We start from the raw sequence: 65,724 nt of genomic DNA on the forward strand, positions 1-65,724 counted from the left end.
CTTGGGCTGTCAAGATGGGGCAGGGAGTGAAGGCCTTTGCCTACAAGCCTGAAGACTTAAGCTCAATCCCAGACCCCCACATGGTGAAAGAAGAGAACCACATCCCCCAAGCTGTTGTCTTACTTCTATATCTGTGCCGCGCGCGCACGCACGTGCGCACACACACACACACACACACACACACACACACACAATAAATAAATGTAAACTAAAGCATTATTCTTTCCAACAGATGGTGACCATCACAGAAAACCACAACTGATCAAAATACAGAGTTGTGGAGTCCAGTCCCAACTGATACAATTACTTCACAACTCCTATACCTAAGGCTCAAGAGTCATTGTGGAAGAGAAGGAAAGACTGTAAGATAAGGAGAAACAGGGAGTTTGAGTCTCCTAGATTTGTCAGAAGCTACACCATAGAGTCTCACCAACATGGATGCCTAGACATGACCGGAACAAGGATGATGTCAACAGACATGTTAATGTGGAAGAAGGAAAACTCATGAGGCCACAACTCTAGACAAAGAACCACAGGAACTAAGTAATGATAAAAACAGAGGAAATATTCTTCCACAGAGAAAAGAACACCAATTGGTTGTCAAATACTAAATGGTCAGCCCTGAAAATAGGATACAAATAACATTTATATACTTAGGGGAGAGAGAGAGAGAGAGAGAGAGAGAGAGAGAGAGAGAGAGAGAGTAAAACAATTAAAGAAAAAGAAGCCATGTATTTGAAAAAGACCAGGGAAGGGTACATGGAAGAGAGAGTTTGGAGATAGGAAAATGATCAGAGAAATGATGTAATTATATTATAATCTCAAAAAATAAAAATAAAATAAAATAAAACCTTTTAAAATTCCTATCTTTATTCTGAGTTTCACATGGGAAATTAAACATGCATTTTATTGATATGTGTATGTATCTTTTTATATGTGCAGGACATGCACTTGTTTGTATATATATGCATAGAGACTAGAAGAGAGCACTGAATAGCCTCTTCTACTGACTGCTGCCTATTCCTTTAAGTCAGAATTGCTCCCTGAACCATTGCAGATATGATTAAATTAAGACCTTTAGATAGGGTCATCCTGTATTACACAAGTAAACCAGAAAACTGATAACCAGTATCCTTATCAGAGATAGACATAGATGCAGGATGTGGATGTCATGTGAGGGAGAAAGCAGACATAGAAGTTATCCAGTGACAAGCTTCACCTGAGATCTCCAGAAGCTGAAAGTGAAATTCTTTTTAAAGAACCCACTCCTGGGGCTGAGGGTACAGCTGAGTTGATAGAGTGCTTGCCTAGCACACAAAGCTCTGGGTTCAATTCCCTACATCCCATATACTGGGCATGGAAGCACATGCCTGTAATTTCAGAGCTCAGGAGTTAGAGCTAGGAGAGTTCGAGGTCATCACCTGAAACCTAGCTAGTCAGAGGCCAGGTTATCAAATTAAATAGGTAAACCCCCCCTGAACACTCAGGACGGCGAGACAGGAGGAGTTCACGTTCCAGATCGTCTTGAGCTATACAGAAAGAACCAAGATCTGGGAGTATAGCTTAGTGGTAGCTCTTCGAGCTTCAACTCCATTACCATACAGAAAAAGAAAGGGAGGATGGGAGGAAATAATCCTCCCTTGGGAATGGATCTGTAGCAAAGCGCTGCCTGTGAGCCCTAGGTGTGTGGGGGTGGGTCTGGGAGTGGGGAAGCATTTGGACACACCCCAAACAGAAAAAAAAAAATCATTTCCATTGTTTTGAGCCTCACATTATGGTGATAAACTGTGACAGTCTCCTGCTCTGCCTGCCCTTTGTCATAAGCCCTCTTTGGAGGTGGCCTCAAAGCTTGCTCCTTTAGGCTCCTGTACCTCGCAGTGGCTGCCAGGGCCATGTTACTAAAACACACGACCTTGTATCATTCTTGTCTGAAGCCTGTACTTGTGTTCCAAGTGACAGAAAACCTAACCCAAACTGGCTTGAACAAAAAGGAATTTATTGGCTCGTGAAACTAAAAGGGCCAGGGGCTAGAGCTGCCTTCATCTTGGCTGGATCTGGGGCTCAAACGATGTCACTGGGGCTCCTTTTGCTCCGTTGCGCAGCCTTCTGCTGTGCTAGCTTTGGTCTCAGAATCCCCATGGTCCTGAGATTGTGACAGCAGCCCCAAAGCCTAAATCCTGTCAGATTAGAGACCCGCAGAAAGGATTAAAGACCTCTCCCAGGTCCTCAAACCCAAACCCTGGATCAGCTCCCATTGGGTAGAATTATCATCCCTTCTCCAATCACTGTAGCCACTGGAGTGGGATGCACTGATTGGCTTAGGTCGCATGTTCCCTCCCATATCATGGAGGACTTGCCTCTACCACAAAAGCATGTGGACTGAGAGGGAGGAAGAGAGGGAAGGAGTAAAACTTGATACAAAAAGTCACACTTCTCACTTGTAGGTTTAACAAATGCATTGGAAGCAATACTAAAAATAATAAAGTTTAAAAACAACCAACTGTGTTTCCCCCGTCCCCCATGTTCTCCGATGTTCTTTGGTGGCCCCTGACAAAAGGATCACGATACAAGTTCCCCATCTCTACTCAACTGCCACTCCAACTTTGCTCAATCTCCCAAGCTGTGTCTTGCCATCTTAGGTACTACATAGGTATTTTGCCTACTTCTTTTTTTTTTTTTTTTCTCCTTCTCCTTCCCTTTACCCTTATCTAATTTTGACTTCTTCGAGAATTTACTCGACAGGAGTATTCATCTCCATGCTGGCCCTCAAAACATCCTGAAATTCATCTATTATGATCCTTGCTTGTTGGACTGAACTGACTGTTAAGATCCAATTTTCTCTGCTGAATCATATACCCCAGCAAAGCATGAATTCACTTAAGTTTATTTAACAACCATATAAAGCCTATTCCAAAAGCTGAACACCATTCTGAGCCTTTGCAAACATGAACTCTTTTAAGCTGGACATGGTGACATATGTCTGTTACCCTGTCTGTATTTAGAAGAATGAAGGATTGTGAGGATGAGGCTAGACTGAGCTACATAGCAAGGCCCTATAGATAGATAGACGCTAGATAGATAGATCCTTATGGTAGGCATATGCAGTCACTTCTATTATTAAATGTGACTTAAAGATGAGGAAACTAGGGCACAGCAACATTAGAGCTAATTCATCAGTGTATTTCCTATGAAAAGCTCAGGGCTAAGCACAACTTAGATATTTAAAAAAATCAAAGTGTGTGTGGCATATTGGTAGAGTGTTGCTTAGCATATATATACAAGGCCCTTGGTTTGACCCCAGCACCCACACAGAACCAAAAAAAATGTAATGTTTTTCAGGTTGCCTCTCCTGTCTGTTTCCAATCTTAGAGGAGGTGTCTGCATCTTTAGAGTTTTCCACTCTGAAGATCTAGAGTTTTCCACTTTTCAACTTCTGGAGACTGAAAAAAAGGGTGTGGCCAAGGCAACATAGGGGGTTTTCAATGCAAACTGGCCTCTCTCTGGTTCTGCTGTCATATCCACATGCCCTGAGGAAAGGCCTCAGTATAGGGCCTCTGTGAGGTATATGCACCTGCCTCTTCCACTCAGGGATCCTTAGCATCCCCCCTGTGGTCTCATCCCCAGAAGTCAGGTGCCTGCCTGGACTCCTGAGGACTCAGGGATTTTGAGACTTCCTGAACTCTGTCTCCATTTGCCTCCATTTGTGCAGAGCCACCTGCTTCTTTCCTCCCCTCCCCCCCCCCGCAGGGAGTAGAGAGGATGCCTCAGTTTCCCTTCCTTCTCTTGGTCCTTTCTATTTCCATTTCTTTCTTTCTCCTAGACTCCATCTGCCTGTCCTTCTTCTCTACTACATCCCCTGGGGTGTGTCTTTCTCTGTGTCCTTGGCAGAGCTGTTGTCTGTCTGTCTGTCTCTCAACCCAACTTGCTCTTTTTGTGGTTACCTGGTATGTCCAGGAATGAGCATGGGATTTCTTGCTGCCTTAACAGAATGAAAGACACCTTCTGTGGCAGGGCAGCTTCTGAGCCCTTCCACCTATGACATCCCTCCTGAGAGAGCTACCCACCAGCTCCCATTGCTCCTTAGAGCCCCTTTGCCCAACCAGGGGGCAAGAACCCTTAGGGCCACATTGGCAGGGTGTCTGTCTGCTGCCCCAAGGACCAGGTCTCTGTGGCTTCTCTTAATGAACCAGCCTTCGGTGGCACATTCATTATTCCTGTTCAGTCGCTTCGAGTCAAAACTGATTAGTTACACTTACCGTCGCAAGATGTAATGATTTTATTGTTTATCTTCAATTTATTTTGATTAACATCTCCGTTCTTTTCATTGCAAGTGCAATTAGGTGCAATCTAACAGCGACTACTTTAATTTTGTTGAAATTAAGATGAATAAGTGACGGCTTATGGTGCTTTGTTTAACAAATAAATCATAGTTAAGAGGAGTGTATTAGTAATAAATGGGGTGGGGGGGAAGACAGCTTAATTAAAATTCATGGAGCCAGCCTCTTGATGAACATCCAAAAACCAAATCTGGATTCCAAAAATCAGAAGAAGCTGAGAGTTAGAAAGACCCTTGCTGCCTCTGGACATGAGGATCAGAAGATGACAGACTGATCCCGGTTTTGAAGCTGCTGCTGAGAAAAAAGCATGTAGAATATTATGGTCCTCCTAAGAAGGTCCCACTTTGTTACTAGGGGAAACTAGGAAGAAGCTAGTTGGGGAGGGGGGGAAAGAGGCCTTATCACCCACTAAGAAACCAAGAGCAGTCCACATCCTGACTCCCTTCTGGAGACCACTATAAGCTGGGGACAGGTCCCCACCCCCATCTGTGTGTATGGGGAGGGCCAGGTCACCCAGCCTGGGGAGTCCCTCCAAAGCCCAGACCCCAGGGCAAGTGAGCTCTCCTCCCCGCTGGGCTGAGAGGGACTTCCCCATCTCTTGATTTGGAAACAAAGTGCAGAAAGTCAGCCCTGGAAAGTTTCCCCGTGTGAAGTTTAAAAGCGCCTGTGCCGGAGAGGCCGGCTTTGAAGCAGCTCGCGGGCCCCTCGGCAGGCTCCTGCGAGTCAGAGGGCCGGCCTTGCCTCAGATCCGCCGTGCCTGCCTCCGCAGGGCTGGGAAATGGGAATTGTTTTTAAGTTGAAAAATTACTTGCTAAAGGAGCTAACTCCTTTACCACCGCCCTTCTTTTGTTCTCAGCTGTCTCCTTCTTCGCTCTGCCTTCTCTTTCTTTGCTTCTTCCTTTTAGCGGAAAAAGAACCAGCAGGCCCGAGTTCAAACCCTAGAACAGGCCGTGTGACTCTGGGCCAGGGGGGTTCACCTTTCTGGACCCTAGCCGTTTATCAGAAAAGGGATGGTAACCGTGCCCAAGAGGCAGGGACGCCTTGAAGGCTGGCAGGTTACTGCAGGAAAGTGCCTGACACCTACTTACCTGGCACAGAAGCTCCAGAACTCTATAGACCTTTCTGCCTGCTGCTTGCTTCTCCACAGGTCTCCTGCTCCGCGGCTCATTTGAGTCCTGCTTTCTTCTCAACGCTCTGAATGGAAGGAAGCTTTATTTTGTTTCCATCCTCCCAGTAGGTGTTACTGAGCGCCTGCCTTGCACTGGGTGTGTGCTACTCCCTGGAAACCGAGTAAGTAAATCAATTCTCAAGACAGGCTTACCCTCAGAGAACTTCCAGTCTCAAGCACTCTGTGAGACTTCCTCATGGATGTCCTGTGTTCCAAAGTGTCTATAATTGGTTTTTTGTGAGCGCAGGAACAATGGCCAACGCATAGCCTGGCACACAGCAGAGGATCCTGGCCATTGGAATAGCTCCTATGTGCCTGACTTGATGACACAGAGAACTAACCCTGAATATGTGCTCTTAGAATGGTCACTTGGGTAGAGAAAGAGGTGACACTTTGAGATAGAGAGTGCTTGAGATAGGCTGGTGGAGAACGAGAAAGACGAAAGGCAACCTGGCTTCTTCCAGTTCAGAAACATGAAACCGGGACTGAACTGGTAGATTAATATGAATAGTTCCCACCACTGAGGTCCAGAGTCTTACAGATGCATAGGGCCCGCCCCCTCAGCCTGGACCACCTCTTCAGCCCCATCCTCCTCCCACACACCCCAGTCTCTCTGGAGGCGTTCTGACCTTGGCGATTCTGCCTCTGCGCATTCCACAGCTTTCGACCATTCCTTTAGTACCCACTTCTAGTTGACTGCATCCTACTCTATCCCTCAGGTCACTCTGTTTTTATGACCACACCTTGAGAAAGTCCTTTCTGATCCCATCCTACTCCCAGACCACTTTCCCAGGATACTTGATCTCACCACACTCATCTGCTATCATGATATGGAGTATCCCTGCATGCCAGCCTACCTCCCCAACTAGATGCCAGGGCATAAAGCAGAAACCATCCCTGCCTGTGAGTTGCCATCTCTCCCACAGAACCTGAATAGAAGCTAGGGCAGAGTGACCTCCATGGACTGACACATTAGACAAACCACGAATAATCTAACTCACAACTCTGAAAGGAAAACTGGTAATTGTTTCTATTTCCTAGACCCAAGAAGCAAGTTTGGAGTGGTGTTTCCTGCCCAAGTAAGTGATCTTGAACTCACTTCTGTTTGACTCTGAAGACTCCGTCTAGGAAACACCTCTTGGTGCTTAAAAGCCAATCATGGGGCCTGGTAAGGAAAATCCAGCAGGTGACCGCCTGGGATATCAGACCCAGCTCTGGACTGTGCCCAACCAAAATCTGGAGTAGGCGTTAAGAAACCACAGTCACGATTCAGGAGAGGCTTTGGAGACCCCAGAAGAAATCACCCTTGACACTCCCTGCTAAATTGGTCTCAGGGTGCCCTGGTCGCCAAGCAGCTGCCACCGTGGCTGCTGCGTTTGCAAATGTGTGAGGTTCAGAAGGGGATGCAAAGCCACTGGCACATCCTGCTTCCATACCCTGCTTCACAACCTTCCTTATTTATTAGCCTGTATTAAAGATAATGAAACTGCATCGGGGTTGGGGGGAATGTGTGACTTGTCCGAAGTCCCAGGGCAGGGAAACAACTTGAGTTAGATTCTGGGGACCTCTGCTTCAAATAGGAATAGGAAAGAACAACCAATCTTTCGGAACAGAGGGAAAAAGGGGTAGTGAGTGGCAGGGGGCCGACGGGGGGGGGCGTAGAAATGAGAGGGAGGGAGAAAATGGTGAGAATGAACGAGGAGCGAGGGGTAAGAGAGGCAGCCCCACCTTGGGAAAGAGAGGCGCAGCAAGGAAGAGCTGGAGACGCAGGGAGGGATCCGGGGAGGACAGCAGACGAGAAGCTCGACAGACACCCGGGATGGAGGGAGACGGAGGGAGGCGGGCCGAGCCAAACAGGGAGCGGAGCGGGCGAAGCCAGTGACGGGGCGGGAGCGGGGGCGAAAGGGGGGTGGCGGCGAGGAGCCCAGCGGGCGCGGGACGGTGGCGGGCGGGGCGCCCAGGCCAGGACGCTGCGGCGCGGTCGCCTCCTCCCGGCGCTCCAGCCGGCCCGGCCGCCCCCGCCCGCGCCCGCAGCCTAATGACCGCGGCCGGCCCTAGCCCACTGGAGGCGGCCGTCAGCTGGCAGCTCGGGGCTCACGGGGACCGCGCGCCGCAGTCAGGGTGGCAACTCCCGGGACTCCACGGACCCTGATTGATTTGTCAGCCCAGGCGAGCCAGCAGCCACTCCGATCGCTGCGCTGCCCGGGCTCCCGGGCCGGCCCCTCAGGCTGGAGCGCCCTACTGGCCCCAGGAGGGAGCCCCTGGTCCCCCGACCCGCGCCCCGGCGCCCCTCCCCGGCCCCCTGCGGGCATCGCCAGGCCCCAGGGCTGCCCTCCGCCCCGTCCCCTCCTCAGGGCACCGTGCCAGCCCCTCCAGCGTTCACCCTGCTGCTGCCCCCCAGTCCCGCACCGCTGCCCCCTGCGCCCCGGCCCTGGCCCGGGGCTGCCCGCAGAGCCGGCCACACCCGCTGCCGAGGGCTCTCCAAGGTAAGAGGCGCCGGGACTGGGAGGGCTGCGCGTAGGGCACGGGGCTGGGCCACCGCGGGCACCCGCAGGTCGTCACTGAAGCTGCGGCTGCCACCCACCCTGGAACTTGCAAGGGCCGGTCAGGGATATGAGACGAATTGTGGATTGAGTCCCTAGAAGGAACTGGGTGATAGTTACCAGTCTTCCAGTCCTGGGAGAGGAGGGTCTTGCTTTCGGATACGGAGTTCTAGTATCCATCTCTTTTAAGGAATTCTCTCTCACTATCCTCTCTCAGTCTTTGAACATCATTTCCTGATGTCTCTTTAGAGGAATCATCCCATTTTGTCTCCTTTTCCTGAACAAGAAATAGGTTTCTATTCCTCTTCCCAAACAAGCCTATTTTCTCTTTCTCTCAATTTAGAAGAGGTTGTTCCCTCTTTCTCACTCCTCAATTTACAAAGATTTTCTCTCTACCCACAGTTTACAACCATCGAAGTCCGTAGCACCCTCCCATTGAAGGCGCTTTTCTGTTGTCCCTTTCCCCCACTTAATTAATGTGCAGTTCTTTAACTCAGGGCAGGGGACCTGGTGTTTTATCTGGTGGGGAGGCAACGCAGAGATACTTTTCACTCAAAGCTGGGTACCACAAATCCATCTCTGCCAGAACGAAGACAGCTGCCCAGTCCCAGTCAGGTGCATGAGTATTTGTTTCCAAGGGGCAAGAAGGAAAGACCTTACCCTCAAACAAAGAATTAAGGCAAAGGGAGACTATTTTAGCATCTTCCATACAAGAAGACTCTCAGCCTCTGGACAGGGGGCCACATCTCGCTTTCCTCCTGCACCTCCTTAACTTTAAAGTACTTTAATGAACACACAGAGAGAAATCATTTGTTTTTCACTGCGTGGTGAGCAGTCTACAAAGAGAAATAGGAAAGGAGGGAGAAAGCCTTAACTCTGATCCCCGCAATTAGTTCCCTGGGATGAGGGGGGGGGCAACCCGGGAGCCTCAGTTCTTCAGACACAAAAGCATTTAGATCGCTTTAGACCGGTTAATCCTGAGTCTGGCTCGGGTCTCTTTTGTTTCCCAACTCCATTGTGGGTTTTGTGCAGTTTCTCTCTGTTCGAGTGATTGACTAGCCAATGGATGGTAATTATCCAAATGTCCCCTCTGTCCTTTGACTGACTTCTCTGTATTATGGGCAACTGTCATGCATTCTGTCATTCCATATCATATTACACGTATTATCATATGAAGTCCTCCTTCTTTAAAGGAGGGAGCCTTGGCCCAGATGCTGCTTCTTTTAGAAGGAAGGGCCCCGAATAATTTGTGCTGGGCACAGTTTGCAATACAGAACAGGGGACTCCGGAGATGGGAGGTTCTGCAGGTAATTTTTTTTTCCTGGTTGGGGGTAGGGGTGGGCTCTGGATTTAAGGTTCTAAGGACTTGTGCTGGGAACTTGGAGTAGGTTTACCAGATGTATTCTTTGGACCAGATCTCTAGAGTTATTTGAATGGGTCTGTAGGTTCCCTTATGGAGAAACTTAGAATCAGTTCTTTGAGCCCTGGATATGAGAAAATTCCATATAACTGGTTCCTTTTGGGGTAACTACAGCATAGTGGCACATGCTCAGGAAACCAGCTCTTGGGATTCTAAAATGCACTTTGTACCTGTGACCCTTTACAGGACAAGTCCTTGGACCCTTGCCCCAGTTTACTGCCAAGCAGATTGGGTATTGAGGAACCCAGATGTATATATTTCATACTACCACATACTAATACTAAAGCTTTGAGAAGGAACTGGCTTTTTTTTCAATGCTTTTGCACAGTAAACTTAGTGCCCCTTGGTGCAATTGTGTGTGCCATCACTTAAGAGGAAGGCAGGATTTATAACAAGGAGGCTTTGCAGACAGAGACTCTGGGGTCCTCTGAATCTGTGGGCAGAAGTAAGCCTTTCTTCTGCTAAAATGTGAAAAAAGTGTTTTATTATTGCAATGGATATGAAGTGCTGCCCAGATGTACAGCCTCGCAGTTAATTACCTTGTTCTTCATCAAATATATGAGCAATATATTCTCCAGGAAGGAGGTGTGTGTGTGTGTGTGTGTGTGTGTGTGTGTGCTTCTTTCTCCCTCTCCATCTCCCTTCCCCCCCCCTCTCTCTCTGTGTGTGTGTGTGTGTGTAAATGGATGGATAGATGAATGCAGGAGAGGGAACAACTCACATTCTTTTTAAGACTACAGGCAGACTATTTTATGGGAAGCTTGATATACTGCAAAAGATGCTTTGAATTTTTCAATGATCAAATATACATGATCAAGCTGTGCATGTTAGGGTGGCGAGGTGTGCTGACGGTCAATGGCTATTGATCAGGCTGTTAAGTATTTCTGCTCAGTTTTAGAAATATAGATAGATCCCAGATGATTTAAAGACTTGGATAACTAAGATACCAGCATTTGGTTTCTTTGGCAAAGAGAAATGAATGGCTAGTCAACTGAAAACATCATCGCTACCACTGCTTAACATCCATCTGTAAAGAAAGAAAGACCTTAGAAAATTGGAATTTTATTAGCAGACATGTTCAAAAATGAAGTAAAAATATTCCAAATATCTTATTTGTAGTCTTCCCAGAGCAGCCACTTTACTTGACCCAGCCTTGTTCATAGGCTCAGAGTTTACATCTGTCTGCCTGTCCATTCATCTGTCTGACACACACACACACACACACACACACACACACACACACCACAATCTTGCAACCAGTTTTGACTCACACTGATGCAAGACTGAAGAGATGCAAAGGGAACCATTTCTTGGGGTAGGATCTAAAGTCCTCCACCCATTCTGCTTAGGAACCAAGCTAACTGGCCACATGGCTTTCCCCAATTAACTAATTTCTCATTAATCTAAAGATCTATTTAGAAAGGTGTGGAGGGGGTGGAGGATAAAGGTTTAAAGATAATCTCTAATTGGTCTGGAAAATTTAGTTCATGATACCTAGGAACACCCCCCTCCCCTTTCCTTCTTACATCCCCATCTCTCTGGCTCCTTTTCCTATGTCTTTTTCTCATTTTTCCTTCTAGAAATTAAAAAGGGAACTTGAAACGAAGGAGTTGCATTTCATCAGACACTGGGGGGAGGGGAGAAGGAAGTGGAAATGAACTTTTAAATTTTTATTGTTATATAGCAATCTTATTCATAACCATCCAATTAGCTATTTTGTAAGAGACTCACATTCAGGAAACTCATCTCTCACGCAGATTGTGAAACTTAACCATACAGACAGAACTGATAGTTGAGATTTATTTTCATATCTTAAAGAGACAGAATGTAGAGTTTTAGATATTTTTCTATTTGCAAAACATTCTTTTCAGCAATGTGCACCTCACCAGAGGAGCTCAGACATCCCTATTGACAAATCCTCCCTTGAGATGGAACCAAAATTGGCCTCTCTCTCTCTCTCTCTCTCTCTCTCTCTCTCTCTCTCTCTCTCTCTCTCTCTCTCTCTCTCTCTCTCTCTCTCTCTCTCTCTCTCTCTCTCAAAAGAAAAAAAAAAGTAGATCCATCCTGAAATGGATGAATCAGCTCTGATTGGGTGGACATGCCCTTTCACCTCATTGTGTCTGACCTATCACTTAATTAATCTCTCCCAGATGCAGAGCTGTTGACAATGCCAACGATAAGCAGTATTTGGAACAAAGCAGGAAGCTTTTAAAAGAACAAGCCATCGTGAGGTCTGAGGCTCTTAAAGATGTGTAAATCCTCAGCTTTGGAAAGCAGAGTGTGTTAGAACATAGCTGAGTGTCAGAAATGGTCCCATGTTTGCTGGAAACTTCCTGTGCCTTTCTTAAGCCACTGATGTCTATGTGGATTCATTTTCTGCCTCTCCCCTCTCTGCTCCTGCCTCACTTTCTTCTGCCTGTCCCTCTGTCTAGACTCAGACTCTCCATGACTAGTTTCCTAAAAACTGTCCTTTGCTTCTTAGTTAGCCTTGTATTGGGCTCTTCAGATCCTTTTTATACCATTAGAGCTATCAAGGTGGTCAGCTTCAGAGGCTTTGAGTGACAAAATATTGACTGCATTGGCTAGTACCTATGAACAAGTGTGCTGGAGGCACCTTGGTGACATGCAGAGGATAGTACATTAATTAAACAACTTGCTAATTGCTGTTTAAGTTACTATATAGAGAAAATAAAATGGGTTTATAAAAGATGACAATTTGAGGAATTCATAATTTTTTGCTGAAAAGATTGTTCAAAAACAGGTCCCAGAAACTGCTTTTACTTGTCATCAACTATTCAACCAAGCTTCAGTTAATGGTAATATATGGTCTGGGACCTTAGCTGGGCCTGACTGATGGAAGAGCTTTGTTGAGTCTGGTGCAGGTGGCACTGTTTAATACGCAAGGGAAGAGTGGGTAATGTACTGCTTGCACAGAGAAGTAAATGCAAAATAGATCACTCTAATTATGACTGCCCCCAGAAATGGATGCAAGCTGAACTGGTCAACTGACTGGGAAGTTTCAAACAGATCCAACTGCCCAGTGCCTTTTCCCCTCCCCTCCCCCTCCCCCTCCCCCCTTTTTTCTTATTCACTTTTGAAGGCTGACACAGTTGTTTGAAAGTCAATTTGGAAGAGCTTGTATGACTCCAAACAAGCACAAATTAAAAACCTGAGTCTGCCAACCTATCATTGTCTGCCTTAACTGTCTAGGACCCCTTTATTGCAGGGTCAACTTCAGTGATAGTACAGGGCCATCTGAATACCTCTTCCTGCCAGAGATTCCCCACAAGCTCATTGAAGACTAGTTTTCATATTTCATTGCGAAGTGTCAGAGATTTGTTTTTGTTTTGTTTTGTTTGAATCTCTTTATGCTTGAGAAAAAATGAGTCTATAGGAAATCAAAGTGTGAATACTTAAGCAAACAGAATTTCCCATATACCTGCAAGGGCTCTAATGATTTCCATTCATGCAAAGATAATCAATGGGACATTAGTTGTTTTAATTAATGGAAGAATTAAAAAAAATGTTGGGGGAGGGGTGCCTAGAGGCTGGGCTTTAGCTGAAGCATCTGTGGGAAATGACTCATTTCTCACCTAAAGAGACAATGGCAACTTCCCTGGACAGCAATAAAGATTTGCTAATCAGAGAAAAGTTGGACTGGGGATACTTAAAGGTCTTTTGCTAAGAGCTGTGGATGAGATGGTGGTCATGTTGACTATTTTCTCTCCCAAACTCACTATTCCCATTGGAAGGTTGGAAAAGTACCTGAACACACACTAAAGAGAGGAAGTTTCTGGACTCCCAAGGAAGGTGCAATTTGAGTTGAAGCCTAGTATGATCTGTGATGGTAAAATCATATCAAGGCTGGAGAGCACAAAGCAGTGTCCCTTGGTTAAGATGACAGAAAGGGTGGGGTTAAATGGATGTGCTAGGTGTGGGGTGACTTGTAACTAGCAGTAGGGTCTGTAAGTGGGTACAGTCTTTTGACCTTTGGTAGGGGATCCTGGGAGAAATAAAAAAATCCAGAATCTTGAGGCAAAACCTCTTTCTGTTCTATGGAAGCAGTTACCAAACCCACCTTCAGGCTAGTGAGCCATAGCTGGGCACCCCAATCTATTAATGCTGGTGTATGTGAAGCTCATAAAAGATTTATTAGAGAAACTTGTGTTCAAAATGGAGTTTAGGGTGTCTTGCATTCTGAGAGGGATGGTGGAGATGCCTTTGAATAAAGAAAGACTGGTGGGAAAATTTTCCAGTATCAAGTGCATGCAATTAAAAGAGATGTCAGCCACCTGGTGGTTTTTCTACTTCTTCTCCCATCACCACCATCCCTACTTCCTCCTATAGAATCTTCCTGATTCTCATTTAAGCAACTAAGTTTCCCTATGTGGGAAACTTTGTTGCTGTCTTTAATCTGAAAGACTGAAAGCAAGGGTTAGCAAAATGTCCTTTTTAGGACTGACTGTTATTCTGGACTAAGTTAAAAAGAACTGACCCTCTAGATACAAGGTATCCTTGTAGCATAAGAAATGCAAGGCCTCTTGTAATATTCACTTTCCATTCCAGGGCAGTGTGTACCTTTTTGTGGAAATTAGCTGGAGGAAGGAGGAGAATGCAATTAGCTATTGTGTATTTTGTTGCAATTGTTCTTTAAGAACAATTTGATCTGACAGATTTATATTGTTGACAATGTGATTTGAGGAGGGCTCAGGTACAAACTTTCCACACCCTAGTCAATAATGGTAAATTGTTTTTGCTGAAGGTGAATAATCTCTGACCTAGAATTCGTATTTCTTTTACCAATTCCCTGTAATAAAATTGAACATTTTGTCACCACTTTGAGAAACACTGCCAAACACCTTAAAACACATGTCACATGCCAGCAGCCCCTCATTTCTCTCCTCCGGGAGTTTCTACATCTGGAACCATAATCACAGATAAAAACCTTGACAAAATTGCATCTGAGCACATTCCTCTCCACCGCCCTTACTTTCTCATAACATTTAATACAATATTAATACCTGCTACCGAAAGGCAGGAGGGAGGAAAGGGCTGCCAACCTTCACATTTCCCGATGCATCATGTTCAAACCTGAAATTCACACTTCGTGTTTCATTTTAAGTTCAGTGCATTTAACAGGGCCCTAGAGAGAGAGAGCGTGAGCCCTGGTTAGTTCCCCAACCTTCTCAGCTGACGCCCAGGGAGGCGGTTTTTTTTTCTTTCCCCGAATTGTTCAGATCGCTGCAGGGAGAAGAGGAGGAGGAATTGGGCTCCTGTCTGCCTGCCATGGGCCAAGCTACTTCTCTGTTCTAGTGTCACAGACACGGGGCTCCTCTTCGAAATAATGAAGGTCCCACTGACTTATACTGTCAATACTGGTGATCAGCAGATCTCTGAATGGTATGACCAAAACAATGAACAGATTTCATAGTGAAAGAGCCTTGCCTGAGCACATTTGCTGCTGCAGACAGCCTCTCTCATCAATATAAAGCAGCCTTCCCTTGCCCGAACAAGGCCCTCAAGCCTGGGGGGTGGGGTGGGGTGGGTGGAAGACAGTCCTCACTGAAGATGCAGGGCTCCTGGACTGTCTCTGTGACCCTCACCCCACCTTCTCCTAGTGCTGCCTTCTCCCCACATTCCTTTTCCTGGTGGGGGAAAAATCATTTCATTTTTTTCTGCTCTATAAGAAAGAAACAGGTTAGAAAGAAGGCAAAAATACAGGAACCATTCCCCAGTGGGGTCTCCTGGGGGGCACATGGGGTAACCTGGAGAAGGATTTTCAGATGCTGGTGGCTTTGTTCAGTTGATGCTCTCAAAACAGATCAGGCCTCTTCCCACTTAAAATGTAAGCACCCAGGTTTCTGAAATGAGTAACCAGACCAGCATCAGTAACAGTAACAACAGAGACGAGACGAGAGAGAGAGAGAGAGAGAGAGAGAGAGAGAGAGAGAGAGAGAGAGAGAGAGAATATGAATATTTATATATTTATCCGAGCAAGATCCACTTTAGTAAGCAAGGAATGTAATTTGCTGAACGGTACAAACACAGAGAAGTTATGCTTTACACGGGGGACAGGGGAAATAGTGGTGGCGGGCCACTGACTCTGTGACTGAAGTCAACAGCTTTAAGAAAACAGTCCTTTCCGTTGAGGCCGGGAAGAAGTGTTGGCAGAGTCTCTTTCTCCCCCACAGTTGTTATTCGAGAGGTTTCCGGAACCCTAAACCCCAGCTTCATCCTCAGAGCTTGAGGCAATCCTTTAGTAGTACCACCGGAGCCCCAGGCAGGAGAGTATGGGGCCAAAGGGTGGGGCGGTTCCCCTGCGCAGAGCCCTTCCAGGATGGCTCCCCAGTCCGAGGTTTGTTCTATCTGCCTTTCCCTCCGGGGAGACTCCAAAGGCTGTAGAAATCTGGGCGCCCGCTTGCTCGCTTGTCAAAAAGCAAACTGTCTTCACATACTCCAAGAGTAACATCCCTGCCTAGGAAGAGGAAGGAAAGAGGCAAAATAAATAAAACCAGTTAATGTTGTAGTTAACTTGCAAATCAAGTAAATCTGTTGGTGCCGTATTTGAGAAATAAACCACGAGAGCGTCACAGCAAACACACACTTCTGAACGTCTTCATTTTGATTTAATGGTATATCAGCGTCAACTATCGCTTCCTCTGCTGGTACACTCGGCCTGATGCCGCGGGAGGAGGGTGCCCATGTTTATCACCGAGTGAGATGACTAATTACACCTTGTCAATCACCGGCTATGAAGACATAAAACCAGCGCGCACAATGAAATAGTTGCCTGCAGCGTCAATTAGTTGGCGATTCCGAGGGTATTTGCGTGGCCCTGCTTTGGCCGCTCTAATAACGGGACAGAGCGCCGGGAACAGCGCGCAGATCAATCACCCCGGTTCCGCTGCGGCCGGCGCCCTCCTCCCCCTTCTCCCCTCCTCCAGCCTGGCCTCACTTTCTCCCTGGGCTGGGCGCTTCCTCCCTCCGCGGCCCCGGCCGGGTGGCGCCGCCTGCCCCGGGAGCTCCGGGAAGTTTGCGCGCGGCACCTCCGCAGCCGGCAGCCGGGAGCCCCGCAGCCTTCGGGGAGCGCCAGGGCTGGTGGCCCTTTTGTTGGAGAAGGCGTGGAGGAGCGCTTTTGTTCTGAGTTAGTCACGGTGGCCGGCTGGAGGCTGCTACCTCATTATGCGGCGGGTCTGCTAGTCTGCGGGGAAGCAGATGGTAGGGAGGTAGGCAGTGGCGGCAGTGGCCAGACCTGAATCCCGTTCACCTGTCACCTTCCACAAAACACAGGGTACCGGGAACTGAGGGTGCTTTACCCCTGACAAGGGGAGAGGGTGAGGGCATTTGTGAATGTTTCATTTACCTGTCCTAGCCTGATCCCCACCCCATCCCCACCCCACCCCCTTGCATTTCTCTAGGCTGCGGATCCTCGCACTGTGTAAATGTCACTCACGTGTCAGGATCTGTGTTTACAGCCTGTTCCTCGCCTTGCCTTGTCTCCCAGGACAGGGCAAAGCGAAGTCCCCCAATGATTAACAAACTTAGGGGCCTCTGAACCCTGAGCCGGGGTGCCCAGATGCCTCCCCTCGGCGGGAGATGAGCTTGAGCCTCCAATAGACACTATTGCGTCCTAGCCAGATGCGAGGAATAAATAGAGAAGTGCCCCGGGTGGGGATCCCAACAGCCTGAGAGTTGAGACCAAGGATGGATGGGGACTGCCGGTCAGAAAGGTGGGTACCGAATGGTGTACATCTCTTTATGGGTATAATTCCCTACCCTCTGGACAGCTTTTAACAAGAATCACCAAGTATCCCCTCCCCAGCTCTGAAGGCAGCCCCTTGAGTCCAGCCAGCACCAAGAACATCACCCCAGGCTTCCTACAAAGTTTCCTGCCCCCTGAATAACTTCCAGATCAACACTGGTGACTCCCAGATTCAATTTTCATTTCCTACTTTCTTTGAGAAAAAAAAAAAAACCCACAAAACTGTCCCAAATACCCCAGTATAATGTGCTAATATATTCCTGGAGTTGATCGTGGGCCAGCGTCTATGTGGGCACTGAAGGACTGTCTCTGTGATTGCACATGCACATTCCTGTCTTTAGATTGATGGTCTTTCCCTAAAGTTTGAGCAGCTTGACACATGCAGTGTGTATATACACATGCATAACTTGAAGAGTTTTTGCAAATACACCCGATAGGAGCTCACAGAAGCTCAAGTAGGCTCTCCTTAGCACACAAGTGTTAGTCCTGGGTGTTCAGATGCCTCCTCAGGTATGATGCCCACCTGTATACCCCCTGTACTGTTGTGCTGGTTATGGTTTTGCCAACAAAGTTAAAAATTCGTGCTGGCTGTATTTTTGCCAAAAAGAGATGGAGCATGAACATTTTCACACATGGACACGAGCTTAGGCACCACTAGTGCAACACCTACTTGTGTGCAAAAGTTATGTATACTATGTAAAAAGTATAACTTCATGCTGCCTCAACTGTTTGTCCTGTGAGATAAACTGCAGAGGTCCTGGCTTCCCTTTGATTTGCCAGGCAAGCAGACTGACATTTCAGACTACATTTCTCCCCACTATCTCATGGAAAGAAAGCAACTTGTAAAACGGACCTAGAAAAGGAGTTTCAGTAACTGACTTGCCCTTTTTCTTTTTCACTCCAAATCACTTTTTCTTTTCTTTTCTTTTCTTTTCCTTCTTCCCGAATTCCTTCCTATTCCACCAGACACCTAGCCATTGTCCCAGGTTCAGCCAAGAGACTCATGGCTGGCCGTTGGGATTTGCTGGGCAGGCCATGTTATTGTTAGTTCTTGTGCAACCAGGTGGCTGGGTGGGTCCAGAGTGGGAGTGTGTGTGGGGGGGGAGTGCTAGTTGGATGGAGTACCCCACAGGAAGGAAGAGAATAGGCCTCTGGTCTTTAAAAACTGCCAAGTATATCCCGGAGTGAGAAGATCCGAATAGGAAAAGAAAAAGAGGGAGCGATTAAGAAATTCGCTGAGTGCCTACTAAGCTCTATACATTTTCCATTCATTTCTTTCTTTCATCACACCCAAACACCTAAAAGGAGGGGGCCTTCTTGTTTCCCATTGAGAAAGTCAAACATTGTAAAGGAGGTTGAGTCACTTTATCGGGATCACACTGCATGTACATGGGAGAGAGCTATGGACTCCTTGTTTCTTTTTCTGAGTTCCTAAAGACATGCCTCCAGACTGCAGAGCTTTGGAGAAATCCAGGAGCTACACGCCTGGCAGTATAGTCCCTAGCTTACTTGGAGAGAGGATATGCTGGCTGGTCCTCTACCCTTGGGAGTCATTGCTCTGGTGGCACTTGCGCCCGGTCCCCGGGAGGGCTGCGCTGCTGCCCGCAGCGCGGAGAGTGGCGCCCCAGACCGAAGCCCAGATGGGCGGGAAGCAGCCAAAGGCTTTTGAAACTGTACTCCGGGTCTGTCTTCTCTGCCCTTCCTCAACCCTAGGTTCCAGAGGCCAAGGGGGAGAATGGAGACCTCCTCAAGCATCCTTTGGCAGCGCTTTCTTAGGATAGAGACTCCAGGAAAGGTTTAATTTTCCTTCCTGAAGAAACACAGGAAACTGTTCGCAGCCTAGAAAACTCCAAACCCCGCGCTCTCCCTTCTCCCTCCCTCGCGCCTCCTCCTCCAGCCTCGCCCACCAGCTCCCACCACCTCCTCTCTCCGCTCCTCTCCTCCTCTAGCCGCTCCCCTCCCTCTGGGTCTCCCGCCTTCCCGGAGCACGCGCTGCCAAGGCCTGGGGCGCCGGGCGGCCAATGGCACGGCGGCAGGACGTGATGTCAGGCGCGGCTGTAGAAAAGGCGCGGAGGCTTGCGCTGGCGCGGACTGCGGAGCCGAGGTTGAGCTCGGCGCGCGCTTGGGTAGCGTTGCGCGCGGCTGGGCCCGCGGCCGGCAGCTCCTCCTCCCACTCTGCTCCTCCTCCTTTTTCCTCCTCCTCCACCTCCTCCTCCGCCGCCTCCTCCTCTTCCTCCTCCTCCTCTTCAATTCTCCGGGTGGCTCGGCTCAGCTCGCAGGCTTCGCGGAGACCCCTACTCCAGTTCGCCTTTGGTTGGGAACACACCCCGGGGGGAAGAGACGTGCAGGCATCTGGGCCGCCGCGGGCACCTAGCTGTTCCTGGGTGAACCCCGACTGCAGCCACCGCCGCCTGGGGCAGAGTTTGCGCCCCTGATTTGCGCCCTGGGCGCCAGAGCCCAGCGAGCGATGCCTGCGGCGTGAAAGCGCCCACAGCGGGCGCCGACCTCTGCCCTGGTCTCCCGCCCCCACCTCACCCCCTGCCCTTGTGACCCTGGCTTCGGCGCCGCCGCCCAGGCGCCCCGCAATGTAGCTGCCCCCACGCCTCGGCGGGAGGCGTCCTGGCCCGCGGGCGCCCGCGGCCCGGAGCCCAGCCTGGGGGCGCAGCCGAGCTCGGGCGGGGCCGGGGCCGCGGTGGCGATGCACTGGGCCGGTTAACGCCGGGAGCACCAGGCAGCTGAGGCGGGGGGCAAGCCCTTCCTCGGGGCAGCCGCGTCCCCGGTCCCGCCGCGATGCTGTTCCACAGTCTGTCGGGCCCCGAGGTGCACGGGGTCATCGACGAGATGGACCGCAGGGCCAAGAGTGAGGCTCCGGCCATCAGCTCCGCCATCGACCGCGGCGACACGGAGACGGTAGGCGCGCGGCTGTGGAGTTGGGTCTGAGAGCTGGGACCTGGCGGGGCCAGCCAGCGCCTCTGTTCCCCGAACTTTAGGTAGAGTCCTCCGAGACGCACGGGACCAAGGCTGGGGGATCCTCGGACAGGGTGCGAGGCCCGGGGCACCAGACTCGGGGGAAACTAGAGAGGAGGTGGGAGTCAAGGTTGAAACCCAGATCTGGACTGCGAGGGTGGAGGAGAACCTTGTTCTAGAAGTGGAAGGGGATTGGAAGTGGAGGCCACTCTCCTCTCTGCGCTCTCGGCGGCGCTCCGGTCCACAGACCTGACTCTCCACTACTCGGCTCCTGGTGCTGGCGCCGACGCCTCGGGAAAAGGGAGAGCCGGTGGAAGCGCTAGCTGGTTTGAATCGCTTTCAGTCTTCTGGCAGTCTGGGATTCTCTCCTTAGCTCGGTTTCAGGGCCCTGCGACATCTGGGCCAGCACTTTCCGTAGATCGTGACCCGTGTTCCTAACTGGCTAGATTTGGCCAGGCAATGTTTCAGAGTTAAGTCTCCGGCCTGGCTTCTGCAGAAGGAGACTCCATTAGGTTCTCTGTACCTGGCTCTGCCGTCCCGGCCCCAAATAGCCTCCCCCGGGGCCAGACTAGCAGACGCTGCCTAAGCAGCGGCTGCAGTGACCTTTAGAGACCGAGGAGGTGGGAAGCCTGGCCAGTTTCTCCCTTCTAGAGCCACAGCTCTGTGACCTCCGGGTTTCCCCTAAACTCTTCTTTCTGGATAAACCTCCGCTGCTCAGTTTTATTTGGAAAAAAAAAATTAACATGGGCCTGTCTTGCACCCTCCTGGAAGGTCGCCCTATATCCCACTTAACCTACTCGCAAGACCCAAGCGGGAACCAGAAGTTGCTGGACCTGCCCTGGGCTGAACCTTTGGTCTAAGGATCAAGAGGCTACTGCGGCTTGGGGCTGGGAATCCTGCTGCCTCTCTGAGGAGGAGTGTGCTTGGAGGGAGAGACTTTTAATACTCACCTCACTTTACCCCCTGAGTTCTTTTCTGAGGCCCAGCACTTTTAATAAACACTTTGAGGGATTCCCTTGGAGAGCTTGGGGGAAGAGCCCCCCCTCTGTCCCAATACTTAAACGCTGCAGGGACATCCTGGGGCAAGGGCACGAGGGCAGGAATAGGGAGACGTAAGGCCCGAGAACAACTTAGAACTGTAAAGTGGTGCTGCAGAGGCTTGGCTCCGTGGTTGCCTGGAGTTGAGCTGTGCAGCTTGGGCCTGGTAGATGGAGGAAATCTGCCCAGTTAGACCATCCTCTAGCCAGAGGATTCAAGGATAGCCAGGGCCAGGGAAGGAGCTCAGGGAGCATTTTCTTGGTGGGAGCATAGCTGTACGCTGTCCCCTTATGGCGATGTTCTTTCTCCTTTTGTAGACCATGCCGTCCATCAGCAGTGACCGGGCAGCGTTGTGTGCCGGCTGTGGGGGCAAGATCTCTGACCGCTACTACCTACTGGCAGTAGACAAGCAATGGCACATGCGCTGCCTCAAGTGCTGTGAGTGCAAGCTCAACCTGGAGTCAGAACTCACCTGCTTCAGCAAGGATGGCAGCATCTACTGCAAGGAAGACTACTACAGGTAGATCCTACCCAGACCCCGCCTGCCCGCTGGCCTTCAGGGACCCACACCTTCCTCCTCCTTGGATTTCCCTCCCAGTACAGGTTGCCCCACCCATGACCCTTCTTCTCCAAGCCAGTACCCACCAAAATGTGGTGACAACTTTCTAAATTAGCAATCCGGGGCACCCTTGGAAAGAATCATGAAGAGTAGGAACAGAAAAACTAATGTTACCCTCCATTCTGAGTTTAGGGTACTTAAAAAGTCAGCTTGGGTGGGTGGGGTCTTCATACTATCCCTTCTGAAGTTTCTGGACTCAACCAGAGGAGGCAGAAATAAGACACCCTGAAACTCTGGCAGCTTGGCACATTGGAGGGGGAGCTAGGATAGTTCAGCAGCTCTGGGTCTTTGGGGGTCGGGGGTGAGGCTGGTAGGTAGTAAAAGTTGGTCAGGGTTAAAGAGTAAGGTCTTCTTTCTCTTCCCCAGCTTTAGACTTAGGGTCTATTTATGGATTCTCTCTGTGTGTCTCTGTCTCTATTTCTCTCTTTCCCCATCTTTGTTTCTTCCAAATTACAGCGGTGTGTAGAATTCCCAGGTGCTGGTCTGGAGGGAAGGGGCAAAGGTTGAGGAAGGGGTAAGTGAGGGAGTTTCTCCCCATTCTAAGTAAAGTCTTTCTTAAGACTTGCTCAGATTCTGAATAAAGTAGACTTTCCTGTGGGTGTGAAGATGGCTAAGGGAAACTATTTCAGGCAGTGCCAGGCCTGGGTTAAAATCTAGTTCCCTCTTCACTAACTCTCTAACTGGAGTCCAGGCTGTCGTCTTGAGGAGGGGACCCCCCCCCCAGTGACAGCAACAGCACCTGGAGGGGGAGTATAGGAATATGGGGGGGATACCCAACCATTTGTCCCCACAGCCCCTCCCTCCATGGTCCCCACAGGCGGTTCTCTGTGCAGCGCTGCGCCCGCTGCCACCTGGGCATCTCGGCCTCAGAGATGGTGATGCGCGCTCGGGACTTGGTTTATCACCTCAACTGCTTCACATGCACCACATGTAACAAGATGCTGACGACCGGCGACCATTTCGGCATGAAGGACAGCCTGGTCTATTGCCGCTTGCACTTCGAGGCTCTGCTTCAGGGCGAATACCCGGCACACTTTAACCATGCCGACGTGGCAGCGGCGGCAGCCGCCGCCGCAGCAGCTAAGAGTGCAGGATTGGGATCAGCCGGGGCTAACCCGCTGGGTCTTCCCTACTACAACGGCGTGGGCACTGTGCAAAAGGGGAGGCCCAGAAAGCGCAAGAGTCCAGGACCCGGGGCAGATCTGGCAGCCTACAATGCCGGTGAGTGCAAGACCGTCTGAAGCCTTGGTGGCGGCGCGGGAAAGATTTCAGTGTGCTTGTTGTACAGTGGGTACCTACGCACCAGTGTGCCTGATAGAAAGGACTTTAGCACTCTGGCTTCAGTCGGTGCTCCTTCGGTTGAAGCGTTAGGTGAGAATGCATTAGCTCATTGGTGATCCAGGTGCAGGACCTTGTCGCTGAGAAATTGTATTTTGGAATTGCCTTTGGTTTGCCTCACCCGCTTTACTGTGCAGAAAGTGCGGGGAAGGGGGTGCGGGGGTGGGGTGGGGAGAAAGGCGGTGCGGACACCAAACAGGCTCTCGGAGTGGCAGCGAGGCCGAGGGTAGGGAGACCAACAGCTCTGGGCAGCAAGGGTCCCAAGAGAAAAGGTTGGCAGTGGCCGAGAGCACCATTGGGTTTGGCTTGCAGCCCGGTTATATGGAATGTCCCCAGGGCCGCAGGCTTGGATCTGTTACTAGCAAGGGCTATGGGTCCTTCTGTCCAGCCGGATCTTCAGGCACCCGGCACCTCCAGGTCTCGGGGATTTCCCTTCACCTCCTAGCAAGCAGCTTTCCCAAACACACTGGAGCTGGCGGGTCCTCACAGTGGGCTGTGAGGGGCTCAATTCGCATTTCTTTGTCGTCGTGGGGGTGGGGGGGCTTTCCAGCGGACTCCCACACCATCCTGGCTCTGAACAGTTGCTAAGGTTCTGAGGCCCAGCAACATCTGCCCGAGGTCTGCTGGGCCAGGAAAGGTTTAGGACTCGCCGGGCTTTCGAACTAGTTTATTTGCAGTCATTTCCTCTCTTAAGTTTGTAACAACAAATCCGATGCTCAATTTTTTCTTTCTCCTTTTCCCCCTAGGGTAAATCACAAGATGGGGGAGGGGGGATTGGAAAACCAAAACAAACCAAGGTTGTAGATCGGCTATGGGTGGAAGCAGAAATTAGGATCTTTAGGATTTTAAATAGTCTGAACTGCTTGTGGACGGAAATGTGGGCTAGTAGAGTAGGTCCTCTTTCGGTCCAACGAAATTGTGGGATAGAGGGTCCTGGGACCTATTAGGAAAAGAAAAAAATGTAACCCCCGGTTGGATAAGTAATAAAGTGGTGGTTGGTTCAGCGATGATTTAAAATTTGCCGAAAGTACTACTAAAGATAACGTTCCTTAGAGCTCACCTCCTTATCACCCACTAGCCTTAAAATACAGTAGATTCGGTCCAGGCCCGTTTCTCCCCAAACCAAGTGGCCTCTTAATTATCAGGTGGGTCAGCTTCCATAAGAAAGAGGGGAGGTGGGGTCTGCTAGGGGTATCTGGTGTGGGGAGTTGTCTGATGTTTTCTTGGACACACCAGGTTGGCACCCGATTTGTGACTGAGCAAAAAGAGAGTGAGAGGTTTGGGATTTATTTTTGCTTTTTGTTGATCAGCCTTGTCCTTCCCAGGAGGCAGCGGGAAGATGTGGCTGGTAGCTGAGTTCCGGAGAGGCCCCTCTGCTACCTCATTTTTCTCTTTGGGCCCCACACTCATTCCCGTCCTTTCTGTTCTGTTCTTTCCGCCTCTGTGTTTCTCCGCTTGTCTGCTCCTATTGCGTGCGTGGGTCTCGGCCTTACCCGCCTGGACTCTCAGTCCAGGGAGGAATGGCGCTCGGGCCCACAGGCAGTAGCTGTGCGGGCGCAGTTATTCGGGGCTCCCGGGACTAAGTTGTTTGCCCGGCGTAGCCAGACTTCCCTAGATCTTTCTTTCGCCTCCTCCTTCACCTCCCGGCGCCCGCAGGAAAAAAAAAATGGCTGCACTGTGGGCCTTGGGATGGCTGGGGTTGGAACGTGGGACCCAAAGAGTTGAGAGTGAGGCTGTGGGCTGTGTGTGCGTGCTTGTGGAAGGAGAAGGCTTCGGATTGCGAGGACACCAGTTTGCTTGTATAAGCTCCCTGTACCCAGGGGCCAGACACACGGACTGGACACTTTGCAAACCAGCTTGGGGAGGGGGGGGGCTGTCCTACAGAGGGAAGTAGATCTAGACGTTTGATGGGAAGGGGAGTGGCGGGGGGGGGGCTGTCCCTGGGCCCGGGACTTCTTGAAGGGTGACCCAGGCCTCAGGTCGTAGGGTCGGAAAGTTCTTCCGGGGCGGGAGCTGTGGCCGCCCGCCTCCCACGGACCCTCTGGTCTTGGCGAGCTGACCACGCTCCAGAGGCAGGACTCAAATCTCCCCGAAACCCGAGCAGGGCTGCAGGTCAGCTTAGGGCTCACGATCGGTGGTCGGAGTCCGCGAGGGGCTCTGGACGTGCACTTTGCGTTGCTGTTTGCGCGCCACAGCCGCAGGAGTCTCGAGGAGACCGGCTGGCCAGCTCGGCCTCCCTGAGCCCCAGCTTTGTGTGTGTGTGTGTGTGTGTGTGTGTGTGTGTGTGTGTGTGTGTGTGTGTGCCTGGCGGCGTAATTACTGATTTGATTCCAATCCATTATTTAGACAATTGAACCTACAGTCTCGTCTTTAGTAAAATGAGGCGAAGTCAGATTTGATTACAGGTTCAGTCCCAGCGACAAGAGCTCGAAACCCGATGGGTTAATAACAGATCACGAGTAAATTATTCATGATTTTACGAGCTCTTTAGCTCCATTGAATCGGCCTAATTGAGAGGAAAAAGGGGGGGGGGAGAAAGCCCTGGTCCTCCCCCCTTCTCTCAGCCCCTCGCTCCTCCCCAGAACTGATCTTGGGGAATCCCCGCACGGCCCCGGGCTTTAGGGGCGCGAGTGAGGGGGGTCTGGGTATCGGCGCCTCTTCCACCGTCCTGGCTCCTCCAGGTCCAGCTCCAACCCCGGCCTTCTCGCCGGCCTGGCACGGCGGGGCCTCGGCCCAGCCACCTAGGGCTCTCGGCTCTTTCCTCCTGGCTCAACTTCCTAGCCAGTAGACGTTTGGAAAAGTCTTCTCCATAGGCTCCTTGTCTCCTTGAGCCCGGGATTAGTTCTGTCACGCGGACTCCCCACCACATATCCCCTTTATTTCTGAGACTCTCCATTCAGCTCTCTTTCCCCCCCCCCCACTGCCCCTACCCGCTTTCCCGTTCTCCTGGTTGCCAATTCTCTAGCTTTCTACCTCTGTCGTCTCTCCCACCCCCACTCCTTCTCCGTACCACCTTCCCCCATAGTAGGCCGCTCTCAGGGCACCTCCCTTGGGCCTACAGGGCGCCAGGGTCCCCACGGAGCTCATTAACAGCAGTGAGGCCCAGGTGGGGGTTGGGCAGAGGGATGAGCCCAGAGATTCCCCCTGGGGGAGGCCTGCCCCAACCCGGCAGAACTGGGGGCTGGGAGAAAGAGGAGGGTCCATTCCCTGTGCTGTTTAGTGCTGCTGGCTCTCAGGAGTCATATTCTGATCCCCCTTTAAATTCTTCGCGCTGGATGTTCTGGATGGGAACTGTGATTGAAGGAGGGGTTATCTGGATACTTTGGTACACGTGGATACAAACCCTGAGATAAGGTCGTTCCTGATTTACAGCTCAGGCTTTGAAGTAGGAGTCATCGAGGCAGTGGCTTTTGGGTAAGGGTATCCCCAGAGAGGGCTTTCTAAGTAGTGTTGTCGGGGTAGCCACTTAATTCTGAATTTTGGGCAAAATTTTAGAAGTATCCTAAGCAGCATATAAATATTAGATAAAATTTTAGTTTCCTTTGGGTCCATGCAATCTTTGAGACCTATGATGGTTGACGGTTTAAAAAAAATGATCTGTTGTTTATCAGAAGTTCAAATCTAACTGGGCACTGTTTACATTTAATTGCTAATTTTGGCACCTCTATTTCTAGACATGGCCTATGTTGAAAGATACCTTTCCAGTGCTGTAAAGATGGGGTGACTTGGGATGAAATGAGGTTTACTGAGGGATCCTGCCTGTCCTCTTCAGCTGAGCAGTTGTTGACACCCAAAGTTTCTAACCCTTTCCCAACCATGAATCCTCCACAAACCCTAGTAAAATCCCTTGGGATGGTGATAGGCTCCCTAAAGAGTCAGGCTTTCTCGCCTCTCCCAGAGGCGTTGCAGCAGGAAACGGGAAGGGGGCTCCAGTGTTGACTCAGGACTCAGCCATTACCAGCTTGTGAGAGTGGCTTCCTTTCTTTGGCTTTCGTTTCTTTGCCTCTAAAACGGGAACTGTAGTGGTGGGACAGAGACACATACACATAATGCCAGAGCCCAAGGTGGGCGTCAAAGATAAGTTGCCATTTTCCTCCAACTTCTTTCCCTCCCAGTCTACCGACTGCTCTCACTGCTTTCTCTCCAGAGGATGGATAAGCTTCTTATAGCTTCCCTGAACTCCATTGGCTGCTTCTGCAAATCTGGGGAGCAGCTCACAGGACAGTGCTGAAGACAAAAAACTACAAAATGCAATTCCCAGCTGTGGACCTGGCGCTGGGGGCCCTGGAGCCCACTGGGTCCTTCGGTGAGGGAGTGTTGATGAAAGCAGAATGAAATCAAAGTTGTCAGTAACTTCTGGGTGCCAGTGTTCACTGACTGCTAAGGGGAGATAGAGGCGGCAGGGTTTTTCTGGGAGAGTAACTTGGGAAACAAAAGAGTGCAGGACCACGGATGGCAGGCCCACACCGCTGTCAGAGCCTGGCTTGCTGCCTTCCCTTTGTGTCTCAACATCTGTAAAAAGAGTTGCTTTAACTGTCCAGCAGCTGTGTGCTTGCAAAGAAAGCCTTTTAGGGGCCGGCAAGCTAGTTCAGTGGGTCAAGGGGCTTGCTGCCAAGTTTGAAGACTTGAGTTCAATCCCCGTAGAACCCCTTTCCCCACCCCCACACAAAATAAATACAAAAGCCTTTTCGTGCAGCCTCTGGCATCCAAAAAGTCTCCGCTGCTGCTCTTGAAATTATTCTTGCGACATGATGTTTTGTTTCTCCAAGGTTGAATCCACTGTTTCCTAGGCAGGTCCCATTTTCAGTGAGCTTCATTTTCTCCATATCTAAAATGGGGATATTATTCCCATTTCAGCAATGTGAGTGCACACAACTGGGTTCCTGGACTAGATGTGTTTGTCAGTGGGCGGTGTGGACTTGGCGACCAGGCAGAGTCAGGAAATTCACCTGCTGCTTCTGCGTCCCTTTCCCAGCGCTGAGCTGTAATGAGAACGATGCGGAACACCTGGATCGTGACCAGCCCTACCCCAGCAGCCAAAAGACAAAGCGCATGCGCACCTCCTTCAAGCACCACCAGCTTCGGACAATGAAGTCTTACTTTGCCATTAACCACAATCCCGATGCCAAGGACTTGAAGCAGCTCGCGCAAAAGACCGGCCTCACCAAGAGAGTCCTCCAGGTCAGCTGGGCCAGGGTGGGGGCATCTGTAGCTGCCAAGTCCTGAGGCAGAATCTCACACGGACCAGGACTTTTGGAAGAACCTTCTGCCTGTCTGCCGTTGCCTTCTTTTTATCCCTTTGTAGTTTGTCTTAGAACGGCAGCCTTTTTGCCTGCCACCCCATATTTCCAGTTTAAATCCTCATTTTTTTTTCTCTTTGTGTGTTCCTCTGTCTCCATACTTGACTTTTTTTTTTCTCCTGGTGGTAAACCATTCTTAGTTATCATCTATTCCTCAAATGACTCTCCAACGTGCTCATGTTTTAAGAGGCCCAAGTGTTTCAGATGAATCCAGAGCCCTCCTGCTCTGTCCCCACCCACTGGACTTTTAGTGTCCATTTGCCCCCATGTCATCCTTCCCTTTCTTGGAATTTCTTCTGGTAGCTCTGACTTATCTCCTGGGTTGTTGTTCCTTTGTTAGTTTGTTTGTTTCATGTTGTCTGCCTCCCAGACTTCATAGGAAACAAGGGTTGGAGATGGTGTGGTGTGCTAGACAGGATCTGGAACTTTCATGGGATTTCCACGCCCCCAAAGATGTTGAAAACTCTAGTCTCGGGCCCACACTTGAGGCACCATGTTGGGACAACAAGTTTCAAACTTTCTGCTTTTCTGATACTCATTGATAGCGCTAGACGCTAGATGACAAACCTCATCTGCCTCCCGAGCTTCAGTTTACAATATATGAAATGCACCAAGACTCACCCAGCCATGCCACTGATGGGGGGTGCCCCTGAGGTGACAACTTGATACTCTGTGCTCGGCGGATGCTAGTTTAAAAAATAACATTAAGTTAGTTTGTTATGTGATTAACTGGGATGAACAGTCCTGGTTGTTAGACTTCAGTTTCCCATCATACAAGGCAGAACCTCCCCCTTCCAGTGGAAGTTTAACCAAAACCCCAAACAAAAGAAAATATGAGAGACTATGCAGCCTGACTGTGTCACAGCAAGGACAGGTCCTGGATATTGAAAGATGAGGGAGTGGCAAATCAGAAGAGTTGCACAGCCTCTCTTCAGGAAGTTTCAGTGACTGTCAGAAAGCAAAACAAAACTTAATGGGGTGGTGGCAGGGTGTGACCAACTTTGGCTGGAGGAGCGAGAGCACAGACCTCAGAGATCTGCAGATGGTGATAGAGCCTACCAGGTGGGCGCCTGGGAAGTCTCTGGGCATCTCTTCAGCCACTGGTGATGTATCAAGGGAGGTCAGGGAGGTCCAATGGCATGTTGCTGCGCCTCTCTGAGTCTGCCCCTCACTATTTGGTCTGTGCTAGGTAGCCTTGGGTCCTTCTGGCCTGGACTCTGGGGCAGTGGAGGTGTGTGGGGGGGGGATGATGGGAGAGGCAGGCACCCTGCTGTGGTCAGTGTTCAAGTTACTCTGGTCATTTCTTTCAAACTTCTTGGGGTCCCTGACCCTCCTTGGAGGCCTCCTGCTGCTCACTGCCTCCCCTCCCCCCAGCTCTCTCCTTTAGTTCAGGACAGCCTGGACTGAGGACTTAATACTTTTCTCTAGTTAGTAGCTTCACTCTCTTTCTGGATGCCTTCTGGGATGCTGAGAAGCGGGGGAGATCTGGAGTTCAGAAGAACCTGGGCTCACAAATGACCCTGTGGTTTATTTTACCTGCTGTGTGTCTTGGACCAGATCAGATGCCTTCTCTGAGCCATAGCTTTCCCGTTTGTAAAAAGGTCCCCAATTGGGACATATATCTCTCCCAGCTGTCGAGATTAAACTCACAGTGCAGTCTTCATAGTCATGATACAGAAGAGTCTGAGCCTGCTTCTTTGGAGGCAGGAGATAGGGTTTCCTGGCTTAGAAACACGTGCGATTTCCAGCTTAGCTCTCTCTTATTCTTTTATCTGCCTATGCCTTGGAACCAGGCTCTAGGGCACTTAGATGAACTGGTCCTGGCCCGGAAGAAACTCATCTGTTGGTTAGAGACAGCTACACAGCTATCAGTTTCTCCTTGGGGTAATTAGTTAGGGATAGTGATGGAGTGAGCCAGGCTCTCCACATCAAGGGTTAGGACTCCCCTCCCCACAGTGCAGATGAGCACAAGAAGGCCCAAATGATGGCCTGCCCAAAGCCACACTTTGCTGGCAACTGTCCAGCCAATGGGCAGAGTACCCTCTCCTCTGAGCCAAACCAGGCTGGAGTTCTCAAGAGTGTGAGCATCAGCCGGGTGTGGTGGCACACGCCTTTAATCCCAGCACTTGGGAGGCAGAGGCAGGCAGATTTCTGAGTTTGAGGCCAGCCTGGTCTACAGAGTGAGTTCCAGGACAGCCAGGGCTATACAGAGAAACCCTGTCTCAAAAAAAAAAAAAAAAAAAAAAAAAAAAGAGTGTGAGCATCACTTGATCACTTGGGGCCTGTAGCTTGGGGTAGGGCCTCTCTTCCTTCCATGCCTCTCTCCATCTCCTCTACACAAATCATTTTTTCTTTTCTAAGAACCTCACTGGTCATGACTGTAAAGCATCTTTTTTTTGTTTGTTTGTTTTTGTTTTTTGAGACAGGGTTTCTCTGTGTAGCCCTGGCTGTCCTGGAACTCACTCTGTAGACCAGGCTGGCCTCGAACTCAGAAATCCGCCTGCCTCTGCCTCCCGAGTGCTGGGATTAAAGGCGTGCGCCACCACGCCCGGCTGTAAAGCATCTTTTTAACCATGCAGCTACCTCAGCTTACTCTTTTCCTGCCTGGTTTACAGTTGAGAAGATGTAGACTTGTTTTTCAAGACAGGGTTTCTCTAGGTAGTCCTGGTTGTTCTGGAATTTGCTGTGTAGACCAGGCTGGTCTCAAACTCTCAGAGATCCCCCTGCCTCTGCTTCCCAGGCACTGGGACCAAAGGTGTGTACACTACCACCTGGCAGCTGAGAAGGTTTTTAAGACTTATCAAGATAAAATAATTTACTGTGGGTTACAGAGCCAGGCATGGTCAGGGTGGGACTTGCTTCTCATTGCCCTGACTGTCAATGGGACATCTTGGGGACCTAGGCTGGGGGTGATTTATGGTGAGACAATTGTTAATGTGGCTCTGGAAGGTGATGGACTGGTTCAAATCCCCCCGAGTTACTTGCCCTAAGGTTTGGTGCTCCTCTCTGATCCTGACTAGGTAGGTTGCATAGTTAAGAACCTGGTCTGGAGCCGGGCGTGGTGGCGCACGCCTTTAATCCCAGCACTCGGGAGGCAGAGACAGGCGGATTTCTGAGTTCGAGGCCAGCCTGGTTTACAGAGTGAGCTCCAGGACAGCCAGGACTATACAGAGAAACCCTGTCTCGAAAAACCAAAAAGAAAAAAAAAGAAAGAACCTGGTCTGGGGGAGTAATTAGCATATACCAGCACCATGGACAAACAAAACTATGTTACAAAATAAAATCAGATAAAATGATTCCAGAGTCAGTTCACCAGCTCGTGGTACTAGATCCTTTCATGTTCCCTAACGCTTACCCCCCCCCCCCATGGTCATCTTTCACCTCAATCCTTCAGAGGATTTGCAGGACAAAGGGCATTGAAATTGAGTTGTGTTCCTAGAGCTGGGCAATGCATGATGTGTGTGAGGGAGAATGGTAGCCCTAATGCTGTATTCTGTATATACAGTGTGAGCCCCACCAACATTGTAGGCCAGGGTACGGCATCCCTGTTGGAATCTGGAGGCCGCTACAGTGAGGTCCTAGTTCGACTCTCCCACTCCCACTCCCACTCGGAATAGTCTTTGGTGTTAATGGCTCCAAGCCTCAGTGGCCTCAGCTGTGTCACAGTTGGTAGAGTGCTAACATAGCATGCAGGAAGCCCCCCAGGTGTGATCCCCCAGGAGTGATCCCTCAGGTGTGATCCTCCAGGTGTGATACCTAGCATTACATAAGCTGCACATGGTCGAGCACATCCATTGCTCTAGTATTCAGTAGCTAGAGACAGAAGGATCAATTCAAGTGAGTTCAAAACCAGCCTCAACTATGTGAGCCCCTGTCTCAAATAACGGTAATAACAATAATGATAACCCTAGCACTTACCTTACTGGATATCGAAAGGAGAAAATGAAATGACGTGATTGGGTCCATGCTCGTGTCTGTTAAAGTCACATAGCGTTGTGTCTTTTGTAGGGATTACAATGTTTCCTCCCCACCCCCTTATTTTATAGTTGGGGAAACTGAGGTTCAGTGAGCTTTGGTTTACAGTTAGAAATGAAGCCAGGAGTTAAGCCCAGATTGCTCTTGAGTCCAGAGATCTTTCAAAGCACGGAATTGTCACTCGGACCCAGCTGCAGAATGCAGAAGACAGAGCAGGAGGGTTCCAGGAATACATAGCAAAGCTTTCATCACATCAAAAATTCCATTTGTCACCACCAGCACATGACAGCCACAACACTCATGGTTCAGTGTTGGGGAAGGTGACCAGGAGGAGTCACAGTGGCTTCCTCGACAGAGGTTTGTTATGACATGCCTTGCCACTGTGTGTGGACTCCTAACCACATCCATGCCTCTTGTTATTGGAGGACATGCAGATGCCCTGGGCTTCCTGAGGGGTGGTCAGCAGTTTGATCCTGGTAGGTAAAGTCTCTGCAGGGATTCCTGGTGTCGCTCTAAAAGAACATTTTAAGTGCCAGTGGCTCAAAAACATTCCCCCGTCACTAGATAGTTGTCATTAGCCCAGGAGAGAATGCAGAGGGGTGCAGTAAGAACGTGCAATGAGGACCTGAGCTGGTGCAGGCAGTGGCAAAGACTTCCCTGAAGGACAGGTGACTTCATCTCCCTGAGGCTCTGGTTCCCACTTATAAGATGGTCATTGTCCTGCCTGGCTTTAGACAACTTGAGGCCAGATGTAAATACACTGGCAGGGAGTTTCACAGATGACAGGCCTTGAATCTTTTGTTATGTTTCTTATGATCACGGGGATCCAAGCCAGGACCTTGCACGTGCTAAGCAAGCATTCTTCCACAGAGCTGTGTAGGAGACGGAACATCCGCCCAGAGAGGCAGAGAAACTTCCCAACGTGTTACCGCAGTTCAGCAACAGACCTAGAGCTGAAACTAAAAGCTCTTGAGTTCTACTCAGTGCTCACTATTTTTAGTTCTTTGGAAAAAAAACTTATTAAAAAAGATTTATTTTTACATGTATTGATGTTTTGCCTGCATGGATGTCTGTGTGAGGATACCAGAGCCTCTGGAACTGGAGCAGTCAGTGCTCCCAACTGCTGACACATCTCTCCAAACTCTGAATAAGCCCCCCCCCCCTTTTTTTAGATCACAAAATAATAGAACCATTATTCAGATCCTTAAGACAAATATGGAGAAATATCACTGTTGAGAACACAAACCCAGTGATTCATAAGTTTGAAGCTAAGTAGTCAGGGGCAAGGAAGGGACTTAAAGGGTTTTCCACATGTCAGTTCTGCCTACCTCTGGCTCTGGCACTAATATGTAGGCCTACATCACAGGATTATTATAGGGACCATGAGCTAACATGGACCAAATGCTTAGAGGTTAACTACGGAGTGATAGCGACCACCATTCATAGCTTCTTCATGAATTGTAACACCAGAGGCTGGGATTGAGTTGTTGATATTTATTTCAAAAGCAGGTTTTTTGTTTTTTTGAGACATGTTGTAGTTCAGATTGACCTTGAGCATGATAGGTAGCCTGGGATGGCCTTGAAGTGCTGATCCTCCTTCCTCCACCTATATAGACATGTGATACCCCGTTGGGTTTATGCTGCGCTGGAGCTCTAGCTCAGGATTTATTATGTGCTAGTCAAGTAATCTGTGGACTGATCTAGATCCCCAGATCTGGGAGAGAAGCGTCGTTTCTCTTTCTGTACCTCAGGCTGGCCTCAGACTCACGGCAACCCTCTTTCCATGGGTGCTGTAAGTTTTCATCCCTTCTCTTTTGTTGCAAGACTTGGCTGAGCTTCTGGGTCATGCTTCCACAGCCTATCTGGTTGACGCTGAACATAACCATTAAAGTGCTAAGAAATGTCACAGTCAGCATCTTTGAGTATGAGGGGGTCACCTTTTGGATGGCTTCTTTAGTGTTCCGGGAGATTTGTCAGGGGTTCCAGTGGGCCTCGTTTTTTTCAGCCAGGCCAGCCTAGAACTCATGATCTTGCTAGCTCCTTGTTTTTGTCTTCTGAGTGCTGGGGTTGCAGGCATGTGCCATCATGCCTGTCTCTCCCAGCCTTCTCAATGAAAGCGATCAAGGGAAAGAGGTTAGCCAGCCTAAAAAACCAGCTCCTCAGACTGTTGGAGCCTAGACAAGGGCCACACCATCATGGTGTATCTTCACTCTCCCGGGGCTTACCAGGATCCACTCTGTGCCAGGCTGAGGCGCTGACTCTGAAAGGCCCGGGATTAGTTGTGTCCTGATGATTCTATATCTGCATTTGTCCCTGCTGTCCCAGAACTCTATGCGTGTAGAGTGGAGCTTGGGGCAGCTGACCAGCCAGGGCTCTGGCTTTTGGAGGATGGGTAGGTAGAACAGATCATTTGTATGCTAATCACAGCTGCCCTGGGATCCCAGCCCATGTGAACCCCAAGAAGCCACAGAGACTGGGCTCAAGCCTTTTTGTACAAGTAGGAAAGGAGCTCAGAGGAAAGGGGACTAGCCAAAGTTCACTTGGCTGGTCAGTGGCAGAGGCAGGCCTGGAAGATACGTTCCGCGTGCTTTCTACTGCCCAAGCTGCTCTGATCATTTGCTCTTCCATTCATTCACCTATTTACTTGCTGACCTACTCAGGACCACATGGTTGGGAGAGCATGGGCATTTCTATGGCAAATGGTCCTGCTTTCAATCAGTGTAGCCTCTGTATGATCACGGGTATGTAACTTTTAAATCTATAAAAATGGAGCTAATAATAGAAACCATGTGACTGGCTCACCACGGGTGTTAACCAGGGATGGTACAGGGTGGCAAGGTACCTGACACAACACAAGTCACATGTTAGCATGTCGCCAGTTCTAGAGTGTGAGCCTCAGCTGCAACATCATCCATATCACCAACATCTAATTTTTACCTTCTCTGTCATATTCCTAGGGTTGCATAGAGTCCCTGCCCCCAATATTCTCTAGGGAGGGGACTTTTTGAAATGCTTATGATTTTGGTAAAGCCTCACGCAGAGGGGCTACACCGAATAGCCAGGTTCAGAGTTGACTTTAGATTTTCACTGCACAGATTCCTAGTGCCTGGGATCCTGTAAAGCCGAGAACCGCAGCTGTGAAGATGGTGTCATTGTTTACACATGAGCTGTTGGGGCAACGCCTGGGAAATAGCTAACAGGCGGCAGCTTAGGGCTTCCAGCCTTCCTAAGGTCCTGGGGCCCCTGAGGATGAACAGTGAACCCACTCCCGGGACCCAAAGGGCTCCCCCACTCCAGCTTCCGCCCACATGCAGTGGCCAGGACAGAGGCCGAGGAGTAGCAGGCAGGGTCTGAAGGTGACCTTCATAAGACTGAGGAAGTCATGCCCTCCTCCTTAGGCCTGTCTGCATCCATTCCCAGCTACCCGCTAGGCCAGATGAACAGGGTCTCCCACTGCAGACTCTAGAGCCAGTGGGGAAGGACCTGACTGTCCTAGATGGGCAGTGCTGAGGGTGGTCTTTGAAGCTTCACACCCATCTGCTAGCCCAGCAAAGGATTGATAAGCTTCCCGTAGGCACGGAGCTGGAGAAATGTGCTTTCTCCTCGAGGGGATCAGTGTTCTAGCAGTGAGCTTTGTTCCCTACTTCATGGGGAACATCTCTTTCCTTCCTGCCAGACTGAGCTGCTAATTGAGCCCAAATTGTGTCAGGACATCTGAAGGGGGGCTTGAGGCCATAGGCTTCTTGAAACTGGGGTGGTCCTGAGGGGAGGGTGAAGTCAAGAGCTGGCCCATCCCGTGCCTGCCAGAGACACTGGAAAGACAGGCAGATGTAGACACATCTGGAAACACGCAGCTGGACAGCCTGGAGTCTTCAGAATCCCCAAGGCACTCTGTTTTATGGGGAAGCGTCTGGCCAGGGGCTCTCTTACGCAGAAGGAAGTGGAGGGGCCCTGCCTTTTGGACTTTTTTCCTTTGGGAGAAATAACTACCCAATCCCCAATAGTGCCCTGGATTTCCTTTAGCACTGCATGGGCTTCTTCCTACCACAAAGTCTCTGCTGTGGAGAGAGGACTGGGGGGGGGGGAGGGGAATGGGGATGAGTTTTGTGCACATCTTTACTGATGTGAACAGGGGTGTGTGTGTGTGTACGTGTAGCTATGAGTGTGATGTATTTGTGCATGTGTGTGATGTGCCCCAGAAAAAGTAATCCTTCAGACTCTCTCTGGTACTCTCTGCACTTCAGTGCTTCTCCAGCTGAGAGCAAGAAGTGGGTTTCTGACCACTGCCTTCTTATTCATAACTGATTCATTCATTCTCATGTTCTTCATGACATTCTAGTATTTATGGATACTGACCATCAAACATTAAGAAGAAAAATTGTACTCATAAGAACTTGTGGGACATACTGTCCACCCCAAGCTTTCAATTGTCTGTGGCCCAAATTTGTCTGGTTTTTGTTTTCAATGACAGATGTGACGAAAGTCACATATTTTAACAGTTTTAGTGATTACAATGAAAAAAGCACAAGGGAACCGATAAAATGAATTTTAATATTTATTGTTTAATCCAACACATCTAAAATATTTTTCTATGATCTCAGTCAGTAATATTTTCCCCTTTCTTTCTTTCTTGCTAAATCTTCAATCTCTTACGTGCTGTCCTCTCTACATTGGCCACAATGTAGTGTCATTTTCAAGGTCTCAGTCTCAGTACCACAGCAAGCGTCCTGGCAGGAAGATGACCCGGTTATAGCCACCAGAGAAATTAAAACTTTATTTTACTTTTGTGAAGAGAAAATGTGGCATGGGCTCTCGAGACCTCCTGCTAGGCCAGGTTGAACTGAGTTGAGCTCAGCTTTCCCATTGGCCTCCGCCTTCCTGTAACCAGTCCTCCCCTGTCGTTCCACACAGGTCTGGTTTCAGAATGCCCGGGCCAAGTTCAGGCGCAACCTTTTACGGCAGGAAAACACGGGCGTGGACAAGACGTCGGATGCCACGCTGCAGACAGGGACGCCTTCAGGGCCCGCCTCGGAGCTGTCCAACGCCTCGCTCAGCCCCTCCAGCACGCCTACAACCCTCACAGACTTGACTAGCCCCACCCTGCCGACTGTGACGTCAGTCTTAACTTCTGTGCCTGGCAACCTGGAGGGCCACGAGCCCCACAGCCCTTCACAAACGACTCTTACCAACCTTTTCTAATGACTCGCCACCCCCTTCTCCCCGAGCCCCCACGATTTCTTTAAAAAAGAAATTATCTTTAGTTGAATTCCAAGTGTATTTTAAAAATAGAGGTTTGAGCAACTAACTAACCACGTTTTAGGATCTCGCCTGGAAACAGAGGGAAAAAAGAATTGTGCGTCGGGCTAACGCAGCGGTGTGTGCTGAGGAATTACTTGGGAGATATATCTGCAACACAACATTTGTGTCCCTGTACAGTTTTGTGGACTGAGCGAGGAAAACAACAAATAATTTAAGTTGGCTGAGAGCTTCCGTATTTTCAAAGACTGCCACGTGCCTTAGGAATACTGTTTTATCTTCATACTTTGGATGAATTGTTCGTTTTTTTTTCCTCTCCCTCTTTTTCTCTCTGTATATTTATGACCAGAGCAAAATGTAAAAAAGGAAAAAACAAAAAAACAAAAAAAGTTTGTTACTTTGAATAGTCCTAAAAAGAAAAAGGAAAAAAAATAAGGAAAAAAAAAAACAAAAAACAAATCCCCTCCAACGGTCGCTTTCTTGTTTTAGAATTTTAAGGTGGAAGTCTGTTCGGATATCAGAATTTGTAAAACCTAACCAGTAATAAAATCACTTATCGAAAAGACTCAGTGCTGGTACTATCTAGTGAATGAGGATGAGTGTTTTCTGAAGCTCAGAGACCAATTCCAGGGTATTTGCCTACCTACCAAATGTTCTTGAGGTCATTTCTCTGTGTCAAGGTTAGGGATGGTTGATGGCAATCCAAAGACATCCAGGTCTTGCACTTAAAGAATTAACAGCAGAGAGAGGCAAATGTGTGATGTGCTGGTGTGTGTGTGTGTGTGTGTGTGTGTGTGTGTGTGTGTGTGTTAGCTGCCTTTTGTTCATTCATGCATGCATTTGTTCATTCTGGTGTGCATGTTTGATATGTGGAGGTCAGAAGCCCTCACACCTATTTCTTCTGCCCCTGGCAGGGCTGAGAATACACTCTCTGCTGTGAGAGGCCTCTTGAAAATGTTCAGCTTTTCCCTGGAAGAAGTCTATGCCGTCATTCAAGAGCAACCTAAACCCCAGTTTTCCTAATATCGCTCTCTCTCTCTCTCTCTCTCTCTCTCTCTCTCTCTCTCTCTCTCTCTCACACACACACACACACACACACACCACAGATTTTTTTTTTTAATTTCTCCAAGAGATGGAGAGGTGATGGTTCAGTGGTTAAAAGCACTTGCTGTTCTTGAAGAGGACCTGAGTTCAATTCCCAGCGTCTACATCACGCAGCTTACAAACACCTGTAACTCCAGTTCTAGGTAATCCAATGCTTCTGCCCTTCCTGGGAACCTGCACTCATGTGAACATTTACACACACACACACACACACACACACACACACACAGAGACACGCACACATGTATATCTTAAAAATAGTGACGGGGATTGAGAGAGGGATCCGTGGTTTAGAGTGCATGTTGCTCTTGCAGAGGACCTGGATTTGATTCCTAGCACCCACATGGTGGATCACAACCATCCATAATGCCAGCTGCAGAGGATCTGATGCCCTCTTCTGACCTCAGACCAGCACCAGTCACCTACATGGTTCAGATGCACACAAAACTCAAATTTAATCTAATAATAATAATTAAAAAAAACCATCTTTACAAAATTTCTTCAGGAGGAAAAGCAAGCAAGTGAATTTAGTTTCTCTACTAAGAATCCAGAGAAGAGACAACCAAAGGGCTGGAGCTTTGGAGCCAGATCAAGCAAACCTGAATCTGGATCACTGAGCCATGTAAATGGAGGAAAGCTATTCTGCCCCTTTCCGTCTTGGTTTCTTCTGCTGTAAGATAGAATTACGAATCTCAGATGACAGTGGGGCGAGGACAAAGAAAGGACATTCAAGGTGTGGTGTGTGTGGCTGCTGTGAGTTCTCAGTGTCATTTATCGAGTGTAGCTGACGGAAGAGGAGGAGGAGAGCGTGGTTGATACTGTGTATGCAGGCACTACCCGACTTCAGAATGCCTGCAGGTGGGCCAGATGAGTGCTTCCAGGGCTCATCCCTCTTGCTGGCTCTCTGGGTGCCAGCAGTCACCCCTGACATGCCCTCAGTGACCCATAGATTTGTAGACCCGGAGAGACATGGTGGCTAGGGCAGACTGAGCAGGTCTGGGGTCTCTCTCTTTCCTCCTTTGGCCTTCATAGGAAGGAGTGGAGGGAGGAGGCAATGAGGCAGGCCTGGGCTGAGTGCTAGAAGCCCAGCCTGAGCTATTTGGACATATTTTTAAGAAACCAAATGCACACATATCACTATCATTACCATCATTTAAGATTCAGCAAATAGGAGCCTGGTAAAGTTTTGGGGAGGCTTCTAGAAATGTAACATGTACGTACCTGAACAAAAGCGATTGATTAATGATTTCCATGTGAACACACCCATGATGCTGCCACCTAAGCCAAAACATGGGATGTTATTACACCCTGAGTCTCTCCTGGTCCCTCCCCGACCTGCTAGGGAAGCACCCTGGTAGCACCCGTTCCCACAACTCAACACTTGAGGTTTTGTTTGTTTTTTTTTTTAATTATTAAAAGTATCTATAGCATGTGCATGTGTAGTTTGCCTGCATATATGTCTGTGCAACATGTGCATGCTTGATGTCCACAAAGGTCAGAAGAGGTGTTAGATCCCCTGGGACTATGGTTACAGATGGCTGTGAGCTGCCCTGTGGGTGCTGAGAATGAACCCTAGTCCCCTAGAAGAACAGCCAGTGCTCTTAAGTACTGAGTCATCTCTCCAGCCCTTGAGATTAATTTTAATCTGGTTTTGATCAACAAAGGAGACTCAGCAAGACTAGTTCACTTGCTTGAGGTCCCATAACCAGTCCCAGATCCCAAGCTTCAGACTTAAGTAGACACTGCATTCATAGTTACACATGCAAGCAAGAGGGGAGACCAGCAAGGGACATCACCTTTTTTTTTTTTTTTTTTACCCGTGCATTCTCTACTAGGACCACATGAGGATGCCAACAGAGGGCCTGGCTAATGGATGGCCACACAAACACAAGGACTCCAATCAACCCCAGAAACACATACATACCGGAGCACATTGTTGGGGGACCCTAGAGGGACAGACCTACCAGCGAAGATGTTTCTCATACCCGAGCACATTGTTGGGGGACCCTAGAGGGACAGACCTACCAGCTAAGATGTTTCTACCCAGACAGCACCTCATGAAGACTCAGGCCAGATGCCTATAGACAGACATAAACAGGCCCAGACGCTCCCGTGTAGACTCAGCCAGACATCAGACCACCCCACACGGGGGGACCTGCACCCAGCCTCAGACGTGCACACACGTGAATGTGAGCAGTACCCAGACACCCCCGCATAGCCCTGTTGTGCCCCTTGCTCAGGCCTGGGCAGAGCTGAGCCCGATTACTATCTCATCTGTCAGCACTGCCACCCAGATGGAGAGGGCCTGGGAATGGTGCCCCAGGGTCCCCCGCCCTGCTACAGGAGCAGGTTTAGAAGTCAGCTCTGCTACTGGGCCAGAGATGAGGGACCCTGGAGTGAGGTGTGGGAGGAGTTCCTCTCTCAAGATCCAGAATCAAAGAGGTGGGGAGGGTGACCACCAGGGATACTAGGACATAAAGACAATGACAGACATATATAGAAACAGAGACGCCAAGCAGAAGGCTGGGAAGACACACACACATAGGTAGTAGGCAGAGAAATGACACCACACTGAAGAGATAGAGTAGGAGTGACAGAAAAAGACAGGGAGACAAAACGATTGAGACAGAGAAAGGCAGACTTGGGGATGGAGGGAGATCCTAGCACAGGACTCAGAGGCTGAAGGAGGCCATTCTGAAGGATGAACCAGGAGACATGAATCTCTTAGGACGATTGAAGAGATAACCAGAGAATAAGGAAGTGGAACCTATGTTAGAGCAAGGAAGAGCCAGGAAAAGCAGGTGCCTCTCTGACTGCTGATCACACATTTGGTGAATATGGGGTCCCCCTTGTCCTGAGATCTGCACAGAGGCATAGCACAAGCAGTCTCTCTCCGTCATGCGCCTATCCCACTCTGCTACTCCCTGTCCATAGAGTAGGGAAGTCCTGGGCAAGCTCTTCTGCAGTCTTCTTAGCCTTGAGGGCCATGATGAGGCACTTAGCTACTCTGTCCTTAGTACCTTCAACTGTAGTGGCAATATTTCTAAAGTTCTCTGTAAGAGAATACGAACCTTCTCTGTCGATGGTTGTCTAAGTCCTAGAGAGGTCACAGTGGAGATGGGAGTCCAGCTCAGAGTGGACAGCAGATAGATGATGACCTTGAGCAGTGGGTTGCTCACTCATGGACGGTACCTCCCTGAGGCATAGTGGGAAGTGCTGGTGACTGCTGTGACAGAGAACAAGTGAAGCAAGGAAAACACAGGAAGCTAGGGCAGTTCCCTGGGGAGTGGACCAGCTTCAAAGCCTACCCTTCAGGACTAAAATGCCGGGTTCTGTCAATAGGTCCTGCCCCTCCCGGTTTCTTGCTGGAGTCCCTGATGTGGTATAGCTGAGCATCTCTAGGCTCCCTTATCAGCTGAGGGCCCACCAAGGGCCTCCGTGTGCTAGCAGACCATTCTAGGGGCAAGCGGGCCTTCCGTCTCTCTATATGTCTTCATTCTCCCCTTGGCCCAGTGAGTGTGGACCCAGACAGAGATCTGACTTACAGTGTCTCCTGGGCTATCTGTGAGACAGATGAAGCAACAGACAGTCGCCCCGACCAGCTGAGCAGAGTTCCCAAAAGGCCAGAGTGGGAATGCAGCTCAATTGGTAGTGCTGACCTAGCATGTGCCAAGCCCTGGGTTCAATCCCCAGACATGGGTGAATGCCTGTAAGCACAGAATTCATGAGGAAGAGCCAAGAGGATCTGGAGCTAAAGGTCACCCTCCTTTAAGTAAGTTCAGAGCCAGCCCTGGAAACAAGAAAACAACAAATAAGTGTTCTAACCGGCCCTTCATCACTTCCTGTGGAGAGGCCTAGCCAAGGATATCTCACAGACCCCGAGGAAGGAGTCTTTTCACATCTGCAAAGCAAACTTGGGTCAAAGGGCCCCCAAAGCATCTACTGAACAACCATGGCAGCACACAGGCCAGACAAGGGATGGCATCTTGGAGGAAAGACCCACTCACAAATTGGATAAAAGAGTGAAAGTGACTCTGCAAGTAGAAGAAAGGAGCAACTCGTGTGCAAAGGCCCCGAGGTCCAGAGAGTTCAAGGCACTGCGTAACTGTCATACAGAAGGCCAGGATGGTGGGAGGTGAGGCAGGAAACATGGCAGCATGCTTTGGCCATTATTTCAAGAGTACCAAGAAGGTATGAATACTGAGTCAGGTCAGGAGAGGTTGTCGGGGGTGCCGGGGTGGGGATGGGGTGGAGTCAAAGGGGGATTTTAGAGTCAGGTAGATGTCCTAGTTAGGGTTACTATTACTGTGATGAAACACATTGACAAAAAAAAAAAAAAAAAAAAAAAAGCAAGTTGGGTAGGAAAAGGTTTATTGGTTTACATATCATATTCCATCACTGAAGGGAGTCAGGACAGGAGCTCAAGCAGGGCTGGGACCTGGAGACAGGAGCTGATGCAGAGGCCATGGAGGGATGCTGCTTACTGGCTTGCTCCTCATGGTTTGCTCAGCCTGCTTTCTTATAGTACCTGGGACCACCAAGTAAGAGGAAATTATCTAGCTGTAAGAAGAAGTGGAAGACAGGGAGTGGGATCATGCCTGGGCAGATGGGGTCGTAGGACCCCCCACCCAGTGGGAGAAAACTTGGGAAGAGCAGGCAGAAGAGAACAGGGTCCACGGACTTGGGACTTGAAGTTTCAATACCTTTAAGACATCAAGTATAGGTCCATCCCACCGCCACCCCTACCCCAGAGTCCCCCAGGCAGATGTGGGAGGCAATCTTCTGTATCTCCTTCCTCTCCTGAGTGAGGTGGTCATAGGCGGGCACTTGTGGCTCCTTGACAGTCAGTCCCTGCCCATATATCTGATGCAGGACTTGGGACCTGCACCAGTCTCTGGGCATGAAGCCAGCCAGGTGTGCCAGACTGCTGCACACTGGGTGGGCTCTGCCCTGGGGTCCTGTTCTCCAAACTCCAGCCCAAATATGCAACCCCCACCCCACCCCAAAAAAACTTCCCTGCTTAGCATATCTCTCTCTGCCTCTAAACGCAGTGACTGTTTTTTGACTTGACTGTTCATCTCCTCCACTTCAGATCAGCCAATGTCCACCTGCCAGCCCTGTGTGGCCAGCATAGCGCAGCCAGGAGCATCTAATTGAGTAAAGAGACATGTGAGGACAAGGCCACAGATGTAACTCAAATCTCCTTCCAGCTGCTGAAAGGTTCAAAACTCCACATCCCTCTTCTTTGTACCCAGCACAGTGCCTGGCACACGGCAGATCCTTAATAGACATGTCCTAAAGCTGGGGCATCCAGCGTCAGAGAGCAGTCCTTACAGTGTTGGAGCCAGAAACTACTGTAGATTCTGGACAAAGACCCACCTCTCTGAGCTTCTAGAATCTGTAATGGGTTGGCGTCAGGTAATAACACCTGCTTCATAGTTTGTGGCCCCTGTAGAGTGGAACTCAGAACCACAGCATTTTGTGGAGAGTCTGTAGCCTGGACAGGTTCTTGCCTTGGAGCAAAAGCTGTTTTGTTGGCCATCTGTCAGCTAGTATGCCTTTATGTGTCTTTGCTCCACCGAGAGAGAGGTGTGGGAGGCAGTCCCGCAGGGGCATGGCCTTGGTGGTTCTCAGACAGAGCCTGGGGGTTGGGGGATTGGGGGCAGGGTGGGGCTTTGGGGCGGTTCCGGCAGAGAGGGTGGCTGCCTGGCTTGGAGCTATCCCAGGAGGCAAGGCCCTAGGGACTGGGGAGGGGGCGGAAACCGGAGCCGAGGTGGGATCCGGCCGAGTGAAGAGCGCAGACATCCTGCGGGGGCGACTGCCATCAGACAGGCCAGCTCCCCAGGGAGACAAGAGCCTCAGGCTTTGGAGGTGGGACCTGGGGTCCTGCCTGGGAGCGTCGCAGCCGGGCAGAGAGCGCCCCCTGGCGGTGCACCTCGGCATTGCCCCGAATCTCTAGTCTCCTCTTCCTTGGTAACCCAAGGAAGGTCTCAGGGTGAAATCCCCCAGAGACATCAGAAACAGGAGACCCTTTCCAGGCTGAGGGTACTGTCATCAACAAAGCTAGAGTGATCATTGGATCATGGTTAAGTGCCTGAGTGTTCTGCAATAGGTGAAGTGGAGAGCTGAGAGAGTGCCAAGCCTCTGGACTGGCACACAGATTTCCACATGTCTGCCTAACTTTTAGACCCCTTCTCCAAGCCTTTGGGCAGAGCTTTTCTGGACCCCAGTGTGAGGGACACCCCCAAAAATGGGAGGGATGGAGAGCTGCAAGTTATTATCCTTGGCCTGTGGGACTCACTCCGCTATTAGTCTCCCTGCTGAGCAGTGTGTGTGTTTGCTTAGTGTGCAGGGCTGCTTGTATTTGCAGAGATGCATATGCATATACATATGATGTGTGTATGTCGGGTATGTGTTTCCACATCTAGGAGCATGCTTGTGATAAAGCACACCGAAGTGCGAGAGTGTTTGTATGGGTTTGGGTCCAGTGTGTTCCTGCATCTGGGCTCATCATCTGTCAAGTTGGTGTTGATTCCGGCTGAGTACTCAGGTCTGTATGGGCCTCGGGGTGCTACCTTTTCATGGCATACTGGGTGGGGGTTAGTGTATTGACGTCAAGGAGGGGTGACCACCCTTATCACCTTCCCCTGTCCTGCCCGAGGATCACCCTCTTCGTCCCTCTCCCCACCTCACCTCCCTTCCATGTCTAGCACTTCAAGTTTCCTTTGAAAGATGAGAAATCAAGGTTTACAGGGTCCAGTTTACAGACCCTTGGGCAGAGGTCACTGAGCAGAGCCCTGCTCAGCCTCCAGGCCTCAGCTTGAATTCTTTCCTCTCCTGGGAGGGCCCTGGGCACCCTCTGCCCAGTTGGGAGAAGGGGTGTGAACAGGTTTCAGGGCTGGGCTCTGCAGAGAGAAGCACACAAAAGGCTCAGTGTCTGCCCTGCTTCCCTCTCCTGGCCCTGCTCCTCCCGGGGAGGTGAGGGAATGTCCATCATCAGGCTGCGCAGAGAGGCATGCGACATTCCTGCTCGCCAAGGGACCAGTCTGGGTAGTGGACTCACTTGCCCACACCAGCCTTCAGATGACTCTTCATGGGTGGGATGAGGAGGCACAGCTCCTGCCTGAATCTGAGGCTCCGGTGCCAGCTCTTGGCTGGCGCTCACCCAGACCCAAAGTGCTCCAGCTTGTCCTGTTCTGAGAAGGGATAGATGAGTAATTGAGATCAGGATGATACCAACAGAATGTACTAATAGGAGCATGTTCATGGCTACTGTTTGCCGAGGCCTGACTTTGAGCCCCTGCTGGGTGCTGTATAGGGGCTCTGGAAGGCTAGGAGACCCAATGTTAGGGTTTCAGACAGCCAGCTTCCCAGTTCTGTGACATTTGGGCAAGTTGCTTAACATTGCTTTGCCTCAGTTTCCTCTGTTTTAAAACAACAAATTATTATATAAAAAATATTCAAGCCAGGTGTGGTGGCTCATGGCTCTAATCCCAGCACGTAGGAGGCAAAGGCAGGCAGTACTCTGAGGTCAGCCTGGTCTATATTGTGAATTCCAGGCCAAGCCAGGGTTACACAGTAAGACCCTGTCTCAAAATGGGGGTAGGAGTAGAAGGGCTGGAGAGATGGTTCAGCAGTTAAAAGTACAGGCTATTATTTTTTTAGAGTTTAAGGTTCAATTCCCAGTACCCGCCCAGAGACGAATAACCATCTGTATGTAATTCCAGGTCCAGAAGATCCAAAGCCCAATCCTGGGCCCCTGGGCACTGCACACATGTGGTACACATACAAGCAGGCAAAAACACCCACACATATCAAATTTTAAAAATCTTTAAAATGAAAAAAAAAAAAAAAGAAATTAAGTAACAGTAGGTACTATTTGGGGATCTTCTTGGTGCCTTGTGGCCACCTGGATGGTAGGTCTTGTTATCTTCACTTGATGATGAAGAAACAGACTGATCTATTTGAAAGTCTCTTAAAAAGGACTGTCCAAGCTGAGCGTTGACTCTAGCCTGATACTAAGTTTGATCCCAAATGGTTCGTGTTTGTAGCATTGACCGGGCAGTTCCTAACTGGTTGGGACAACCCTCTGAGCCAAGAAAGGGTTTCCCCATGAATCACTTGTTTGATTCTGTCCAGATCCTTAAGAAGGGTATTTAACATTACCCACATGGTGCTCTCCCTCCCTTCCTGGCTTGCGCCCCCTAGAGTACAGCATCGGAAATTCATTCACTTCTAGGTACTCAGGGCAGGATCCTATAGGGCGCAGAGGGGACTAATGTAGACTTGTGAATGAAGGACACTGGACACCCGAGCCAGGGCAGAGATTTGAGAGGAGCCACCTGAAAAGCAAATGTCTGTGATGGAGTGGAAGGGGCAGGTGTGACACACACCCCTACACACACACACACACTCTATCTACAGTGACACGTGCTTGTGTGCTAGACACAGTTGGGTGTGATTTAAGGGCTTTGTAGTCATCTCTTTTAATCCTCAGAATGTCTCATGTAATTCTAAAAACTTGTTTAGTACAAGTAACAGTCAACCTGGTTTTGCAGATAAAGAACTTTGGGTCGGAGCCCACAAGGCTACGCAGCTTTCTGAGCTGGACCGGAACTCTGGTCATCCACATGCCTTCTGCCAAAGCCAGGAGGGAACTGAGAAGTGCCCCTGAAAAAACTGCAAGCCTGGCCCGGCTCTCCTTGGCTTCTAGAACCAGGAAAGGAGGCTCCAGGTGTAGCTATGACGGGGGGCCCCCCACTTTCCTCTTGGCTCACTCCGGGTTCCCACAGCTCGCACCCCCGCTGCCCCAAGCAGGGCTGGGCTTGCAGCAGGATAACTGGGTCGGGCACCTAGGTCCAGGGTGAAATATCAGATGACACCTGCAGGGTGGCCTGGATTTAGATGAACCCCCAAGAGCCGCTCTTGCAGCCTGGATGTAGCCCCTACTCCTCGACAGGCTGAACCCAGGGACGGAGGGGGAGGGGGGGATGCTGTGGCCTGCTGAACCCCCTGGGGCTTCCTCAGTGCAAGCCAGGAACCGCCCACCACTGAGCCAGTGCGTTGTTTTTCCATCAACAAGCGGCTTACGTAAACTCCCCGCCGCCTCCCAGGGCTGCCAGCGCGGGGGAGGCGCCCTATCTGATCGGGTCTCAGCCAGTGCAGGGGTATTCTGCGTGCCCGGGCACAGGCCACCAGCACTCAGGAGGGAGAGCAAGGTCCCCTCCCCCACACCCACTTGGGGGACCCCACCTTCACCTTGCGATTCCACTGTCCTGTCCTGCAAGGACAGCCTCTTCACCTGCCCGCAATGAAGAGCATATCCTAGAGAGATGGCCAGATGGCCAGCCACCAGCTCACCTGCTCTGCCCGCCTTCTCAGTGGGGCGTGGGGGTTGGGGAGCAGATTGGTATCTGATGGTGAAGACCAGAGCAGCAATAAAAAAGAAACCCACAAAGAAAGCAAAAACAAAAAAACGTGTTTTGTTTAGAAAACTTTTCAAAATTATAGAAAAGTCATCATAGACCACGAACATGCCCTTCCTAGAGTTCCCAGTTTTTAAACTTTTGCCTCTTTCCAGCCCCTTCTCCCAGGTATCTTTGAATCGAGGGCATATTATTATTCCCATTTTACAGATGGTGATGTTGAAGTTGAAGTAACTCTCCAAGAGACCCATGGGAGCTGGAATTTAGACTCACACATCTCAACTGAAAAAACGCTATACCCTGTGTTTTCTTAATTTTTAGAATTACATTTGTGGTGGTGGGGGGAGGTCCCATCTGAGTGCATATGGTGGTCAGAGGACAACTTTCCAGTCTGCTCCTACCTCCCATCAGGTGGGGGCTAAGATGGCAAGCACCTTTATCTGCTGAGACAACTCAACCCTCCCCACCTCCACCCCTGCCCCCCCCTCAACTCCCTCATCTCCCCACAGACTCCCCCCCCCCCCGCACACTCGCTTTGCATTTTTAAAGTTATATTCCCCTACTTCTCCCATGGCTACCCTATACACATAATCTATGCAGATACCCAGAGCTTTCCCCCTACCAGCTCCTTACCAAGAGCTTTCCACAGACACCCTCCACACAGGTCTTTTGTTCCATGTGCACAACTCTGGGCTTTGCCATAGAGATTTTTCCATATAGGAAATTAATAACTACTCTGTTCTTTTAAACCAGTGTATATTATCCCACCGAACAGACACTTGAACATGACTCCGCTAGTTCCCTGTGATTAGATTGCTTCCAGACCGTTAGCATGACCGGAGCTGGGGCAGATGATCCGCATTAGGACAGCGAACCACACACGTGTGAGGATATTTGCATGGTGGATTCCTAGAGATGAAAATTGTGGGTTAAAGGGTATGCAGATTTTTAATTTACTCAGATATTGCCAAATCTCTCCTCAGGGAGGGTGCCCCAGTGTTCCCTCCCACTTACAATGAATGGAAATGCTTCTCTCCCACACCCGTGCCAACACAGCGTGTTATCAAACTTTCTGATCTTTGTCAATCTGTTAGATAGAAAATGGTATCTCAGAGCTGTAATCTCTTCTCTCCTGCTACAAGGGAGGTTGACCGTGTTTTCATCTGACTAAGAATCGTTTACGTTTCCTTTCCTGGGAACTGTTTGTCTATCTCCTCTGCCTATCTTTTTAATTAGGTTGTCATCCCCCCCCCCACTTCCTAATACGTAGGAGCTCTTAAAATAACAGAGATAGCAGCCTTTTGTCAATAACATATGATATGTCTGTAATGTATGTGCCTTTTGACTTTGTTTATATCATTTTCTCTTGTGGAAATAAAAATAATTTTATGTGGCTAAATGTATCCATCTTTTCATTTACAGATTCAGAGTTTTGTTTGAAATTCATTTTCCAAAGGACTTCAGGGAAGAAAAAAAAAAAAAGCTGACAGCAGTGGTGCAAGCTTTTAATCCTATCATTTAGGAGGCAGAGGCAGGAGGATCACTAGAGTTCGAGGCCAGCCTGGTCTACAGAGTGAGTTTCATGGCAACCAGAGCCACACAGAGAAAACCTGTCTGGAAAAAAAAAAACAAATAAAATAAGAAGACTTCACCATAGGAATGGCTTTGAAAGCGAATTCTCATTGTCTTTATTCCAGAGTTTGTTTTGATGTAAGGTATGAGGCTGGGATTTGGCTATTTCTCCGTAGGTGGCTATCTGGCTTCCCCCCAACCATATCTATCTTTTTTTTTTTTTCCTTTTTAGTGATGCAAACAAGTGGACCCACACACACACACACACACACAAATAGCTGAGGCTGCAGGTTCATAATCCTTCCTCTACACTTCCCAAACTGAGATTACAGGTGGTTCCAGCACGCCTGTTCTTGAACTTTGTATTTGTGCAATTACACAGTGAGTACTCCTAAGTGAACAGGAACGATGCGGTCCCTTACATGGATGCTCTTGCTGCTGTGGTAGATCATTTCTCTTTCATTGCTATATAGCACTTCAGTAGAGAAGCCCACTACACGTCTTTTATCTAGTCTTTTCCTGTGGGTGTTTAAATCGCTTCCAGTTCGGGACCCGCGTTGGTTACTTTTTTTATTGCTGTGAAGAGACACCATGACCAAGACAACTTAGAAAAGAAAGGTCTAGCTGTTGGCTTGCTTTCAGTTTTAGAGGGAGGGTTAATTCATGATCACCATGACAAGGAGCATGGTGGCAGGTGGGTAGGCATGGTGCTGGAGCAGGAGCTAAGAATTTATAATCCTGATACACAGCAGCAGTTATAGAGAGTGAGACTGGGTCTGACGTGGGCTTCTAAAACCTCAGAGCCCACCCTAGTGACACACCTCCTTCCACAGGGCCACACTTCCTAATCCTTCCCAGTCAACTGAAAAACAAAACAAATATATGAACCTATGGGGGCCATTGTCATTCACACCATAAGATCACTTTGAACAAGGCTTCAGTGAGAGCGTGTATCAGGTCTTATGGTGGTTTCATGCATTCATACCTTTGAATTGCTGGGCCATGTATATGTTTAGAAAGAGCGGGTCCTTGCTACTTTGGTTACACATTTGTAAAAATCAATGTGACTAAATATGCATGAACCCTAAAGCGCCTTCTCCAGTGCACTTCTGGTCCCTTTCCGATAGAGGTCAGAAGCGCTGGTTTCATCTCCTGCCTTCCCACTCTCCTCTTAATCAACCACCCACTGTGGACTCTAGGCCCTGAGCCAGGCCCTGTGTGCACAGGTGACTTGAGTGTAAGGGAGTGGCTCATCACATAAACATTATTAGGTTTCTACCTGTCCATTTGACTGTTTCCCCACCAGAGGCAAGAAGCTGTATGAGCAGTTTGGAAAGTATGTTTGGTGTGGTCCATCTCAGGGACCATGGAATCCTCAGAACGTTCAGGTCACGGGAACAGAGGGCTATGTCACAGGCATATGCAAATGCCCCTACTGTGTGTTCAAATGAACAGTCAACAACCACAGCTTGCTGGCTGGGAGCCATGTGGCTTGTAGTAACAACAACAGAGACGATAATTTGGGTTTGTTCATGTCCTGTGTGTTTTATTTTGTATTAAGATAAAGTCTCTTGTATCTCTAGATGGCCTTGAGCTTGCTATCTAGCCTAGGATGACCTTGAATATCTAAACCTCCTGCCTTTACCTCAAAATTACACCATGCCCAGTTTCATGCCCAGTACAGCATCAGGGGAACACTCACATGGAAGCAGACACTACATAGTGGGCTTGACTTGAGTCGACTTCCCCCGAGGCTCTTGCAGCAGTGCAGGGTAGACTGGGCATGAACACTATCTTAGGTTGAGTAACTTCCCCAGATAGTACATGGCACATGAGTATATTTGAACCCAGACTGGTCTGCCAACTGCCTAGCCCATATTCTACATATCTAGCCTTCATTGCATCTTTCCCTGAGACCCTGCGAATGACCACATTCAAAGCTCCTCCTGGTGACTGGGGAGTGAGGAAATCCTCTGGAAGTGGGGCTATGAGATCAACATAGAAAATCCACAGCATGCTTGTTTCCCAGCAGCGACTGATCAGAAAATGTCACCCTACTAAAATAAGATGGGATGTGAAAACTGTCAGAGTTTAGTAGTGACTGACCAAAGCTGTGTACTCATGCTGTGGAGAAATGTAAATACAAGTGATAAACACACTCACATGCACACATAGGCACACATAGATATAAAAAACATATACACATACACCACAGTTATACACACAAACATACACCACACAGACACACAAACGCATATATATCACATAGATATACATTCACACACTCACATACACACAGATACACATTGACATAAAAGCACATACATACACATACACCACACACACACACACACACACACACCATGCAAACATATACACTCACATACATAGACGTATAAGCACAGATACAGATATACACATATACATCACAAAACACACAGACACACAGACACACAAACACATGCGCGTATGCGAGAAAGCAATAAGGGCAAGGCTGGGGATGCAGCTCAGTTGATACCTCCATGCATAAGGTCCTGGGTTCAATCCTTAACACTGACTAAAACCAGGCATGGTGGTGCACCTGAAATCACAGAACTTTGGGAGTTGAGGCAGAAGGATCACAAATTCAAGACCATCCTTAGCTACATACTCATAAAATCAATACAATTCACTTCCGATGAGGTTGCTCATTAAATCTGCTAACCTGATTTTAAAACTGGTTAGGAGCAATTTAAGATAGAACAGGGATGGGATTTGACCTGGGAAACAGACTGACTCATACACAGAGCCTAGTTGATGAACCTAGCCTGGCACGCTGTTGGTGTGCATATGAACCACTAGAATGTAGCCCAGGTTACCCAGGGTGCCCATGGGAGATGATGCAGCATTATGTATCTCTAGTGGCCATTCCTGCACTCAGAAGACTGAGGCAGAAGAATCTCCTGAGTTCAGGAATTTGGAGTAACCTGGAAAACAATCATTTTCTGCCTAAAAAAAAAAAAAAAAAAAAAAAAAAGCCTTTGGTTGGGAGATGGACTGTTGAAAAACAAAATTTTGACAAGTAGCTTTCCCTACAGGAACTAAAATCAGTCCCTGTGTGACATCATACTCGTGATGGATGACAAGAACTAACTTCATGGGGTATCTTCTGATCTTCGCACAAGTGTCTAAGGTGGCCTGGAGATCATGGAGACCCAACTCCTTCTGCCCTCTGAATGCTGGGATCATAGGCATGCATCGCCACACTTAGGGCTTTTGTTTGTTTTGGTTTTAAGTTTTATTGAGACAGAGTCTTATGTAGTCCAATTGGCTTCTAATTCACTAGGTAGCCGAGGCTGGTCTTGAACTTCTAGTCCTCCTGGCTGTACCTCTCAAGTACTGGGATTAGAGGTGTGTGCCACCGACACAAACTCTTATTTTCTTTTAAAATTCAGTATGTGTGCGAGTGTGTGTGTGGGGGGGGGTACACACGTGCCTTGACTAATGTGTGGAGATCATAGGACAGGTTAGTAGTCAGCTGCCAAGATCTCAGAGGTCAGGAATTGATCCTCCTCTTCACCTTTACACAGGTTCTGGGGCTGGAACTTAGGTTATCAAGACTGTATAGCCGTCACTCTTACTGCGCTCGCTGTCTCACTGGCTGACTCACCAGGCTCTTAATTTTGAATTTTAAAAGGGTTGTGTGCTGGGGTTGGTAAGAGCGCCGGCTTGGAGGACCTGAGTTCAAATCCTCAGCACCAACAGAAAAGCCAGGCATGGCTGCACAAACCTGTATAACCCCAGCATCAGAGGGTGGAGGTGGCAGAGCCTAAGAGCTCAATGGCCAGCCTGGCTGAAACAGCAAGAGACCTGCCTCGTAGTGAGAGACCTGCCTCATAGTGAGAGACCTGCCTCATAGTGAGAGACCTGCCTCGAGACATTGAGAATAACAGAGAGCGGTGCTTGACAACGTGCTCTGTCCTCTGAGAGGGTGCACATGAGAGTGTACATCCACACATGCATGTACATGCACTACACACACACGCACACACACACACACACACACACACACTACTCCATATGCTGAAGTTCTAACTATAGGTATCTGTAGACGTGGCTGTATTTGGAAATTGTCTCCTTTCAGGTGAGAGGCCATGAGGAGAGGAGCTAGCTGGCCATCATGGCTGCTGTCCTTATAAGAAGCAGGCTATCTGGACACAGACATGGACAGAGGAGATGCCACGTAGCACCAAAGGCAGAGATCGTCAAGGGACACCGCTCTGATAGCTGCTGGATGGTAGAAGAGGCCAGGAAGGATTCTGCCTTGAGTCTCAGAGGGGAGGGCTGACCCTGCTTACCACTGACCTTGGTAACTGACCTCTAACCTCCTGAACTGTGAAAGAACGCAGTGCTGGAGTTGAAGCTGTTCAATTTGGGATTCTTTGTTAGCATCATCTTAGGAAAGAACTATGAATTGAAAGATAAGTATAAAAATCATTGATCCCAAAATTAAATATACACACAGAAAATACCTACATTGTTTCTAGATTTGAAAAAGTAGACTAGCTAGGTGTGGAGGCACACACCCTTAATCCCAGCATCCAGGGGTCAGAGGCAGGCAGATCTCTATGAACTCAAGGCCAACCTGGTCGACATAGGGAGCTCTACCAGGGCTTCATAGGGAGACTCTGGCTCCAAAACACCAACAAAAACAAAAGAAAAACAGTGCAGGAGAGCTCTCCGACTGATCATGGCCATCTCTGTGCAGGGAAGGGAGGTGAGGCTACAGAAGGGTACAATAGCAAGCGACATTAGTCTGAAATCTTTGCTATTCGTGAAAAAAAAAAAAGTCTAAGCAAAAATAACAAAACAGCGGCCCTTGTCCTCAGGAGCAAGTGCTTATGCATGTGTGGCATCCGTGCATCCGTGCATGTGTGTGTGTGTGTGTATGCAGTGCACGTGTGTACAGGTGTGCATGCACATGCCTGTAAAGGCTGGAGGCCAACCTCAGGTGTCCTTCAGGCACAATCCACCTTTCTTTTTGAGCAACTCAAGATCATGTGTTCCCAGAGGTCCATGCTGAACAGCCACTGTGGCCTTGGAGAGATAGTCCCATCCCTGGAGTGGCCCAGCCCTCAAGGTCCCTCTGATTTCTGGGACCTTAGCCTCTTGGTAGGAGTGACACCTGGGAGCTCTCAGTTACCCCATCTGGAAAGTGGGAGTGAGGCCCCTCTGGCCCATCTGCTGATAGACTGACTGTACCTTTGGCCACCTTCTCCCCAGACTTGGAGGGTCTGGTGAATCCTGTGCTGATGCAAACCTTGAGAATTCAAACAAGAAAATGACAATAAATGTAATAACTACTCCACACAGTACCGATGCTGCTTGTGAGCTATGTTCTAACTACGTCACATACTTAGCTTATCCAGGATTCCTGTGAAATGCGTACTATTTTCTCATTGAGGGCGGGGTACACAGACTAGAATAGTTATGTCACATATCCAAACATACACAGAGCTAAAGGTCAGAACAAGAGTTATGGCCCCAGGTGAGCTTTTCCTGCCTTTCTCAATGTGGATGCTGCCATTCCCACCTCCCAGGAGGGTAGATGGAGCCTTAGAGCAGACAAGGGTTCCAGGTGCCTGATCACAGTGTAAGCCCAGGTGGCTTCAGTCAGGGCCCAACCCTGCTTCACTCAACTCCAGGTCCTTTCCGGCCTTATGGGAAAGCTGTAGAGTAGGATCTTGGTGCACCACTGCCCCTAGGACAGGGGGAGAGATGGGTGGGGCCTGTGTGGACAGCCTCTGGGGGGGCTGAAGAGCAGGGCCTGGGATCACCAGGGCCTTTAGAAGTCGAAGGGTGAGCAAGGTCGGTGCTGAGATGGGTCTCGTGGGCATGTTCAGCCTCTTCCTCAGAGTACAGATCTCTGTGGTAATGCCCGGGGACTATTTAGATCTATCTGCAAAGAGCTGTGGAGATGGGGCCTGCCAGAGAGATCAGGCAGGCTTCTGAACACCACCCAGACTCACTGTCATGTACTCAACACACAGCTTGCCATCGTTCACATTCGTTGTCGTCCGTAGTCGTAAGCCAGCAGAGCCAGCCCATCAGCTGCCTGACAGGTTCCGGGCACTTGCCTAGGGAATCAGGAGTAGTAAGGAAGGGCTCAGGGAAATGAGCCAGGCATTGGCAGTGTACGCCTTTAATCCCAGCACTGGCAGAGGCAGGCAGATCTCTGTGAACTCAGGGCCAGCCTAGTCTTTAAAAACCAATGAAGAAACAAACAAACAGCAACAAAAAGGACCAGACTCACAGGCGCCCAGAATGCTTATCCTAACATTCAGCCAGTGCGCAGGCCAAAGCCATCACTGTAGGCGAAAGGGTCTGGCTCTGTCTGTGTGTGTAGACTGCTCCACACAGTGTGGCAATCTTTCCTCCTGTGAGCCGCACACAAGAATATGTTGCAACAATTGGAATTTGGAATCCTGAAAAGTTATCCTTCCCTCCCACCCCAAATCTCTCCCGAACCCAAGCGAACAGATTTATTTTTAGCAATCCGTCCTTATTGCAAATTTTCCAAAGCACTCGATTTAGTTCTTCTCAACACATTCCTTTTGTTATACAGGGTTCATTTCTTTGTGTTTTATCTAGCTAAATGATGTAATTACAACAATTCATACAACACAGCCAGCACTGTTTGGGTACAGGTTTCACTGATTCTGGTAGCACAGCTCAGTCGGTGGGAAGAAAGGTTCCATGGGGAAGGTTCCGGAAGCTCTAACCATAGGTATTTCTGGGCAGGGTCAGAGTGTTTGAGCTTGTGACTAGAGAACAGCCATGAGTCCAGTGGGACAATGTCAATATCTTCTGCTGGATTTAGGTCACAAGGCTGCTGAGACCATCAGAAACTACTTGGGCTCTGCCCAATACATAAGGATCCTCCCGGCTGCCTTGCACCTCGAGTCCTTTGTACCCATCATCTACTTGCTGTTTGGTTGGTTGTTTTCGAAACATTGGGGGTTGAACTTAGAGCTTTAGCCATCCCAACTAAGAGTTCTACCAGCCTACACCCAAGTCCTCTAAACATACCGTCATAGCTCTGGCCTACAAGGGCTGATTCCCTGTGCTATAGGGGGTTCTTGTAGGTAGGGGCAGATCTCCCTCTGTGCCCTTGGGTCCCAGTGACTGATTGGTGTGATGTCTAGCTAAGCCAGAGCTCTTGTTTACTACATCGCATGTGGCACATATCTGTAGGGATGGGATCATTCTAACCAGGGTCAGGTGGCCTTCTGGAGACCATGGAATGAGCCCCTGGTTCCTACAGAGGCCTGAGAGGTGGGTCTCACAGCCTAGACTGAGCTCAGACAGTGCTGTAAGCCAGCCTCACACCCATGGCTATACATGGCCAATGGCCCCTAATTGGATCCCTCCATCTAGGCACCCCAATGTTCATCCCTGAGGTGTTTTCCCTTCTTTTAACCTTCATGATAGCACGCTATTGGCTCTTTCCTCATCTCTAAAGTAAGAGACTCTTGGTAGGTACGTGAAAGGTTTGTCATGTTAACACAAACAAACCTGAGATGAGACAGCACTTCGGAGAAGAGTGGGTGTTTGCACAAGGGGAGCCAGGAACACCAGACACTGCAGAAGATGGCAAATGAGTGCAAGCCACTCTGGAAAGCAGTTTCTCCAAAATTTTAACACAGGGCTGAGAGTTATGACTCAGCAAGTAAATATACTTGCTCTACAATCCCGATGACCTGAGTTCAAATCCTGAAACCTGAAATAGAAGGAGAGCACCAACTCCTTAGAGTTGTCCTTTGACCTCCACAAGTATGTGGCATGTACTTAACCATGCTCTCTCAGGCATACATTATTCTCTCTCTCTCTCTCTCTCTCTCTCTCTCTCTCTCTCTCTCTCTTATTTTATTTTTATTTAATATTACTATTAGTACTTCTAGGAACAACAACAACAAAAAAAATAGACAAAATAATTTTTTAGAAAAGTTTAACAAAAAACTACCATATGATTCAGCCACTCCTTGGCATCTTCAGCCAAGATGAAAGAAAGCATTTTTTATACAAAGGTTCCTATGATGATTATAAACAGCACTGTTTATAATTCCTAAACCTGGAAATACCCATCACTATGAATGGATAGACAAAATATGATAATATAGCCACACAATGGAATATTACTTAGCCATGAAGAGGATCTAAGATTCCCATTGCTTGATGGCTGAGCTGTAACAGTGTCATGCTAAGTAAAAGGTGCTGGCTGATATATTATTGGATTTGTAAGAAGTTTCCAGAAAAGATATAGATGTTGAGACAGCATATTACATGGCTAACTGCCCCCAACTGGACCCCTAATTGGTCACCCGAGGCTGAAGGTGAGAAAAGGGATCAACAGTAAAAAGGTCTGAGAAATCTTAAGGATGTTGAAGTCATCTAAAACTAAGGGTTAGTACTACTGGGAAAAGTTACTAAAATTCACTAACTTCTATACTCAAAGTTTGTGAATTTTACAGTGAGTTTACAATTTCAAACTCATACCTTATTGAGGTCTTTTTTTTTTTTTTTGAAAGATGAGATGTACATAGCTAATAAAACGTGCCAGCCTCACACAGCTGTGCATGTACACATCAACATACGTTGGGTGCTTACTGCAGGTCAAGTACCACACTGATGAGCCAGCTGGAGTGAATCAAGGTAGTTACGTTAGATCCTGCTTTATACGTGTGATGCATGGCCCAAGGCTGCAGGGTGGTGGCAGGAGACTGGCAGAGCGACACTGTTCCATGTCTGCCCCATCCAGTGGGGACGATGGAGGTTCAGAGAGTGGTCATCAGGATTCACACTCAGTCAGGAGGCCTATGATTGTGTCTTGTCCTCTGTGCCCTAATGGCGTCACAAGTATTCTCTAATCTCTGTGATGGTGACAATGGGCAGAAAGCAGGATTTTTCTAATCCCCACATTTTGTTTGTTTTATAAGACAGGTTCTTACTATGTAGCCCTGGCTGGCCTGGGTTTTGGTATGTAGACCAGGCTAGTTTCTGCCTCCTTTATGCTAGGATTAAAAGTGTGTGCCACCACATCCAGTTGCCTCACCTCCATTTTTGAGAATCAGTCGCACTCCCTGGGCCCAGAGCCCATCTTGCGCCTAGTCTCTAGAAAGTAGGATTGTGGCCTCTGACTCTTCATTTTCTCTATAATAGCATCATATCCTCCACTTTCGGATTGGTCAGTCCTCTCAGAGGAGCCATAGAGCATCCATGGCCACTGGATGGGGCTCATTTTGGCCAGTGATAACTTCTCCATGAAGAAAGCAGAGCTGCAAAGTCATTTGTGTGTTTTACCTTGATTGCTTGAGCATCTGCCATCCTTTGTTGCAACAGCCCCGGGTACCCACTGCTCTTAAACCGAGAGTCATGTGGAGCAGACAGTGGACTTGACCTAAAACCTGAGCCAAATCCAAGCAATCCCGGAGGAGCCTAGGAGAGCCGAGCCGAGCCACCGTGTGCTGAGTACAGAGACAATGCTTGTTGTCTGTCATCAGACTTGAGGGTTGTCTGCTGCGTGGCTGAGGTAACAGTAAACACCCCTTTTATTACATGGTCTTTGCAACACTGCTTTCTCTCACTTCTGAGGCTCCGGTGCCCAGGATGGAGTCTTGGCTCTGATGGGAGTGCCACCGAGGGTTTGTCGATTGACTATGGAAACTGTGGCTGAGGGCTGTGCGTGGGCTTCGAGCTCCTAACTCATCTCCCTCTCCCCAGGTTACCTTCAGAAAGGTTCCTCCCAGGTAGGGGCTTCCTGGATCTCTTCACCTATGGTGGTGTCTCAAAGCAAGCTGGGCCTCATGCGGAGGGCAGGAAGCTGTGGGTTCCTGGAAGCATCAAGCCTTGGAAGGTATGAGTGGGCAAACCTAGCAGGCTCCTTGTTCATCAGCCCAGCTTCTCTAAAGCATGCTCCAAGCAGCCCCACCATAGACTACAAATGAAGTCCCGCCTCAGTTGGCTGCAGGGTCGCCCCTGAACGGGTGCCCTCATCAGCGTCCTTCCTCTTTCCCCCTGACCTGTCTACTCTGCCTCTCTTGATCTTCTCCCAAAAGAATCAATCACCAAGTGTAACTGAACGATTTTGCTTAAAGAGTTACGTAGCAACCTGTTGTTCTAACATTAGAGATACAGTGTTTACTCCAGGGATACAGGACGTGCTCCCAGCTCCATATAAGACATGGAAGCCAGCTGACTACATATTACAAAATACAGATGGAGTAGTTATTATAGGACAACCTGCAGCTGGCATCCTCTCAAGAGCCTGACTGAAAACTGGTGGCTCAGACTTACACAGGTTCCTCAGAGCATGCTGGGGAGAGGCAAGTTCCACACTCAGACCAGCCTACCTCGGATCCCAGCTTTGCTTGCCCCGGCTGGATCTTGGGGGAAAGATGCTGCCCTTCTCTGAGCCCTGTGCGGGCCAGACAGACTGTTTGCCAGCCTCACCCAGCTGTGGGGAAGGCAGGACAGAGATGAAGGTAAAAACTCTCAGAAAACTGCCACTGTCAGATCCCAACTCTGATAGAATGATGGTGACCAGTGGGGGCTGTGGAGTCTGCAGCTGAGCTCAGATATAGATGACAGGGGAAAAGTCACTTTGTCTCCCTGAGCCTTGGTTTCCCTGCCTGGAAAGTGTGGACAATAATCTCCACTAGGTAGAGTTCACATATTGGTCGTTGGACCCCTTTATAGTATTAAAATGGTTATGAATCAGTGTCTATTAATATTACTTGGTGGATTCATTATTAACTAAGTGATATTTACTATAAAACATGAAAGTTAAAACTCAAAGCACTTACTGAGCTATTTTTAAAAAGACAAAGAACCCATTAGCTGTTCCCATAAAAACATAATCTTGGTCTGGAAAGAGAGCTTGCTACATGAGCCTGACCTGTCCTTGTAGAGGTGAAAGGTGACACGAACGCCATGCAGGTGCCTTCTGACCTTCACTGCTGTGTCACAGCCTTCACCCTCCAGTAATAGCAAATGAAGGAAAATACATTTACAAACAAGAACTTGGGGCTGGAGAGATAGCTCAGTGGTTAAGAGCACTGGCTGCTCTTGCAGAAGACCCAGGTTCGGTTCCCAGCACCCACATGGTAGCTCACACTATCTGAGACTCTAGGGCTTGGGGTACAGTGCCCTGTTTTTATTTCTGAGGGCTCCTGCACACACATGATACACATATAAACCACAGGCACGCACACACACATAAACATGAAATTAAATAAATATTTTAAAAGCCCAACATAGGGGCTGGTGAGATGGCTCAGTGGGTAAGAGCACCCGACTGCTCTTCCGAAGGTCCGGAGTTCAAATCCCAGCAACCACATGGTGGCTCAAAACCACCCATAACAAGATCTGATGCCCTCTTCTGGAGTGTCTGAAGATAGCTACAGTGTACTTACATATAATAAATAAATAAATCTTTAAAAAAAAAAGCCCAACATAATCTTTATTAAAAAATAATTTTTTTCCAAAAGAAAAATTTAAAGAGAAACGTGTTTTCATTGCATTTTTGAAGCTTGTGGGGAAGAAAACTAGATCCTCTTGCTGGCTCTGGTCTTTAGTCTGCTGTGATAAACTGTTGATTGAACTCTGTGCAAAACATCTGGTCTCATGCAAATACACAGCTGGAAGAGGGAGGACATTTCCATAGTTTTAAACAAGATAATTGTATTTTTTTTCTTGATCCTCCATCACAACATGACAGGCAGGAGACTTTTTAAGAGGTTAGTTAAATGGAGGTTCCAGACCATACCATCTAAAATTTTGGTGCTGGAAATTAAATCCAGGACCTTAAACACGCCAGACAAGTCTGCTATTGCTGAGAAACACACCAACCCAGCTTGCTTGTGTGTGTATGTGTACACATATGTATGTTTTTGTTGGAGACAGCCTTTGTGTTGTCTCCTGTAGCAGAAGAGCTCCGTGTACTTATCCCCCTGGGTCACGCAGCATGTTAACAAAGAAAGTGTACAAAGAGGCAGCTAAATGCCTCAGCAGGTAAAGGTACTACAGCCCAGCCTGGGAACCTGAGTTCAAGCATGGGACCCACAAGTGTGTGCTTTGGGCATCTGACATACACAAGCAGGCCATGGGCTGAGAGTTTAGTTGGTCCACAGAGTCAGGAGACGCTCACAGGATAATAGGGCTGAAGTCTGTAACTCCAAAGAGGGAGGCCTTCTTAGTTAGGCCCAAAACTCAGAACCACACCAGGGCTGTTCCTCTGTTTGGCTCCCCTGGAACTAGAACCCGCTAGTGAGACAACACACAGGGCCTGCATTCAATAAACCTTTCAGAACTATTAATTTTTTTCTTTCAGCCTTGGAACTTGGCATGGGGGGCAGACACTATTCAGGCCCTTTCTGAGCTTGCAGGAGGAGGAGACCACTTCCACTTCCTTTGGTAAAGTGCACGACCAAGGAATGTCCAGAGCCCTAAATTGTCTGCTCCATCCCACCAACCAGCTGATACTGAAGTAGGGTCTTGAAGGAAGGATAGGAGTTTGACGGACAGAGAATGGACCTTCTACGAAAAGCAAGTGTAAGGAAGGAATTTGGTTAAACACTGAGGTGAGGACACCTTTACCGACAGGTGATTGCATTATCTAGTCCCAAGGATGGCAAGATCCACACTGAGCAGACAGATGATCAAGGTTGGGAGGCACTGGTGGGAGGATGGTCATTGGTACCTTGCTAGTGAAGGACATACTTTGCTTCTGGGCCTTCTGTCTCTCTGTACCTGGTACCCAGGACGCAAGCAGCTTTCCCTCACTCTGGCCCTTCTGCCTTGGTGTTTGTCTGGTAGCAATTTCCTCTGAATTGAAACATTCCACCACCTACCACCCACCCCCACCCCACCCCCACCCCCGAGGGAGGAGGCAGGCTAGTCAGATTCAAGAAGCCATAAATCAGCTGAAATCTATAAGACACACAGGCCCTTCCCTAATGTTGTAGTCACACTCCCTTTGCATCCCAGGCTAGTGCCCTATAGGGAGGGAGCGGGGCGTTCACAACAATGTGCTATCCACATGAAACAATGGAGCAGGTTAACCCCGACTGTAACTGAGCCAAGATAAATCCTTCCTCTCGCTGGGTATTTTCTGAGATATTTTGCCAAAGCGATTCGACAAGTTAGCAGGGTTCGCCTGATGCCTGTACTAGCCCACAGTTCGAAGCTATCTCCCATGTAGCCTGTTAGAGAAGGAGGTGCTCCCTGTCTCTCCAACTTTACTGAATCCTGCACTGAATCTGATGGCAGGAGTGCACTCTGGTGCCCTGGTGGGGGACAGCCACCCTAAGGAGCCATCTGTGTTAGTAACCATTCTCACTGTTGAGCAACTTCAGGGAAGAAGGGCTTACTCTGGCGCACAGTTTGAGGGTTCAGCCTATCATGGCAGGCAGACGCGTGGGGTCCCGCTGCGTGTCCAGTAGGGAACGGGGAGAGTTGCCTGCACACACTCAGCTGTACTCTTCCTCTGCTTCCTTTCTACTCAGCCCAGGACTCTGGTCCAAAGGATGGGAGCCACCCACATGGGTCTTCCCTCCTCCGTCAAACCCTTTGAAAAATCCCTCAGAGACAGACACAGAAGTGTGTCTCCTAAGCAACTCCAAATCCAGTCTGCTGGCCATGAAGATGAGCCGTCAAATCATCTGCGCCTGCTTAGCGCCTGTTGTATGCCAGACAGAGGATGTCCACGTGTTTAAGACAATTGAGCAGCTCCCATCCCAGCTTTGAGGCGATCTGCATGGCCTTGGGCCAACCTTTCCTCCATTTTGGGTCTAAGTTTCTCCATTGGTAGCAAGTTCTGTTCGACTTAAAGGTCTTGGTCATCACACTCTGCCCGTGTGCTCGGTCAGAGACCTACTCTTTGGTCCCGGACAAGCCCCTGCCCTCTCTCGACTCTAGTTTGCTCACCTGTAAAATGGGAGGTAGGGACAGCTTTCACCCCTGACCTATGAGCATGTGCCTTGTTCCCCACCTCCCTGCCCAGCCCAGGTTCCACGGTCCCTCAGCTTACTTAGCTTCTTCCACGAGGCTCATCAGGATGCTACATACTTTAAATAGCATCTGCATGACTGGCTGGGTTTTTTTTTTTCTTCCCAGAGAAGCTTTCTACAAAGTGTGCCAAGTGGCAGCTGTCAGGGCCGAGGTGGCATTTCCCTCAGTGATGCTGACAGCAGCTGTCCCGGCGCAGGCTGAATGGAATGGAAATGACATCATGTTTATTCAGGAAAGACGTTCCCAGGCCCAGATCAGTGTCAGCAAGATTCTGGGATGCAAGGAACGAACACTCGCCCGAGACCATCAGTCAGCAGGGCTCCTCTCTTGTTGCACACACGATGCTTCAAGCCATAAACACCTCACACACCAACGTGAACCATGAGTGCTCCACCCTCTTACATTCATTACTTGGAGACTTCCACATGCACGACACCCCTCACATACACATACTAACATGAGCCCCACGCCCCACACATACACATCACACATATACACACAGTTCATACCACACCCTCCCACATTCAACGCTCAAGGACCTCCATATATACCACATCCCTTACACAAACACATATCAACACAAGCCACACACCTCATACATACACACCATACACAGCAACACAGTACACAACACATCTCTCCATACTCAACACCCTCAACATCCACCTACACTGCCTACCCCCCATATCTCACACATACACGGATACACACGCATGAGTCATATATCTCACACAATACACCCCCCAAACACACAATGTAAACCATATACTTCACACATATACATCGGAAAGGTGTATACCACACCCTATATACTCAATACCCACAGACCTCCACATATACCACACCCCTGGTATAGACCAGAACAGGCCTCACACCTCACATACATATCCCTGACACACACTCTACATACTTCTCACATAAACACATGCCAACATGAGTTGCATATTTAATAACACCCCCCTACACACACACACACACACACACACACACACACACCTCCCATAAACATAAATCACCAGAGGCTACATTACCATGGTAATATGGTAGTATGCCATAGGGTCACAGACACAGAGACACCCAGGTGACATACACAGATTATTGAGACCACTCACATTCTGCATTCAGAACCATGTCACTACCACAGTCAGATGGGGGTTCTGCATAGGATGGAGAGAAACTCCAGCCCTCCAAGCTTGAGCTAAATTCAGACTTCATTGCTCCCACCACTATCTAGGTATATGGGTTACCCCATATACCTGAGCCCCTCAGTTCCCATGTCATTCAAACAAGAAGTGTTAGATACCTAGTGGCTCCCATGGGCTGGCTAGGTGTGGCTTCTGCCGTGCATTGAGGCCTGTGGGCCTGCATGAGGTTGTCAGTGAGTATGCTGTGGGCTGGGCCTGGCTCAGCATGAACACAGTCCTCTGGCTCCGCAACACAGGTCTGGCTATAGCATGGAACACTGTGGGGATGAAGCAACAGAAGCTGATGATGACTTATGCCTTAGCCTCCTGTCTCCTGTTTGTTAGAGTAAGTCCTAGGGCCAGCCCATGCTGGGCTTGTGGCTGGCAGACACTGTTTACATATCACTATTCCATCCTGCTGTGGAGCCCCACTGAAACACCCAGTCTCTCCTTAGGATGTTACAGCTATTGAGACACTACAGAGAAGGACGAGGATGAGGAGAAAGTCTTCTCTCTGTGTCCGTCTCTGTGTCTCTCTCTGTTTCTCTCTCTTGTCTCTGTCTCCTCTTCTCCCCTCTCCCTCTCCACTCTCCTCTCCTCTCTCTCTCTCTCTCACTCTTGTTCTCTCTCTCTCTCTCTCTCTCTCTCTCTCTCTCTCTCTCTCTCTCTC

At 49.1% G+C, this 65,724-nt stretch overlaps 1 protein-coding gene across 5 annotated transcripts; it reads left to right on the forward strand.

Moving 5' to 3' along the window:
- Positions 1-7,471: 7,471 nt before the first annotated feature.
- Positions 7,472-38,288, forward strand: Lhx2 (LIM homeobox 2). Of its 5 annotated transcripts, none has more exons than XM_021193715.2 (5): positions 7,472-7,991; positions 21,553-21,755; positions 22,672-23,075; positions 28,168-28,373; positions 37,379-38,288. In XM_021193715.2, exons 2-5 carry the CDS (start codon positions 21,556-21,558, stop codon positions 37,664-37,666), a joined length of 1,098 nt encoding a protein of 365 aa, XP_021049374.1. In that variant the 5' UTR covers positions 7,472-7,991; positions 21,553-21,555; the 3' UTR covers positions 37,667-38,288. The 5 variants fall into 5 exon arrangements, with proteins under 5 accessions (XP_021049374.1, XP_029392732.1, XP_029392733.1 ...); XM_029536872.1 differs by having other exon boundaries at positions 7,556-7,991; positions 22,648-23,075; positions 37,379-38,079; XM_029536873.1 differs by lacking the exon at positions 7,472-7,991 and adding an exon at positions 9,284-9,355 and having other exon boundaries at positions 22,648-23,075; positions 37,379-38,079.
- Positions 38,289-65,724: the final 27,436 nt, after the last annotated feature.

The sequence above is a fragment of the Mus pahari genome, chromosome 3 (assembly GCF_900095145.1).
Source record: "Mus pahari chromosome 3, PAHARI_EIJ_v1.1, whole genome shotgun sequence".
Classification (NCBI taxonomy): Eukaryota; Metazoa; Chordata; class Mammalia; order Rodentia; family Muridae; genus Mus; species Mus pahari.

What these genes read in the sequence shown, in the direction of transcription:
- Lhx2 (XM_021193712.2), top strand. Translation starts at nt 20,021, where the DNA reads ATGCTGTTCCACAGTCTGTCGGGCCCCGAGGTGCACGGGGTCATCGAC. An exon ending in ACCGCGGCGACACGGAGACG is followed by an intron (nt 20,141 to 21,552) that starts GTAGGCGCGCGG and finishes CTCCTTTTGTAG; the next exon opens with ACCATGCCGTCCATCAGCAG. An exon ending in TCTGGCAGCCTACAATGCCG is followed by an intron (nt 23,076 to 28,167) that starts GTGAGTGCAAGA and finishes TCCCTTTCCCAG; the next exon opens with CGCTGAGCTGTAATGAGAAC.